Raw genomic sequence first — 72089 nt, 5'->3', positions numbered from 1 at the left:
ACACCTAAGTGATGACTCTGACACTGATTATGGCATCACTAATGAGGAAATGGCTAGGGCATGTCAAGACAAAATTTTTTTCAAGAACTTCAAACATTTGGTAGCTCAAGAAATTGTCAAATTTAATCCAAACATGGAAGGTCCTAGGTCCAAAAATCAAACCAACACAACAATTGAAAACATCCAACCCATGATAAATTTGCACTTAGACAAGGGAAAACAACCTTTGGAGTTTTCAAACACAATAATGGCACCTATAAGATCCCATCAAGAACCAACAATTGAAATCCTCCAAAGTACATTTGAACACATCAATGTTAACCCCTTGTTTGATGAAATACCACCAATCCCTAAACACCCCAAAAGGACATTAAGACTTGATTTTAGTCACATGATGCAACAACAAGATGCACCTAAAGGGACCCATGCTCTAGGGATGCTAGACATACCTTCTTTGGAGGCAAATCAACAAAGTACACCTTTGATTCTAACTTTACCCCGTGCTACGACATCAAACACTATGGAGCCTCTCATAAATACAACATGTGAAACATCAAGTGCCACCATCCCTATAGATGCACAAAGGAAAAGTCTTATTGACATTATGCCCATTCCTAATAGGGACACATCTCATAGTTAAGTCAATATGATGTCGCAAGCAAGAACATCGAAAACACAAAGGTACTAAAACAACAATACAAACATGACGTTCAACTCTCAAGGACTTAGTCAACCCCCACGACAAAAAAAACATACAATGGTACAAGGACTCAACACTTCCAAGGTACAACCAAGTCTACATCCACTTGACACACATCCCACATATCAACAACAACATCAAATGCAACAATAACAACCACAAGTGGGGAAAACATCCAACATTCCTAACACACAATCCCATGTGGACCCACTTGACTTACACACAATTTATAAAAAACAATTCCAACAACAACAAATGATGTTTGCTAAACAACAAGAGAAACTCAAGCAATAGTTGGAATACCAAAGACACCTTGAGCAACAAATCACATACCAGCAAAATTTGTTACAACAACAACATGTGCCTCTACAACAACAAGCATGCACATGGTCTCACATACAACCAACAGAGGTATCCCAACAACAACCACAACACATGGCACAACAAAAACACATGGTACAACAATCGCAGTCAATCCCAAAACAAGTGCCACATCAAATACCACAACGAGTTCCCCAACAACAGGGACCTTTCTATCTTCAAGGTGCCAACATACCTCCACCACCTAGCGATACCTCATCAGACTCATCAGACACAGAAATGTCAGAACCAAGTGGACATAGTTCTCACCACAGCAAACGGTCTACTCATAGACATAAAAGACTTGAAGGAAAGACCATCATGGAAAACCCCAATGAAGAACTATTACAACAATTCAAAAAACTTTCCAAACAAGTTGAGGCATTGGGAGTCCAAAAGAAATAGGCTCTATATACAGAAAGGGACCTATGTCCTAACCCATTCGATAAAAGTCTGTATATGCCTCCATTCCAAAAACACTTTGAAGCTCCAAGGTTTGAAAAATATCGAGGAAAAGGAAACCCTATTGATCAAATCCAATAATTTTGTGCTTCATGAACCGAACTTAGTGATGATCCCACGTACCTTATGAGATTGTTCCCTCGTTCTCTAGGTGGGCCTGCACTTGAATGGTATTCCAAACTTCCTGGTAATATCAAATCTTGGTCAGAGCTAGCAGACAAGTTTATCTTCCACTTTGCCTTTAACATTACAAATGAGGTAACACTTTTTGATTTGTGCTCAATTAAATAGAAGACAAGAGAATCATTCATCACATTCTTACTGCATTGGAGAAGCTTAGTTAGTCAATGCTCACTAGACATTCCTGAAGAACAACAAGTAAACTTGTGCATTGAAAACTTAGTCCCAAACTTAATGTATGAACTCAAAATCAAGAGTCCAAGCACCATTTCTAAACTGATGAAAAAAGGGGCTAGTATTGAAGATGCTCTTATCCGTAAGGGAATCCTCAAGATAAACAAAGAAAACACAAACACCAACTCGTCTAATGAAAAGGCAAAATTTTTCTCCAAAAATAAGAATGTGACTAATGATGGCATTGTAGATGCCCGCACAATTAGCATAGCACAACCTCAACTAACTTTGAAAGGTGTAAACCCTACAAATTCACAAACTCCTAATCAAACAACACCTCAACAACAAAAAATTGAGACTTCCACACAAGAAAAAAGACATCCTAGAACCAAAGACAGGAAATTCACACCATTGAGAATACCACTTGAGACTGCATTACAACAGTTACTAAGTAATAACTTCTTGTAGCTACCCCCAATCAAAGATGAACCATTAACTAAAGCAGATTGGTGGGATGACAAAAAGTATTGTGATTACCATTGCACCAAAGGACACAAGACTTCATCATGCTTCCAATTGAAACATGCAATACAAGACCTTATTGATGATGGTGTAATCACAGTTGATCCATCACTATTAGCATCCAACTCTGATCATACTATTTTGAAAGATCCTTTGGGTAATCATGAAAAAGAGAAACCCTCAAGTTCAAACTCAAACTCACAAGGTAATGTGAATTACACATGCACTGGCTATGACTACACCATCAATTTCTTTAATGCATCTGACTTCCACATATCCACATTCACATTGAAGGTTGAAGACCCTTGTTGTGCTATCACTACACATCGTAGCAAGATCACCCTACCTGGAGCCCCATCTAGACCTAATGCTTCTACTAGACCTATACCCCCAAGTAGACCTACGACTCCTACTTCATCTGATTATAGCCTTGTTGAACAACTCAAAAAAATCATTGCACAAATATCCATTTTGGACCTACTGCGTGCATCTCCCCAACATTAGAAGATCTTGGATCAAGCCCTTAAAGAGTCAGTTGTCCTAGATAACATTGATGTTGCCCAATTCCAAGCCATGGTTGGGAACCTATCTGCATCTCAACATATCACTTTTTCACCCCGAGATATTCCTAAGGACAAACCTAACCATAATGATCCCCTTTATCTCAAAGTCTTCATCCATAGTGCCAAAGACAGACGTGTCTTAATAGATGGAGGAGAAAGACTGAACATCTGTACTCTTAAGGTTGTCAACAATTTCGGTTATTCTGAAGATGATGTGGATCCATCTCGAAGAATCACAATAAAAGCTTATGATGATGGTGAATGCTTCTCTAGGTGCATCATCACATTACCTATCAGAGTTGGTACAACTACTAAAGACACATTGTTCCATGTCCTAGACATCGAAATGAACTGCAACATGATACTAGGATGCCCTTGGCTTCATGCTATGAAAGCAGTCCCTTCTACATATTATCAATGTTTGAAGTTTTCCTATAATAACATGGAGGTTACCATCCCTGGCGATCCAGATCCTTTCCAATTTTGTGCTAATCTAAGAGATGCTACTGCATTCCAAATCCCAACAAACAATGAAGCACAACCCACAAATCCCTCTAAGTATGTGGATGCCGATATACTGCTCAGTAAAGCCAAGGAAAAGATGAAGATTGAAGACAATGGGTGTGGAGATTACTTTATGTCTCAAGTCTCTCACATTAGGGAGTCACCACTTTCTCCCATCAGTACAAAGAATTATACTTCTATCAATGAGAATACATCCATGTGTATTGAGAAAGAAAAAGTAGAACGAGAACCCACTTTGATATCTCCTAGCAAGTATGGACTTGGGTTTACCATCATGCAGAAACAAGGTTATGATGGCTATAGTGGTCTTGTATCTCAGAAACAAGGAATCATTGAACCTATCACTACAAAAGGACAACCTCCTAGTTTGGGGCTTGGTTTTAAACCATTACGAATAGGTCCTCCTAGTACCACGGTACCTACATGTAAGACTATGGATGTTTCAAATGATGAAAAGGCATCTGAGGATATCCCACTTGAAACCAACAATCCCCTAGCCTCTGAGCATAACCCCAATAATCCAGTTGAATTAGTTACCCATATATCTACCTTCAACCAAAGCCCATTCCATAATGATGATGACATCCCCTCAAGTTATCCTGAACCTTTGGATTGGGACCAACATGGACCACCAAATTTTGATCAATTCGACAATGATGACACTCTCATAATAGACTTTGAAGGCATTATGACTGAAGATCATAAAGAAGTAGTTTCTCCTAAAGAGAACACATTGGCATACTTTGGGGAGCCAACTCCACTTTCTAGTTACAAAGCAAAAAGAGAAAAAGATAGCAAGCATAGGTCTCTTGGTAAAAATCAAAAGGTGCCATTAGACTATAAAAAATCAAAAGCTAAGCAGCTCCCACTGATAAAAAATGAAAAATATGATGCCAGGAATATCAGTGTTCCAGTGTTCAACATGCCACAAAGTCTTTTGGAGCTCTCTCAATCAGCATTCATGCGGAAGGTCATTGGTCTCAACCCTCCCAACCCTCCCTTATATCCCTTTGTTTATCCCCAAATCCAACTACCTACTTTGTCCAATAGCCAAAATCAATCCTTTATCCAACAAGCCTTTGCATATGTCATCATCAGTGACATCCCACATGACATTTCTATTGACCCAGTTATCCTTAGATGCCTTGATTCGTGAGAGACAGACATTGTCTTACATACGATGCATGATGGTATATCTCGAGGCCTTTCCAATGGTTTGATTTTAGCTACAGACTTGGAACAAATCCTACGTAGTTATGGTCAGTCATGGATCTAGAGCTCATCAGCTAGCAGCACCAACAACAGATATCTTCTTAGCATTTGTCAGTGACATTCTTGATATCATCCAAAAGTCCTAAAAAAATACCAAAAAAATACCAAAAAGTCATGAAAAAAAAAATTGAAAAAAGAAAAAAAATGGATGCCTTGATGAAAACCTGGTAAACAGGCATCTTGGCACGAAAATTTGAGTCAAGAGAAAAATTCCGTCCAAAAGTGAAAACTTGGTAAACAGGCGCTTTGGGCAAGTACCATGGTGAAAACCTAGCAAACAGGCACCATGTGTAATCAGTTATTGCTCCTCCATCTATCAGGATTCCATATGGTAAACCCTCTATCATTCCTTGATCATATCCTTCATATTGCAAGACATCCTTGGTCCCTTATCATGGCTCACGAACTAGTTAATGTCCTTTGTTACCTTGCCTAAGCATCACCAGTCTGCACACACACTCTGTCATTGACCTTTGTACATAGTTTGCATCTTGTCTGGGGGCATATTACCTACATGGTACATGAGTTTGAATTTGAACTAGGGGCATATCCCTAAGTTCTTTTTATCCATTAGACCTATTGCATAACAGATTGGAGCTAACACTTGTTTATGCTTATACAATCCTGAAAAAATCCCTAAAAATCATAAAATGTCCTGAAAAAATCTCTAAAAATCACATAATGTCCTGAAAAAAAATCCTAAAAATTCAAATATGATCCTAAAAAAATCACTAAAAATCATAAAATGTCCTAAAAAAATCCTAAAAATTCAAATATGCTCTTGAAAAAATCACTAAAAATCACATAATGTCCTGAAAAAAATCCTAAAAATTCAAATACAATCCTGAAAAAATCCCTAAAAATCATAAAATGTCTGATAAAAAACCTAAAAATTGTAAAATAACCTAAAGAAATCAGTTACACAAAAAATCAAATATTCCCAAAAACCCTAAAAATCACAAAATTCGTAAAAAATTTGCAATAAACCTTGCACATTTTCACCATGGATAACCACCCCTTTTGCATAAACACTTGCGCTTTGCAGACTGAAAATCAAAGTACTACGCTTCAGTGCCAATCACAATATCTGAGCAACAGGAACCAACAATCAATCCAACATGACACTATGAACTTATCAACTGAATCCACAACCAGAACTATCACATTATCAACATGTTGAACACTATCTACACACCTAAAACATTAACAAGAACGTAATAATGGACAAGAATAGTTGTTGGCTCACGCTATTTAGTGAGTGATTTATTTTTGCTTTTTTTTTTCTTTGATCATGTCCCTATGCTACTCGATGATATAAATCGATCTATGAGAGTGGCCAGTATGGTTCATGGTCATCTTTTTCCATTTTTTTCTATTACAATATACCTTTGAGAGTCTGGGGCATGTACATATGCCTCAGGAAGGACAAGGTCATTCTCTGTTTGCATTGTGCTTGTTTACGCAAAAGGCTTGCATTTGCGCTTTGGCCCTTTATGCCATGATGCATTGCATTCCATTTGCCATATCAAAATAAAGCTCCATTTGACATATAGTGCACTTTCTAGAAGCAAAAGTCTTTCCATCATACTAACATCTCCTCATCTCATCTTTCTTCATCATCTCATTCTCCATCACCATGATCATGTCTTCTGATTCACCAAATCATCTTCATCTTGCATTCATGCATTCTTGCATCATCCTACACTGTCAATCAACTTTCTATGGCTTTCCACCTAGTTCAACCTTAGCCTGACATTTTTCTCATCATCTTTGACCAAATACAACCATTTTTGATGATTTCCCTCAGGTTATGACATCTTTCCATCATCTTGGGCATGCACGTACAGTTTTGGGTCATTCCGTCAGTTGCTATGGTTTTGTCTTCTTGTTGTCAATAAATTGACTTATCATACGCTTATCTTAGTCAATTTCTCGAGGGGGAACCCATATATATCATCCCTATTGGGGCATGTTGTAGCTTTCTCATCAGTTATTCTTTGATACAACGCTCTAAATCACATTGTATCAAAGAGGGGCAAAATGTAGACGCTCAAAAATGGTTCGCATCTATGAATTCATCACTTCTTCATACTAATTTGTCCCATTTTCTCATTCTACTAACTTCGATCTTTTGGCCAGATTGACCATATTTTTTCATTTGTATCCCCTTTCACATAAATTTCATATCAACTTAGAATCATATCAAATCAACTCGAAATCGGTCCTAATCAACCCGAAACGTAACAAACATCCCAAATCAATCATCATTTATCTGCTCCTAGGCATTGTTGTGGCTTTCAGTGCCTTGGAAATCTATCAACTTATCAATCTTATCAATCTGACCTTAGTACTATCATGGCTCTCAGTACTAGGTCAAAATATCATTCATGTCATTCAATCTTTGACATTGTTGAGGCTTTCAATGTCAGATCATGGCATCATCAACCATTTTAATAATATTGACAGTGTCTGTCAGTGTTATTATGATCATAACTTATCAATCAATGTCAATCCTATAGCATTTACAATGTCGGTTAAATGTTACATATCAATTAATTCATGTCATGTGTCCTTGGTATGTTATCAATTTTGATCTATCAATTTGACCATGGCTTTGGTATACTTTTTCATCATCTTATTTGATATCCATCATCATCACATTTTCATCAAAGGATACGGTCACATTCATTTAATCAATTTGGCCAATCATCTACTAATTTTCTCTATAGGATTAAATAACCCATAATTTAATTCTATTATTCTCACTAATTATTCTTCCTAATTATCATCCTTAATTAATTAATTTTATTAATTAATTGATTCATTATCTGCAAACCATGGAAATTTACAATTTCCTAAGTTCCATTTTCCATCATTAATTCCATTTTCTACTAATTCTTATTTTGTGGAATAAAAGGATTTTTAATTCAAATATTCCATAAAATATTTCATCATCATGACACTTGGATGTGACACCTCATGGATTCTCCTTTAACACTTGGCTGAGATTTTTCATAATCAAATATTCTCATCTCTTACGCATGTCCCTATTTGGCTTATTCGTCATAGATTCTTGGCTTTAAGTGGGTTGAGGAATCTTATGATGCGTCATAGATTCTCTTCCAAATTTGACTCTCGTGTGTCATAGAATCTTAATTTTGGCATATTTTGTCATATGCGTCATAGGAATTATTATTACCTCTTACGCATGTCCCTATTTGGCTTATTCGTCATAGATTCTTGGCTTTAAGTGGGTTGAGGAATCTTATGACGCGTCATAGATTCTCTTCCACATTTAGCCAAGTTTGACTTGCATGTGTCATAGAATCTCACAATTGGCATATTTTGTCATATGTGTCATGGATTCTCAACGGAATCTCTTGCCACATTGCATATCTATGGGTGACAAATCCAATGCTCTCATCCTCCATGTCAATTATAAATTGGACACTCTTCCTCTCATTTTTGGTCCTTGAGTCTCTGAGATCCGAATGCTTAAGTTTTGAAAATCCAAATCTTTGAGTCTTGGAATCTCTACTTCTTTGCATGTTGCATTCTTTCTTTCAAGCTTAAAATCACACTTCTAGTATTCTCATGGCATTATCCATATCATAGGCTTTAGCTTCAACCTTGCGTGCACTATAGGAAAATTGGAGCTACAATCATTTGGAGAAGAAAGAAGAACATGGGAGTTACAAACAAAAAAGGGGGTTTCTATTGCTTTCTTAATTAGTTTGGCTTTCATGGTAGACTAGTGGGTGCTAACGTATGTTGATTGAGTTTTGTGATTTTCTCATAGTATGTTATGCATATAGCCCGTTTTGTTGGTCCTACAAGTATTAATATAATTAAAACATAAAGCATGATAAACTAAATTATGTTGTAAATTGGCAAACAAATAGGCACTTGATTTACTCTAGTAGATGTTGTAACTTGGTAACCATTGAAATTATATCTATTACTATGCAAATATTGAACATGAAGATCTTTAAGACATTAATTATTATTGATGTTAATTTAACTTAGTTGAACACACATAAAAGAAATAGAATGAACACAAGTGACACAAGGATTTAAAATGGAAACCCAATTTGGAAAAAACCACCAAGTGTAGCTAGTTACTATTTTTCACTCTTCTAAAGTGAGCCCTTTTAGGAGCTTGCCCTATTAAAGGTTACAAAAAACACTATTAGTTGTGACCCTATTAAAGGTTTTGATCACCCTATTAATAGTGGCATTTTTATAGGTCTTCAAGACACTTCAAGTAGAAATGCCACCTTGTTAGAGGATTTATAGATAGTTGTTAAGCCAACTTTGTAAAGAGATTCAGTTTACTGCTACAATGGTTAGAGATTAAAAATGATATGACCTAATTGCTGATGCAAACTTATCTTTTCTAATTTCAAATCTCAATTCTAGCTTGAATACTTGATCCTTCTTGATCGAATGTATCTTTGTAGCTCCACAAGGATATTCTTCTTATCCTTCCAATTAGCTTCCTCTAAGCCCCCTTTTATCTTACCACAGTTGTTCACATTCAATCCCACAACTTGAACTTATATTTATATCTTATACATTGTCAAGTTAGCTTAAATATAACTTAGAATAATTAATATTCATCTCCTTAGTTGGCTAAAACCATCAAACAAATTCATTTAACTCGATATGCCAAAACAAGAAAATCCTTCATTAATTGACCCTGCTTGGTAGACACTAACCAAAATAGATTTTCCATCATTAACTAAGTGAGCTTAGTTAATACTTATTTTCATGCCAACTTTCTTTGTCTCTTGAGTGAACTAGGTAGACACTTCCATCTATGAATTCTCTTTGATAATGGAGTAAGCTTGGTTAACACTCATTACCCAACTTTCTTTTATCTCTCAAGTGGACTCAATAGACATTGTCTTTTGAGCTTGGAATACATAGGAATGATCAAAAGACACAAAGAACTATCTTCATCACCTATGTGAGCTTGATAGACACTGATTGGTGTATGTATGATATATTGTGTAACATTAGAGATGATATACAATTGATCAATTATTTTCAACAATCTCCCTCTTTGGCATTGATGGAAATACAACATGTCATAATTTAATGAAATTATAGAAAAAAATAAAGTAAGGGAAAATATCCTCAATTTCATTTTGATTCGCATCCATGAGAACTCCCTCTATTAGTGTGAAATACCTCTTTCTTTAGTCTTCTCCTTCTGTTAGAAAACACTTCTTTCTTCACCAGCTTCTTCTAATAGAAAACTCTCCCTCTTTGATATCAGCATTTTGAAAATTTTTGACCAATTTCTTCAAACAACTCCAACTTTTCTCCCTCTTTGACATCTCCATATGACATCATAAAATCTCTCCTATCAAACTCTTCATAGGATTATGACACCAAAAATCTCCCCCTCTTTGACATCCAATGCTAAAGACCATGAAGAATGTAGTTTCTATTGTAACTTAAGTACAAATTCATATGCAATTTTCCCTTTCATTGTTGTACCAACTAGACTAATCTTCAACATTTTTGGTTGATGCATCACCAAATGTTGTTTAGTGAGATTTAGAGAGGGGAATGACCCCTAACTTACCTCTTAGATACAAAAATGAATCCTTAGGTAATGTCTTAGTGAATATGTTTGCAATATATTTTTAGTATTCACATATTCCAACCTTACTTCCTTGTCTTGCAAAAATTCTCTCAAAAAGTGATATTTTATTACAATGTGTTTGGTCTTGGTATGCATCATTGGATTCTTTGATATGATGATTACACTGGTGTTATCATAGAAGATAACCACTAGATCATTGATCTCTACCTTCATACCTACCAATAATTGTTTGAACCAAATAATATTGGAACAATTGACTACTACTGCAATATGTTTTACCTCTACTATTGACTGATAGATGCAATTCTACTTTTTTCTTGTCCAACACACTAGTCTTTTACCAAGAAAGAATGCCTTACCACTGGTGCTCTTCTTGTCATCAATGCTTCCTGCCCAATCAACATTAGTGAAGGCTTTTAACTTTGAGTTGCCTCCTTTCTTATATAATAGCCCATAATCTTTAGTACACTTTAGATACCTCATGATTCTTTTGATTTCCATCATATGATTTTATTTAGGATTGGCTAAAAATATTGCCACCATACCAATTGCAAGAGCAATGTCAAGCCTAATATGTACAACATACTATAGTTTTCTAATCATTGATTTTTATGTGGTCTAATCAACCTCCTTGGAATCATTATTTTTGGAAAGCTTATGTCCAATAGACATAGGTTTTCCAACTAGTCTTGAATCCTTCATTCAAATATTCTTTAGTATCTCTTTGATATACTTAGATTGAGTAATGTAGATACCATCTTTCTTCTGTTGAATCTACAAGCCAACAAAGAATTTGATCTCTCCAAACATTGACATCTCAAATTCCTTACTCATTTATTTAGAAAAATATTTACACAAGTCATCATAACCAGTAAATAATATATCATCCACAAAAAATTATGCCAACACTATCTCTTTCTCTGGTCCTTCTTTGATATATAGACCATTGTTATCATTTGTCATTTGAAAACCAATCTTTATCAAATAACTATGATGTCTTTCATACTATTGGTGTTTTGAAACATCACAATTTCAAGTTACCTTGATGAGAACCAAATACATCTAGGGGTGGATACTTCCCATCTGCAACATACCCTTTCAAACACCAAGCCAACTATAAGGCTAGATTCTTCTTCTACTTTAGGCTCTACAAAACCTAGGCAAGTGGACCTTTTAAATTCTTCATATGGTACCAATATTGAAAGAATAAATTCAATCTAAAAAAAGTAGATTAAACCCTTATATCTTTTGTATGTGTGCAAAGATCATAGGCATGAAATAGCTAATGATATGACCTAAGAAATTGATAAGATAAGTTAGGGCATCCTTTTAGCTCTTAAACAGAAAGGGAAATGGATGATTAAAATTTTGATTTTCAAAAAATCTCCAAATATGCAACAGTAAGAACAAGCTGATCTTATAGCTGATCAGTGCCTTATTTGTTGGGAAATTCCATGAATTACATACATATATCTATGATACTAGTGAAATATTCCATATATCAAGATATTAGATCTATCTTATCACATTGTGAATCAAACATCAATGTTCATTAAGACCTCATTCTCATGAAATATCCTTCTCAAATAACCAAGGACCCTATCAAATACATTAAGAATTTACTTGGCTCTTTGTTCCAACAACAAAACATACTAGACATACAACCTTAAGGGGATGCAAAAGGGTCTAAGTTCTTTGTTCCTAAACCTCAAAACATTGTAGATAATAGAGATAGGAGACGAGAATCAAAATGAAACTAAGAAGATTCTTTCTTATTATATTCATTTCTTTGAAACTATATAGTCAAGGTGCATGTAAACAACTCATAAAGCCACTAAATAGATCAAAACTATCTATATTATCTTAACTACTACTATTCATACAAGAGAAATATGCTAAAAAATGTGGCAGAATCACAACTCTGGATCCAACAATGTGGTCTCATAGAGAAACTTGAAGCAACATGGTATCACAATAATGAAACCTATCAAAAATTAGTATCAACATGGTATCCCAACAATGAGAAATTTTCTCTAGAACTGGGACCCTTACAATGGATAAGAAATAGAGAGATATAGGAAAGGAATGTAATCCTAGATCTGATCTAGAAGTGACATGTGTCCACTTGAATCTCCATTCCCTACTATTCTAATGCATCTCTCATCTTTCTACCCTTAAAATCTAATATGATTTTCATCATTATTCTATACCAAACTTGGAAATATCTCTTCTAAATGATGAAAACCCTTGTTTTTGTCAAAATATCTGAAATGCATCTAAAATGTTGATAATACCTTCATCAAATTGACTTGAAGGTGACAAAATTTTCCCCTAACTACATCTCCACTATCTCTAATGTTCATCTAGTTGACCATTTCATCAGAAATCAAATCTAAACTGCCCTAACTGAATGAAATTGAAAAATGGGTACTTGAGACAAAACCTTGAATAACTTGAACTAGTGGCTTCCTATATAGAAAAAACTCTGAAAATGGAAAGATCATTCTATCCCAATTCCAACAATATATAATAGTCTTATATTTGCATATTGGAGATGCCCATAATCTTCACTTGAAAATCATCCTCTTAGACTGGTTCACAAGTCTACATCTCATTAAAAAAAATTATCCTATTTCTAAAGTTAAAACTTTAGGTTATAATTTTCCTTGTATTTAAAATGCTTGTGTACATGCCTTTTGTGAAGAAAATTATTTTTTAAAAAAATTCTAAATTTTTGATTTTCCCTAATTTTCAATCCAAGTCAAACTAGGTTCGATCGATTGGACACATGTCACCACTAGGTTGATCTATCTCTTGCTTAGTCATCTGATATGCTAGTACCTCTACCACTTGGGTGCCATGTGGCACCACTAGATTGGTCCTCATTCTATCACTTGTGACCAGACCTTCTACCATGTGGCAGCCTCTGATTGGGTTGCTATGTTGCTATCTTAGTTAGCATGGTCATGACATCATTTTGACATAGCGACATAATAACATGTAGCACCTCCATCCACATCACCATCCAATCATCTACCTTGTCATCACTGCCATGTCACCACTATCATGTCATTGGCTTTGCCACATGGCAGCCTATAACTATGTCATCTCAACATTTCCATGTCACTAGCGACATAGAGAGATTGCACCATGTGTCACTATTTTCCATATCATCATCTTGGAATCCACACCATGTCTATAGGGTCCTTGCCAACCTTGCAATTTTTCAAGAATATTTCCACATCAATGTGCCATATTAGCAGTTTTATTCAAAATTTGACTATAGCTACCAAACTGGCCTGGGCCCACCATATGAAGCTTTATCTTTCAAAACCATCATGTCTTTAAGACACTTAAAAGGTGAATTCTTGGTATTTTAAATACAAATGAAAACCCCTATGACATCAATGTATGACTAATGTTTTAACCTTTTCTTCTATACAACATCATGTAGACATTGGAAAACATGACCATTTTCTTAAGAGGGAGAAACTACCCACCATGCATATACCACGAGCACCATTCTTGATCCAATGAATTGTCTCAACTCCATCTCAAACATTTCCACCATAGCTCTAGTGCACAAAGACATCGCTAGTGATTTGGACCAAGACATTATAGGATGTGTTTACAATCTACACAAAATATGGAAAGTCTACTCACACTTGACCAATCCTCCATCAAAATCAAACAATTTTGCTCCTACAAGACCTCTACTTCAAATGTGGGTGCTCTGTCACATAGTTCCCCTCTCATTCCATTTTCCAAAGGATCCTCCTCTTTCAATCTTTACCTAAACACGTGTCATTCTAATCAAGCTTTCTCATGATTACACACATTCTCATCCCACTGGGAAAGCCAAACAAAATGGTTAGCGAAAGCCAAGCTCTTCTACATAAAGTTTCCTCCAATGTTGTTGGTCAACGCAAGAAGTTGACAATCATGCCTCCCTATTTATGCCATCTTAATTGCCCATTCAAAGAGGGCCATGCCATACTTTCCACAATGTTTTCCTCTAACGATTCTACTAACAAGAAGGAGAAAAAGCCAAATCATTTCACATGATGACTAATCACTTAATGAAATGGCACAAATCCCACCCCTCTTTTTGACTTTATTCTAATCACAATCTAATGAATGCAAAGGTATCTTTAGGGGTTTTTTATCCACTAATGCCCACTACAACAAAGGTGAATCGCCTTGAAAGGGCTAATGATAACCAAACAATGTTATTGTCTTCTCTAAAAGCTCTCTCTCCTTGTGCACTTCATAATGCAAATCTCCTCTTGCAAATGTTGCTCCAAGATAGGAACTCCTTCCATAGAAGTTCTTAGTGCTGATGGCTACACCATGTTTGATGGAGGGCTCCAATCTAAGTTTGTGATTTAGTCTTCTTTAAATAATGCATAAATGTGCAAATTGGATCTTCAGTATGGAGCAAAACCCAACACCATAGAAAATCGAGGTTGTCTTCCTTTGCACTAGATGTAGTAGTTCAAACTAACATCTTCATCTTTTAACTGGCTTCCTCCTTATCATCTAGTGTTAATTCAAAAATAGACCCTCTGGCTGGGTGCATTTGAACAAGTAATGTGGTAGTGGATGCTTCTATCTTTGGCCTTTGTTTTAATAATAATGAGGAACACATGTTGTATTGGATAAGGCTTTAATCTTCTACACACTTGAGTCACTATTCTCCTTAGCAAAAACACATTTTAATTGACAACATTGGAATAAAGTGTACCTGTTATTGATTTGGTGTAGTTCCAAGAATAAACATCTCTAGACAAGTTAACAAACCGCCACAAATGGACTTATCTATATTCATTTCCACCTTTGAAAGTTGGGTAATAAAAATGGTTCCCCTTCATTCAAACCCATGTTTAAAAAGGTACCAATGCTCTCTGGTCATCTCAAGTTCCATGGATTCAAAAGGTTGAAACCATTTTAATTTTTGAAGACATCTTTACTTCTCAAGTGCAACTTTGCAATCTAACGAAAATAGTCGAGCCCCAAAGTGGATCTAACTAAAAGTTTATTCATTTTCAAACAATTGAACCCTCAAAATGATCCAATGAACATCTAGTATTTATCAAGATCAAAGTTTACTAGTGAAATACAAATTAGAACTCAATTTGCCATTTGTCTGCGAACTACCAATTTTGTGCCAAGAGGTCCTCTAATTGGCCTTAAAATTGACTAAACATCTGACTGGACCCTCAGAGCTGGCATACTAGTTTTTTTTTTTGCATTCTCCTATCTTATTAAATCTTATTTCATGATAAATTCTCAATCAAATGATATTGACTGTCAAAGTTTCTCTCTTAGAACTACCTACAAGAAAACATGTCAGAAAACCATAAATAATATTTAGTTTTGGCTTCAGAAATAGGTCAAGTTGACATCTGCGAGAACAAAAACTAGGGCATTGGTTTAGTTTCATGAGGAGAGAATAAATCTATGATTTGGTCTCATGATGAATAACTAGGTGAATTTGGCGAGTGATCAACACGAGCTAGTTGGATTTGCAGAACTATGAATAGTGGCAGAAAAGTGATTTTCTCAAATAGAATGGACCTAGGAAAGTGTGTAGATGGATTCATCAAGACTTGCAAATTGGCACACTTAAAGAATTTTTAGAGTAGAACACAATGGTACAATCTATTTGATCTCACCTATTCTGGATTCCAAGTTATGACATCTCGAACAAGGGTACTGATCAATTTGCACTTTATGACACTAGTAAAATTTTCCATGTTGCATATGGAATCACATTTGAAAACTGATCAAATGGATTTTTCATAAGATCAAATAAAAAAATATAGAAAGTATCTAACCTTTAGAATTCAATTTAAGAGGAATTTTCTAATTTTGGTCAACTAGGTCAAAGTTATAACTGATCAAACATGGCATCCCAAAATTCTAAACAATTTACATCAACACAACAGTAACAAAAAACTGACTTTGAGTGATTCAAAACCTAGTGAAAACATATTGAACAACTTGAAAACTAAAACATAGGTTCTTTGATAAGAATACTAAACACTCCCAAAGTGGTGAGTCATGAAACATTAATGCAAACTAGGCTTCTTGTCACTATTTTACACTTGCAAAAATTCAGATTTGGACATTGCTTAAAACAAAACTTCACAAAATGACTCAGAATGGAAATTTATCTTCATGAGATGCATAGACATATTGAATTTCAAGGTGTTAGAAACATTAAACATCTCTTAGGTCTCAAAAGGATGACCGAGTACACATGTATTAAATGTGCTTATAGGGCTCAAAAGCTTGGAATGGTACTCAAATCAAGAAGGTAATTTTGAGTCCCAACACATACCAATCTTTGGGAGCTTTTTTGAGACCATATAATGCTTCAATCAATTTATAGACCATATCTCTTTTTCTAGGATCTAAAAAACCTTCAGGTTGCTTAATGTAGACTTCCTCTTCTAGAATATCATTCAAGAATGTAGATTTCACATCAGTCTGATATACTTTAAAAACTTTATGTGCTGCATATGCAAGTAAAGTCCTGACACCTTCTAATCTTGAACTAGGAGCAAAAGTTTCACCATATTCAATACCTTTCTCTTGAGAATAACCTTTTCAAACTAACCTTTCTTTGCTTCTTGAAACTTCTCCATCTTCATTTGTTTTATTTCTAAAAACCCACTTTGTGCCAATAACATTCTTATCCTTGGGTCTAGGAACAAGATTCTAGGTCGCATTCCTTTCTATCTACTCTATTTCTTCATTCATTGCTTTAATCCAACTTTCATTATCCAAAGCATCTTTGACACTTCTAGGTTCAAATTCAGTATGAAAACATGTACCTTTTAATTTGTTCCTTGTCATTGTACCATCTAATTTTTCTCCAATGATCTTCTCAGGTGCATGATGTCTTCTGACATATCTAGATAATATAGTTACTTTAGATTTAGAGCTTGTCTCACATAGATCAACATGATCTTCTAAATTAGGCTCAGGTCCCACTATCTATGACTTGGGTCCTTCTGATGAATTGGTAGCAACTTGCTATAACTTGGTTGCTTTTGACTTGAGTCCTTTAGACTATGAGTTGGGTCCTTCAGACTGTGACTAGAACTTTGGTACTTCTAGAGATTTTGAGGATTTGGGTGGTGAAGTATCTTGACTTCCAATTAGATTAGACAATGTATTAGGTTCATAGTACACAAACCTTCTACAATCCTTAGGTTCTTTGCTACTCTCTTCTTCACTCTTTTCTATAAATTCATCAATCTTCACATGTGCACTCTCTACAATCTTGTGAGTGGTTAGATTTAAACACTCAGAGGCTTTACTTATGTAGGAGTACCCTAAGAATATTCCTTCATCACTTTTGACATAAAATTTACCTTTCCTAGACTCCTTCAAGATATAACATTTTCTACCAAATACTTTCAAGTAAATTACATTGGGTTTATAGCCATACCATAGTTCATAAGGTGTTTTATTTGAGTCTTTATTCAACTGCACTCCATTTAAGGTATGAACTACTATACTGATTGCTTCCTTCTAGCATTTGATTGCAACATTCTTTTCTATTGTTCAGGTTTTTGCACAATCCATGATAGATCTGTTCCTTCTTTCTATTATACCATTTTGTTGAGGTGTACTAGGGGCTGATACTTGTCTTTTTATTCCTTTTTCAATGGATGATTCATTTAATTCATTAGAGATGAATTCACCTCCTCTATCTAACCTTAAACAATTTAATTTATTTCCTATCTCTTTCTCAACTCTAGCTAGATACCACTTAAACTTTTGAAAGTCTTTAGACTTATCTTTCAAATACATTATAGTCATCATTCTAGAATATTCATCAACAAATAAATTGTAATACTTATCTCCACTATAGCTTTCTATGCTAATAGGTCCACAAAGGTTTGTATAAACTAGCTCCAAGATTTCTTCTGAAAGATAGTTCTTGCTTTTTAAAACTAGTCTTTCCCATCTTTCCAATTTGATAATTCTTGTATATAATCATATTCGATTTCCTTAAGATAGGAATACCTCTTACCATTTTATTCTTGCTTATTTTGACCAGGTTATCAAAGTTCACATGACACAACCTTTTATTCCATAACCAACTTTGTTTGACTTGAGCAATGAAATATGAACTTCCATTGAGATCTAGGTAGAATAGGTTCCCTTTCAATTGATTACCAAACCCAACTAGATTTCCTTTTCCATCTAGCAACTTGGCCTTCCCATTTATGAATTCTACCTTGAATTTACTATTATTTAGCTATGCCACACTTAGTAGATTGTGCTTCATTCCTTCAATCTAGTAGGCATTGTCACATTTGAGTTCATTGGTCAGTGAAATACAACCTTTTCCTTTTATGTAACAAGGTTCATTGTTTCCAAGTATAACACTCCCACCATCATAGTGTTCCATATGTTCAAAATTTGATTTATCACTAGTCATATGGTGAGAACAACCACTATCAATAATCCATGTATCATTCTTACTAGCATGAGAAATAAGTGCCATCTTATCTGACTCATCATCTAATTCATCTTTTACAACAATATAGACCATCTCATCATTATCACTACTATCAGAATCTTAAGCCATAAAACAAGATTTCTTGCCTTTGTTCTTGTACTCCTTGTAGCTTTTAAATTCCTTATTGCCTTTGAACTTACTACTTTTATTTTCATCTTTTCCTTTTCTATTTGGATACCTTCCAGCAATGTGACCAACTTCTTCACATGAAAAATAAATTAGCAGAATCTTACCTTTGTACTTTCCTCTTCCTTTGGGATATTTCCTTGCAAGTAGGGATTTCATAACTTCAAGATCACTATAAAAAGTTTCTTCCTCTTCTTCACTTTCAGATTGTTTGGGTTTTGATTTTCCACCTTTCTTCTTGAGTGAAAGCTTGGCTTCAAATGAAGACTCAATGCCTTTCGAACTAGGAACATAGTTATCCAACTCAAGAGCTTTCAATTTTCCCACTAAAGCATCCATATTTATTTTATTGTTTGGATCACATCTCATCTCTTGAATAGTAGATACTCTAATTGCATAGATAGCAAGAAGGGTTCTAAGTACCTTTCTTACAATTATTTTATCATCAATGTCTACTCCATAAGCTTTGATAACACTTGCAATATTTTCATCCTCTTTCATTTTTATCTGATCAAATTGGCCTCTAACACTTTCTGCCTTGGATCTCCTTACATTGTCATCACCTCTATAGATATCCTTTAATTGGGTCCACATTTCATGATCAATAGTGCAACCTTTGACCTCATCAAATTCATCATAGTTAAGAGAAGAAGTAATACCAATCATGATGATGTTATGATTTTTCTTTTCAACAATTTCTTCTACTATCAATGTTCTAGTAGGAGCCTTGTATTGATTATCCAAATATTTCAAACTTAAATAACTAATCATTGTTAAATGCAACTTTATAAGTTCCTTCCGTGCTGCAAAATTATCTCTATCCAATTTGGGAATCTCTCATCTGTAAGATATCCTAATCTTTAGCTTAGGTCCTTGAAACCTTCTTTTCAAGCACCAAAAGCTTTGATACCAATTGTTGGAAATATAGGAGGAGTAACTAAGAGGGGAGGGGTGAATCAGTTACCACAAAAATAAATCCTAGATTCCTTAGATGCCAATATAATTAAAAGATAACCTTTGATAAACTAAATTCTACTATAACTTGGCAAATAAGCATGCACTTGGTTTACTCTAGAAAATGTTGTAACTTGGTAACCACTAAAATTATATTTGTTATTATGAAAATACTAAACATATAGATCTTTAAGATGCTAATTGTGATTAAGCTTAATTAACTTAGTTGCACACACATAAAATAAATAGCATGAACACAAGTGACACCAAGATTTAACGTGAAAACAAAATTTGGGAAAAAACACCAATTGCAACTAGTTACTATTTTTCACTCTTTCGAAGTGAGCCCTATTAGGAACCAACCTTGTTAAAGGTTACAAAACACACTATTAGGTGTGATCATGTTAAAGGATTTAATCAACGTGGCCTTGTTAGAGGTCTTCAAGACACTTCAAGTATAAATGCCACCTTGTTAGAGAATTTACAAATAGCTATTAAGCCAACTCTGTTAAGAGATTTAGTTCACTACTAAAATGGTTAGAGAGTAACAATAATATGACCTGATTACTAATGCAAACTTATCTTTACTAATTTTAGATCTTGATTCTAGCTTGAATTCTTGATCCTTCTTGATTTAATGTATCTTTGCAGCTCCACAAGGATTTTTTTCTTAACCTTGCAATTCACTTCCTCTAATCATCCTTTTATCTTCCCATACTTGTTCACATTCAATCCCACAACTTGCTCTTATATTTATATCTTATACATTTTCAAGTTAGCTTGAATATAACTTAGAATAATTAATATTCATCTCCTTATTCAACTAAAACCATCAAATAAATTCATTTAACTTAATATGGAAAAATAAGAAAATCCTTCATTAGGAAACCTTTCTTGGTAGACACTAACCAAATAAGATTTTCCTTTGTTAACCAAGTGAGCTTAGTTAACATTGGTTTTCATGCCAACTTTCTTTGTCTCCTAAGTGTACTTAGTAGATACTACCATTTGTGAATTCTCTTTGGTAACAGATTGAGCTCGGTTAACACTTATTACCTTCCAACTTTCCTTTGTGTCCTGAGTGGACTCAGTAGATACTACCTTCTGAGCTTGTCATACATAGGAATGCTTAGTAGACATAGAGAATTTCCTTCATCCCTTGAGTGATCTTGGAAAACACTGACCAGTGAATGTATGACATTTTGTTTAACATCAAATAGAATATATAATTGATCAATTGTTTTCAACAAAAATATCCAAGGATGATGATTCAATGCCAAAGAGGGAGATTGTTGATAAAAATGATTCAATTCTATATAGTCATTGATGTCACACAAATTTTATACTCTAACCAAGCACTGCCATTTGGATCCGAGGTCATAACACTCTAGTATCAGCTGAGCATAGTTTAGAGAAGAAGACAAGTTTAGTGAAGGGATTCCAATGCAAACCAAGTTAGGTTGGTTACTAAAAGAAGTTTAGTGTAAATCAAGTCAGGTCAGTTACCAAGGATCTCTGTGGCAATTGATTGACTTACTTTTAGTTCAAGCCGACCTACAAAAAAAAACTTTCTTTTTATGCAAGTCAACTTGGTGGATGCTATTTTTTTATTTGTATAGGTATTCAAGATAACTTGACATTAGATTTCATATATATGAAAGGTCATGTTGTGGATTAAAATATGGAAGTTGTGGGAAGAGAATAAGATATGAATAAAGAAGGATATCTGATTAAGGGAAGATAATCTAAGGAGCTGCAAAGAATATTCTAATCAAGAAGGATCCAGAGGATAACCTAGAATAGTGATATGAATATACAATCTAGTTTCTTTGTCAATCAAGTCAATCATTATTACTCTCTAACAATTTTAGTAGTGAGGACATCTCTTAACAAAGTTGACTTAACAATCATGTTGTAAATCCTCTAACAAGGTGGCATTTCTATAGTGAAGTGTCTTAAGACCTCTAACAAGACCACTCCTAATAGGGTGATTCAAATCCTTTAATAAGGTTACACCTAATAGTGTATTTTGTAACCTTTAACAGGATTGTCCCCTAATAGGGTTCACTTCAAAAGAGTGAAAAGTTGTAACTAGTTACATTGGCAGTTTTCCCAAATTGGGTTTCCACATTAAATCTTGGTGTCTCACATGTTCATGTTATTTTCTTATTGTTTTATCTTTCTACAACTAAGTTACTAAAGATTAATACACATTAATATCTCAAGATTTCTTTGTTAACCAAGTTATAGTGGATTTCTAAGTTCTAACCTAGCTATGAGTCAAAAGGAAGTTTTTATTGACATCTAAGGGATTTGGAATTATTTTAGTGGTAATTGATTCACTCCTCCCCTCTTAGCTACTCTTCTTATATTTTCAACACAAACACATGAATCAACATTTTTGCAAGAGCCAAGTTAGCTACAATAGATCAAGTAACATATAGTGCAACCATTATTCACATTTCAAAATAATCATAGAACAAAATCATGATGCCATATAGATAGAAGTAACTACTAGCACAACCTTAGTGAAACTACCAAATATATCATAATCTAATAAATCATGCATAAAGAATAATTAACCTATTGATACAATAACATAAATCACATCACCCCAAGGGTGTAGAGCATTCATGGGTCCTACATGATCATTTAGAAAGAAAGAACATCAATATGACTTCCAAAAATCAAATGGGAGAGGTACTACATCACCCCGCCTAAAGTCTAGGCTTACTCTTGGAAGCCTATAATCCAAGAAAAGAATCAGAGCATACAAAGAGGGAAAAAAACCTAATAACTTATGAAAGCCTCATCAATTTCTCTACAAGTCAAACCAAATCACTCCAACACTCACCAATCATCTTTTCAACCATAGGAAAATGGTCAGCCACATGAGAAAAGTGTCACGTTGACACAAAGTCATTCAACAAACAACTTCATATGCACTAGGAAAACCAACTATCCATCAACTGAACACTATGAGGCCATGAACATATCACTCCACCTCATTATAAGGTTCCCAGCTAAAACATACACCTACCAAGTAAGCACAAATCAAGGTCAAAACAATATGCACTTCTAAATCAAATAAGAATCGTGGGAAAGAACTATCGCAAAATACCAATGAACACTACCCTATCTTGTAGGAGAGTTCTTCCATCTAACCAGAATATCACTGACTCACCCTCAAAACATAGGGACAGGAATAACTTTAGTGGTGAATATACACCAAATGGTGAATTTCACTCATTGAGGACCTTGAATTTGGAAAACCAAATCACACTTTCAAGGTGGCCATGCCACCCACACTTATGAAAATTGTGTCCCATGCTTAAGCCAATTGCCAATAATGATACACAACTATTTTTATTTTGATGATGACTTATCCAATGTAGTTTACTCTTTCCACATGATAAAATTAATTATTTTCACCTACAATTTATGAGTCACTTCTTATTCAATGGTCACATTCGCCATTAACCTCTACACCAAGACAAGTAGGATGAGCTAGGGAAACTTGTAATACCACCAATCATTACTAATTGCACTAGTGGTATAACCAAACTAGTCTAATCAGTTGAGAGCAAAAAGAGAAAAAAGTGATGCAGCAATGAAAAGGTCTATAAAAAGGGTCAAAACTCATAGGTGGACTATATCACACCCAATCAACCAAAGGAAACATCTACATCAAGAAGGGAAAACTCATAGTTTTCACATTGCATCATGAAAGTAGACTAGAATCATATTGAATATGAAACATAAGCATGGATCCCAACCAATTGATCAAGTAGACTATGGGGTGACAAAGATTAACCCTTTTAGACATAACACAAAGGATTAAACTTCTCTATGGGATAATAACCCATTTTTTTATTATTCAATTCACCTTTATTTGATAAAGGGTATCCAGAACATCAATTTTCACCTCTAGACATAAGTAGAAGTTCCCTCTATTTCCCAAATGATATTTTCATTTCTAGGGTTCTATACAAGAATACATGTTTCCATATGACAAAACACTAGTTCCCTGATGAAAAAATGAAACCAAGGTATTTTTTCATATGAGATTTTAGTAGAAACAAAATTTCCTTCACTCTAGAGAACATAATTTTCATGTTCAAACTTTGATTGTCTCCATTCAAAATGTATTGGAAATATCTCAAAGACATATTATACATGATGAAGCTTAGAAAGTCTTAAGGAATAATAATTTTTGTTACCAATAAAAATAACACAACATAGCTAAAAGCATACACTCAATGTTTCATAAACATGTGACATATGAAATATCCTAAAGCACAAAAAGAAAGAGCATTTCCCAAACCAATGCAAGACATGAAAAGAAGAAAAATTACACATAATAAACTAATAAAATATCAATCATATGAATTGCATGACTCGGCCATATTACAAGAAGTTCAGACCAATTAAACTAAAAGATTTTCAAAATTCAATATTATTGTTAACAAGTACATATATTTTATCGACTTTCTTTTCTTTTAAGAATAATGTAATATTTTATCAAAATTTAACCAAACTACATTTCATTAAAACCTTCACATCTATACAAACACACTAGTATGATCTATGTGATGTTCTCCCTTATACATACTATGATAGGTTCAAGTTAAACATGATGGAGTCACAACACAAGATAAGATCCAATAGTAGAAAATATTTAGATTAGTTACCATAAAAAAAATATAAAAAAAAATCTCAAATAGTGGAATTATTAATTCAAACAGTAAATCTTATAAGTGCAAATTTCAACAATAAGTCAAATGTGATAACTGTCACAAGGAGATTCATAAACAAATTTGATAACTAGTCCAAGAAAGGAAAGATTAGATTAGTGCTAGACCAAACCACATGTGGAAAGATCCACCATCCAAATAAAATAAGGGATCAATTTAATTATACTATAAGTGATGATTTAGAACAACCACACAAGAGGGATTAATAACCACATGGAGCTAAGGAATACACTACCCTAGTAGCATTAGAGAGAAAAATCACACACATCAAATAGTGTACTATCAATGACCTCGTGCATATGCATAACTATTATGTTTTAATGAGTGCAAAAGTATTATTTCTTTCCATGCAATGAAAAAATTTATAATGCAAGCTCATAGGTACAAGATTCTAGGTTTACACAATTTCATTGAACCATTTATTAAATGCGTCATAAACACATAAATTTCCCTAAGATTAAGAAATGGGAAACTTGGAGACATAAGTCACTAACCTAGATGACATATTGTAACTGATTACTCCCTTTTAAAATTATGAAAATGAAGCTTCCAATTCTCTATATATATGATTTTTTGGGAAGGAAAACAATACAAGCCAATGGGAGAGAAAAAGAAAATTAATTAAATCCCCTAGGCATGTTGAGTCCTAGTATCTGAAACCACTAGGAACTAGATCAACTTGAGTCGACCTAGTCCTAGTCTAGATCAACCTAGGAGGGCTAGGTTGACCTTGGTTGACCTAGTCCAATCTAGGTTAACCTAGTCTTAGAGGTTAGGATAGGGGATCCATAGGAAGCTCTAGAAGATACTAGGAGAAATAGTGTGGATAGAGGGAGAAAGAAGGAGAAAAAGGGATTGAGCATAGGCACATCTAGTTGGATCTCAAAATTATTAGTTCAAAACCTACAATCCTTTTATGATTGATGCTAGGAAACCAACACAATTTTGGTCAATGATGAAGGTTGAAACATAATTACTCAACCTCCACACTTCAATCTCTACAAGACCTAGGTGAATATACCTAAATGAACACTTCTTAGGGTTTTTAAGTGAATATTTTATTCATGCAATACTTGTGGATGGAATTTCACTAGTCTACAACTATACATATCAACTTCAAATGAACATATATAGATTATTCCCTAATACATTGGGTAATACAGAGTTAATCTTCCACATATTCTTATCATCAAAAGAATGACAAGAGACAATGTGCACCCCATCAACCATTGGGAAGATAAGATGTAAATACAATCCCCAGTCTAAATGTTTTTAACCCCAATTAAAGGAGATCAATTAGACATATACCATAACTCACTATGAAAATATATGATAAACCAAGTTCATGTATTATTGTCACCCATAAAAACAATACTATAATTCAAAGGAATAATAAAGAGCATGAGAGATTTAAACCATACCCCATTGAAAGAGAAAGCATCATCATATTAATTTAATTTTTAAAAACATACAGTAGAGAAGTTTCGATACACATCCAATAGAGTAATTGCAAAAAATAAATTACTTCATAATTTCTTTTTGGCAAAACATTACTTCATATCAATGTCATTGCTTACTTTGTTTTTGAAAATGTATATTCTTAACTAGGAGATTTGGTACCTTTTCTTATAAAACAAAAAGTTGCACATAGCTTCAAACTCCTTCATAAACATAATTAACTACTAACTAGAATATAATTAAGAAAATATAACTATAATAGTAATTATCTTCTATTTCATAAGTATCACAATTTATTTAGAGACATCCTTAGGAACCTTAACATAATCATTGATTCATTTAGTGATCTAAGCACGAGTAGGCCATATAAAGTTTGACACTTTGGGAGAATATGGTTGTAGATCCACCCACTTCTTCCCTTATTCTATCTTTACCTCTATTATAAATTTTGCAATTTTCACCTCAGTAGTGATTATCTTGTTTAACAATTTGTAAAATGAATCAATCTAGAAATTGTGTTCTTCCATGAAATTGTTTGTTGCTACCTGAGATAATCTTGTAAACTTTTCCTTCCATTCCTCTAGTTTCTTAATCTTTTCATCTCCACTTTTAATGGCAGGGAGAAAGGAATGATCAAAAAAAGAAATTTGGCTCAATTTTTATTCCAACCTCAAATATTCTCATTTTATATAACCCAAATTCTTTGAAACAAAATCAATAAGATCGATGCTAGCTTTTATCTGTGTAGGGGCATTAGTATCTCTTTTTGTGACCTCATAGAGTTTACTCATTTCATATCTAGAAGGTCCACATTTTATTTCTATCTTGGAGATCATATCCTTTCCTTTCATAAAGAATTGTAACATATTTCCAATGTTATTAAACCCCTCATATAATTCATCATAGTTAGCCAAAATAATGTTCACCCTATAAACAAAAATCTTCTCTAACACTTTAAAGGTACATTCCTCATGATCAATACTTGTGGCAATTTATATATTTTGGTTTTCAACATTAACATCTATAGACTTATGAACCACAATAGCCTAAGAGATTTTAGATTTAAATTGTGCATCACATTCCCCAATATTTTTATTTTTACATGCATTTTATTTATGGTTGAATTCATCTCCATTTCTATTCTCTATAATTCCACAATCATTTCTTTCATATGTTTAATTTGGGCCTAATTAAACATTGATTCATGAGTAAATCTAGTTGCAACAAGCATGAGATCTATATTGTCCATTATTTGTATCAAGGTCATCCCCTCTTCTCCTTTTGATATATAAATCATCCTTGGTTTATTTCCTTTAAAATTCCCACAAGTAGTGAGGGTTTTTGTCTTAGGGTCATACCCTATTCCTTCAAGTTTTTCCAATGACTCAAACTCTAACACAAATCTAGAGTCTTCTTGTTCCTTACTTGAACAAGTTAAAATAAATATTTTAATGTCAAACCAAGGAGAATCAGAATTTTATTATTTTTCACCATCTCTTAGCTTTTTCTTTAGTACATGATATATTATCTATATTCAATTCATCTATCATTTGCTACACAACTGAAGCATGTTGTGATTCATCTATTTCCTCAAGCCTATCCTTCTTCCTCTAATAAAAATACTTTATTTTGTACTTGATCCAAAAATATTTAAACTCCCTAGTCTGGGTGAAATTATCCTTCTCAATCAACCTAAGGGATATAGCTTCCCTCTCATCATCAGTATCTATTGGATCATCATTTGGCATAGTTTGAGTATAATAACCATATTTTTCCTTAGAATATCAAGGAGGTGGTTTAGATGTCTTAGCAATCCCTTTCATCTTTCTAAGAACATTAAAAACTCTAGCCAATCCCCCATCCTTAGAATCCTCATAAGATACTAGGGGAGTACTGTTAGAAAAACATAATACTGATAGGAGGGGTGAATCAATATTCTACAAACTTTTTTTGGCAATTGAATATTGTTATTTTCTTTATAACATGCATATGAAAGTAAACCAACAATGTTGAAAAATAAATATAACCAAGCACATAGAGAACTCATAACAACATTATTTGTTAACTAGGGAAAAACCTAGTGGGGATGATACCTATTATCTCTAAAAGTTGCACCTTGACTGAATCCTAAAATTCAATCACTCTAAGAAACATGGAAACACTCCTAGATAGTGGGTGTATTATGAATAGGAGTGAATATCTAGGTTCTAGGTTGGTTCCTTATAATGCTTCACCTATTTTCTCCTCAAACAAAAATTTAAAACTTGGGAGGAAAAGCGATAGAAGGATTACTTTTATAAAATGTAAATACTGAAAGGTAAACTTGACTGAACTTAAGGTGATGCACCAAAACATTAAGATGAGAAGACTATTGACTTGACATGATGAAGTTTTTGGACCCCATAAAAGAGCCACAACCATAATCAAATCAAGCTAAGGTCAAGGCACACCCCAAGATACTTCCAGCTATGCCTTACAACATAGTGGACAACACAAAAAAGATGAATGTCAAAATGTCTATGTGGAATACTTTGGCTATCCCAAGGTAGATTGATTTGCTAAAGAAAGCTCCATCTAAGGAGAAGAATCATGATTTGACAGCCAATGAGAACCCCAAGGTGGTTTTGAAAAATTCTATTCGCGAAGTCATTTCTCCAAACAATAATAAAATTCAAGGTAAGAACATGAAACCACCTCCTTTTATGTATCTTTGATCATTGGAGATGAGTTAGTGCATAACTTTATGGTAGATAGTGGAGCTACCCATTTTTTAATGCAAAAGAAAATAGATAATCAACTAGATTTGGTTTATCAACCTTTAGAGAAGGGGGTAGTGTAGGTAGATGGTTCCATTGTAATAACTTTAGGAGTTATTAAGGATGCCAATTTGACTCTCCATGCATGTCCCAACATCTCCGTTCTTCAAGACATTTTTCTAATTGACCTTCCTCCATATTTTTCCCTTTGTTTGTCAAGAGAATTCATAGTAATAATAAGAATATATCTTTCCTGATATTGGTCACACATGTTATTTAGAAACCGTTATGGGACCAAAGTAACGATCAAATCAAAGCGACTTGCAAAGAATCACATTGAGCTATATATACCCAATGTAATCAATGAAAAGTGTGTCACATTTGATCAAAATAAAAACCTTGTTGTCTTAGAAAAAACACCCAAGTAGAGAACATTCTTGATATACTCCTTCATGAGTGGGCAGCATAAGATGTATTTAGAAGTCAAAAGAACACTATTTTAGATGCTGGTTTGGGAAATTATATATTCTAAGAAGCTGGTTCTGTTATACCAAACCTTATTAAAAGTTCCAAGAACTTGATGATGAGAAAGATAAGGTTTGGGAGCTATACTTTGATGGCTCTAGAAGAAAGAATGGTTAAGGTGGAGGAGCCATGTTGGTATTCCCTCAACAAGATAAATACTATGCACCTTTTTTATTCAGTTTTGCATGCACAAATAACACAACTAAATATGAGGGCTTAATTCAGGAGCTAGATTAGGCTATAATGAGAGGTGTCAAATGCTTGAAAGTATTTGGAGACAATGGATTAATTGTCAATTAGGTTAACAGGCTACATATGACCAAAAATGACATGTTGAAAAGATACAAGCACAAAGTTTGGGATAAAATTGAAAATTTTGATGCCTTTGACCTTATTGCCATCCCTAGAAAATTAAATCAACATGCTAATAGGTTGGCCGTTGTAGGAGCACAATTTGATATAGCTGAAAATATCAATAAGGAGAATGTACAATAGCATATCAAAATTGTAGTAAGGCCTTCTATACCTAATGATGATGTTAACTAGCAAGTGCTTGATAGTGATGAGCAAATTCTAAATTTTTTTCTTGAAGAAGATGTGTTTTCAACATCCAACCAACATAAGATAAAACAACAATATGGTGATCAAATTATAGAGCTAAAGTCAAATAAGCTTCCCAAGGGATTGGCTACCCTTGAATCTAGCTTCAACATGGATGATCAATTCAGAAGGAACAAGACTATCTTGCTGGTCCAACAAGACCATTATGAGGATCTTGAAATTGAAAAGGGGAAAAACTTGAAATTTGGAAAAGTAATTATTGTTGAAGAAAAGCAATCTTATGTTCAACTTTTTCAAGAATCCAGTGATATCTTTGCATGGGAGTATAAGAATATTAAGGGGTTGTATCCAAAGCTTGCCCAATACACTATTGATTCAGATCTAAACTCCAAGCATGTATGATAGAAGAAAAGACTAGTCAACCCAAAGCTTGAACCTTTAATGCAAAAAGAAGTGTTTATACTTATTGAGAGTGGAAGAATTTTTCCTATCAAGCATACTAGTCGGGTCTCAAACCTTGTTCCAGTCAGGAAAAAGAATGGGGAAATAAGGTTGTGTGTTGATTTCAGATATCTCAATAGAGCATCTTTGAAGGATCATCACCCTTTACCATCTATAGAGAAAATACTCCAATGTGTTTTTAGTTCACAACATTTTTTGCTTCTGGATGGTTATTCATGATATAACCAAGTTTTGGTTAAATAAGAAGATCAATATAAGATCGTACCATAAAGTGGGGTACAATGGCATATAGAAGGATTCCTTTTGGTTTATCCAATATAGAAGAAACATTCCAAAAGGAAATGGATGTCACTTTTCATAATTTGATGTACAAATTTGTCCTACTTTATCTTGATTATATCATAGTTTATTCAAAAGATATTGCAGATCATATTGGTCATCTCTCACAAATTTTTCAAAGATGCAGGGAGTTCGGTATATCCTTTAATCCTAAAAAGTGTGTATTTATTGTCCATGAAGATAATTTATTGGGCTATGTGGTGTCCAAGAAAGGTATAAAAATAGACCTAGAATGAGTTATAGCTATCTTGGAGCTTTGCTTACCACATTATAAGAAAGGCCTACAAATTTTCATAGGGAGATTACATTTTTTTAGATGCTTCCTACCTAATATAGCCACTCTTTTGAAGCAATAGACAACAATTTTGAAGAAAAATAAATTTTCAACTGGACTAAGGAAGGAGAGAACAATTTTCAAGCAATCAAAGAGGCCTTAGCATCAACACCAACACTGGTAAATCCTAATTTCAGGAAAGACTTCATATTATATGCTTACGGAAGCCATGATGTTATTTCTATATCTTTGGTACAATAGAATTTAGAAGGGTTTCAATAACCTATTGCCTTATTTGGTAAAGGACTTGAAGGTTATTATCAAAGGTATAGTTTTGTTGAGAACATGTGTTGGCTATTGTAAAAGGTTTGAAGAAATGCAGACATATACTATCTCATAGCAAGGTACATATCATGGTATCCCACCCTAGTGTTAAAGAGTTCTTACTCAATAGGGACTTGAATGAAAAGAGAGTCAAGTGGATAAATAAGGTGATGGAGTGTGACATGGATATCCAAATTACCAATATGGTTAGAAAAAAGGGACTTTGTGAGAAAATTGCTAATACAACTTTCATAGAAGATGAGGAAATAGTAGAAATAGCTCTAGTTATCCATAGAGCAGCTACTAATGATCGATCAGTGAGCTGGCTAAAGGAGATTACTCACTTTTTGCAAACTAGAGAGTTCCCACCTAATCTTTATAGATCCAAGAGAAGGTGTTTTAGACTTCAAGCTATTCCTTATGTGTTAATTGACAATATTCTTTTTAAGAAGGATTATAGCAATATGTTGTTGAGGTGCACAAATAATGATCATTTTGGAAAAATCCTATTTCAATTCCATGATGGACCTTCAAGAGGTCACTATTCACCTAGGACAAAAACATTTAAGGTTATAAGGGCTAGATATTATTGTCCAAGTTTTTTCAAAGATGCCCATGGTTGGGTAAGAAAATGTGTTAAGTGTGCCATGTTCCTTGGAAAAGAAAGGTTGCTAGCTTCACCACTATAGCCCATTCAGGTACAACAATCCATTATGAAATTGGGAATAGATTTCATTAAGGCAATTAATCCACCCCTATATAGTGGGTTCTAGTTGCTATATATTATTTTACCCACTAGACAAAAGAAATAGCCTTAAAGGAGGCTAATGAATCAACTGGGCTCAGTTTCAATGAAGATATTATTTGTAGATTTGGAGTACCTAATTCTATTATATTAGATAATTCCCTTTCTTTTATAGGGTTGAAAGTAAGTAATTGGGTAGTCAAAAATGGTATTTACCTTAAAAATTCCTCCAATTACTATCCTCAAGGGAATGGATTGGTAGAATCCACCAATAAAAATCTAATAGGGATCACTAAAAGAACCTTGTAGGACAATCAACATGACTATCATTCAAAGTTGAAGACTTCTTTATGGGTTGATAGGATCACCCCTAAAAGAGTGATTGGGAATAATCCTTTCATGTTGGTACATGGGAGAGAATCACAAATACCAATATCTACTAAGCTACCAACATTGGATTTTGCTAGCCAATTGGTCTTATTTGAACCAAGTGATCCTATGGAAATAGGGCATGCCCAACTTATGGAGTTGGAAGAAATAAGAAATAGAGTGATGCAAACCATGGAGTATCAATAGTTGCAAACTAAAAGGGTTTTTGAGAAAAAGGCAAAGTCAAGAGTTTTCAAAGTTGGAGATCTAGTGCTCAAATGGAACAAGTTCAAGAGCAAGCCAGGTAAACATTCCAAATTTGATGCTTTTGGAGAGGTCCATTCATCATCATAGAGTGCAAAGAGCACAATGCATTCCAACTCTCAATGATGAATGTAAATTTTTTACCTATCCTAGCTAATGGGATACACCTCAAGTCTTTCTTTGAGATATGATCTATCTATCTCACTCTTGTATGTAAATAGGTTAGGTTTGGTGCTTCCAATAAGTTTTTCTATACTAGTTTGTTGTTTTGTGTTCCCTAAGTTCTTTCCAACATAGGTTTGCTTTACTTTTGTATTTTCTATTTTCAGTAATACAAGTTTTTAAAGAGATGAATGAAAAAATTATCCATATCTCACACTGCTAAATTGACTCTATAGCCCAATGGACTATCCAAGGCTATTGGTTTTAATGTCTCATAGGAAACCATATTGTAGAAGTCACCAAAAATGTTACAAATTTTTACCGCACTATGTAGATTGGTAGAACTATTGCCAATTATTCCTAGCTAGGTGCCTATGAAAAGAGATAATGTATGCATGTGTTTCACTTCTAAAATTTTTTCCACCCTTATGAAGCCATAAGGTGATGGTCATATCCCATGTTCTAATGTTATTTATAGAATGCCATGCAAATATATAGGTGATACATAAAAAAAATTGATTTTACACTCTTTCCCTTATATCCTTGTGATACTTGGCTATTTTTTATATTATAAAGATCTTACCTCTAATGTTTTTAAAGTTGTGATCTTACAAAATTTCCCTAGTTGTATGATTGTTCCTTTACGATCACTAACAATTTTAATAGTTGTGAAGATGTGTGGCGGTCTTCATAATGATCATCCTACACTCGCAAGAGTTGGTGCTAGTGTTTGAATTAATGATATGAAGGAGTGAAATTTGTCAATTGCATGATCACAAATCTATTTTTCCTCAACAAATCTCAAGTTGTGAAGTTGCAATGGAAGGTTACCACAATAGTTAAGTTAGTTTTGATTACATCATCACACATAGTCAATGGGTATTAGTGGTTAAGGTGGGGAAGTAGTGAAAGCATTGATTGCAGCTTCGCAAGGCTAAAAGATGAGTTAATAATTTAAGTTGTGAGGTTGCAATGAGGGCCATCAAGTGGTTATCACCTAGTCACAACAGTTATAAAAAGGAAGTGGTGAGCAGTTCCAAAGTGACGATCAACAATTGAAGTTGGTTTTTGTAGCCTTGTAGGTCAATATGTAGTCAATGAAGAAAAAGTTGCAACAGTGCAAAGGTCAACACTGACAATTAGGTCAGTATAATCGCAACATCACCTATAGTTAAGTAAACCCTAAAGCTCAAGTTGTGAAGTTGTGAAAAGGAAGTCATAGTAGTTAAATCAAGGTGGTCACACCTCTACATAAGGTTAAGATTGAACTGATATAAATATTGCAAGGTGGAAAAAAGCTCATGGTCACAACATCGCATGGTTAGGATTTGAATGAAGATATTAAGTTGTGAATGTGCAAAAAGGTAATCAAGATAGTTAGGGCCTAGGTGTTTTTAGTGTCATTGAGAGTTAAGGTTAACCCCTGGTTGTGTCTACAAAGTTGCAAAAAGTTTTGTTCACATCTTCGTTGGTTTAATGCTATAGTTAAGAGCTAGGTGCAACTTCACAAGGTTTTAATAGAAGTCAATTTGAATGGTTGCAAAGCTATGCAATAAGACTACAAAAATCCAAGATAGTGTTAGCAACATCACACAATTAAGGTATGCTTTATATCTGGTGGTTGCAAGAAGGTAACATGGTTAGCATCTTAGACATCATAGTGTCACAAGTACAATAAATGTTAAGCTCCAAACCACTGTGAGGATGCAAGGGAGTTAGTTTGATGGTCATCACCTGGTCGCAATGGATAGTGAAATGAAATGATGGATGACTAAAAAGTAACAATGAAGCACAGAGTGTAGATGGTGCAGCTTCATGATGCCAAGTAGTCAATGATGAGAAATGGTCATGAAGCCATAAGGCTATTAAGGATAACCCATTTTTCATGATCACATCTATAAAGATGAAATGAAATTCAGTACCCCAATCTTGTGATAAGCTATCATTTTAAAGTCATACAAAGATATGAAGTGACAGTGGGCCCTCAGCTAATGAAATTCAAGAAAAGTACTAAGCAATCAAAGATGAATAAGTTATCAACATTTCATTAAGGTGGTAGAAACACTAGGTTTAAGTTTTGGATTGTAAGAGATAGGTTAGCATTGAATAACTAGGAGAGATGAGCATTGGTGCTTGATCTAGGCAACAATGATGGGAATCTGATTGTTAGATGGAGTATGACGATAATAAACTTAAATGAAATAAAATACACTGAATGGCCCATGAAGAGGGAAATAAATGTATTGAAGGCAAATTGGAGAGATGAAGGCTTTTTCAGTGGAAGTAGTTGAAGATCTTCATGGCTAAGGAAGTAGAGGAGAAGCAACATTATGAAAGACTCCTGCAACAAGTATCACCATGCCAATTTTGCAACTACTTTCCTAGTTTCATCTAAATACAGAGAATGTTTAAATGCAACATCGTTGATATCTTTGTATGGATTATTTTAGTAAAATTTTGACATGTGTCCTCCCATCTAAGGCTTTTTGTAATCCTTCTCTATTTAAGGATTTCTAGGATGTCAAGGAAGGGGTTCCAATTTTTATGCAAAAAAGCAATTTTGTCATGATCTCTTAGGAGTCCTTCAGTATATTTTTTGTAATTTACTTTGTAACTAGTTTGATAAGTACTATTGTGTTACATTTGAAGCTCGAATAAAAAATAATTTGGAAGTCATTCTTGTGTTCACTTTGTTGTGTAAACCTCTAATTTGATAGAATTTTTTAATTTATTCTTAATCATTTAGTTTGTGTCTCAATTTTACCTGCAAGAAAATTTTGGAATATTCATATAGGTTACAAGTTGTGAGATTGTGCTTTCTTTTTAGGTAGCTAACTATCAATATCATTATCCTTATTAGCATCTTTTTCAAAGTCTATCCTTGTGAAATATTTATGTTTGATTTTTTTGAAGTCAATATTTTTCCAACCTTGAACTGTTTAGGAAAAATTCATCATGTTAGGTCAATAGTCTTCTCATCTTAATGTTTTGGTGCATAACCTTAAGTTTTAATTTTTTTTTTGAAGAGAAAATAGGTGAAGCATCATAAGGAATTGGCCTAGAACCCAAATATTCACTCCTATTCTTGGTACACTGACTACCTAGGAGTGTTTCCATTTTTCTTAAAGTGATTGAATTTTAGGATTCAATTAGGGTGCAACTTGTATAGATAACAATACCCACTAGATGATCCACTAAACAAAAGAATCTCGTTAAGGATATTGATCATGTTAGGAGTCTATGAAATACATATAGTGTGTCGAGTCCTTGTTAGAGGAATAGGCCTTATGAGAAGCCTTAATCCTATTAGGAGTTTCTTCAACCCTATTAGGGGTTGGTAGATCAAATACAATGTATGTAAGAAGAGCCCAATGCCCTGACATGCAATCATATAGTTTAGTTATTCAAAAGAGTAGGTATACATACAATACTTTCTCAATGATAAACATCAGATCTCACATCACATAAAGCTCATATCACCTTCAAGTTATCTATACAATAGTTTTCATGTCATTCTTGCCACACATATTGCACACTTATTTGTGTAAGATAGGATCCTTACTTATACCTCGCACAATGCTAAATACTTTTCTTAGTCGACCTTCATGTTTTTACATGCTTGACTTAATATAAAAAACTTATGGATTAATATCCACAAAGTTGGCTCATCATGACTTAGTAATTATTTTTTCACCAAAATAATTGCTTAAGTTGTATAAGTCAAATTACTAATATGCTTTGTTCTTCTCTATTAAATACCCATACTGGTATTTCAACTGTAACTCATGTCATACTGTCTATACATACATGTGCACTTGCACACATCATCATGAAACTATCATAGATCTTTGCTCAATTGCACATAAGCCAACACAAAATGAGTCATCTATAGACTTAGACAATTTTCTAACTCTAAATGCATAAATAAAATGTTGAATACATGTTGCCATAAATGACAATTATCAAGACATCTAATTGACCATATTGCCAACAATCTCCCCCTTTGGAATTGATGGAAACATTTGGGAAAATTGGCTAAGTCCCAAAATGATGTCATGCATTTAATAAAAACAAATAAAAGTAACAACACAAAACTCTCTTCAAAACATAACAGTTTTATTCATGTTTTGATGGATCATTACATTCATTATCACTCCTTACATTGATACATAGGTATACTCCCCCTTACATATACATATACAATTCCTTACATATACTATTTCTTCCCATACATACAATTTTCCTTACATATTACTTCCCCTTTGACATCAATGGAAAAGGTGTCAAAAACTATAAGCAAGAATTGGGTGGCTTGTTGCTAATCAATTAGACATTCTGTATATGCAATCTATAGAATCAAGTTTTAGCTTTTTAAAGTACTTCTTCCAGTTCTCTTTGACTATATCAGATAAACTGATGAGTGTGTAAATTGCATAAGATGCCACTTCAACTACACTCAAGTCAGTATAGGAAAACTTGTCATAGGATATCTTAGCTGTAAGACACTCCTCCAATTACCTCTACAAAATGATAACTTTGGGTGATAAGTATTCTCTAAGGATAGAGAATCTCCTTAATACCTTTTCCTTATCAAACTCAATGATTCTGATAGCACGATGGATCTTCTTCATCACAATTTCAAAATCTTCAATTCTAGCTCCTAGTTGCTACAATCTTGTAGCGAGTATATAAAGCTCACTCATTTTGCCTTTCATCTTATTATCAAAATTTGATAGGTAACTGTATGACATTGTGCACTATCCATACAACTTATTACCTTCATTTGTACTTTCCCTCATTTCTTTTATGTACACATCTAATTTTTTTTAGATCATTCCTGCAATTTATGCATATTGTATCAAATAGTGATGCATCATTCTTCATTTGTGAATAAACTAAAGCAATTTCTAACAAGGTTGTGAACTCCTCATCAAAACATTTCACCAACTCTTTTGCCTTTGTCTACAAGTCTAGATTTGTGGTAGTTTTGGTAACTATCTTTTGTATCTTGTCCAAGACTTTGGTTAGAATCTTCTCCAAAGACTTTATAGATTTGTTCTTTTCAAACATATTTCTCAAAGATCAATCCCTTCTGATCATCATCATCATCAGATGGTACTACTATTATTATTGCTACTAGTAAAAGAGTTACTTATGGAATGAGTGTAATCACTTTCAGTTCAAAACTCTTCTTCTCTTCCTTAGCCTTTTTCTTCTCATCTTGTAGTGTTTCAACTTCTTTCTTTGAGTCTTCTTCTACTTTCTTCTTTTTCTCTTCCTCTTCCTTCTTTATTTCATCTTCCTTTATCTTCTTTCTTTCTTCTTCCTCTTGCTTCCTTTTCTTATCTTCTTCTTCTTGTTTCCTTTTCTTTTCTTCTTCTTCTTCTTCTTCTTTCCTTTTCTTCTCCTCCTTTCTCTTTTATTCTTCTTCCCTCTTTACCTCTTCTTTTCCTCTTCTTCATCATCATCAGATTTGGTATACACTTTGATATTACCAACAATGGATTGGCAAAATTCTATAAAAGGATTCTCCTTTGCATCCATAGTTTTATGCATATTGTCCACTTGCATAGATTTAGTACCCATAACAATGTGTGGTGGTGAGAGTGCCTTTTGTGTCCCCTCTACTTCTTCCTCATCACTAGAAGGCATACTAGCATATATATACATTGGGATCTCATGTTTTGACAACACACTCACCCTTTCTATTGTAAGCACCAAAGTCATGTATTTTACAATGGCCTCCTTTGTCTCCTTTCTAACATCCTCATAGTTGCATCCCATTAGAAGAATTTCTCTTCTTTTTTTCCTCAGCAAGGGCTCAATACCCTTCAAAATTCTATCCATGTCTTCCTTTGAGTTAAATTCATACAATTTATTGATCATTATCTCTCTTAGCTTATTAGCCTCTTATGTTACTCTTTTATTTCTATTCAATAACCTATTATATAGTTTCTCTGGTATCTTCTTCTTAATATTCTCAAACATTTTATACCTCAAAATCATATTCCTTACAATGGTATTCTCTAGTTGCCTTCTATCCATATTATTGTAAAAACTATAGTACTTATTTAACTAGAAAAAATTATCATCACTTATTATTTTCATGTTAATGTTTTCTACCTTTGGTTTCCATGTCTTCTTTCCTACTAGTATCCTACCTTCTTGCACGGCTTGTTCCACAGGTCTATCTTCAGCTTTATCCTTAGAATCTTCAAATTCACTAACTTGCAGTGTCTTCCTTTTCTTTCCTAGTCCACTAGTGGTCTACTTGAACCTTTTCTTTGTAGATGGTATAGATTCTAGCTTAACCTTCATCAGTCTTTCTGACTTCCTCTATGCAATAGGTCTTTCCACCTCTAACTATGTTCTTGGCTACTCACTTCTTGTCCTCACTAGTTGTACTTGTACAATTGTGGCATATGGTTCTTGCACACTTTGTTTTGCAATGGCTACACCTTTAGAAGGTGCTGCAACAAAAATATGAGTTTTTGCTATCAGTTTTGACTGTCCACTTGCCTTCATCTCTAGTGTTATGCCTTTTTTCTCTTTAAACTTCTCATGAGTCATACCTAATTCCTTAAGGATGGAATCAATCTTCTTTTCTAAATTCTTCGTTATTTCTTTTATGTGAAGTTCATAGTGAACTTCTCTCATCTTCTCATCATATGTTCCTATTGGGTGTTTGTTTTGCACGAGGTCAACAACAGGAATCCATAGTTTAATTCCTCTCTTGAAAAGAAAATCTTTTAAAGGATCCACTCCAAGGTTTAGTGTGTGTCTTGCGACGTACCAAAATTCACTCAGTAGAAGATAAATGTGAATGTTCATGAGGAGGCCTTTACTAGTTCCAAAAACTCTTTTACCTTGGAATCAAGTAAAATCTATTCGTTGTCTCAAAATATCACACCAAAAGAATAATATTTTTGTATTTTATGTTTTTCAATGAATGCAATTCTAACAATGCAGCTACTATGAGGTTTTATTCTAATAGGGGGTTAGCAAAGAAAATAATGAAACTGAAAGAAAATAACATGAAATCAAACAACTTGAAAGTGAAATTCCTAAACGGACATAAGCTACAGAACACAACACACTGCAAGTTAAACCTTTGAAGAAATCAGTAGGAAACCAATGAAAACAGGAGCAGCGCTCCCTAGAATCCATTGAAGCAATCGTCGGTGAGAATCTATAACAAATTGAATGATGTTTCACTCTTCATCAAATCGCAAGGCCACGAAAAGTGCGCTCATGCGAGACAAAAAGCTATGTAGACACAATTGGGTGATTTCTTCTCAAGCTCGTTATGTCAACGAAATTCATATATCTGTAGCAAACACTAGAACTAAAAGATTGCACAACCAAAAACAATGCAATAAACCTTTGGCTCAATCACAATCTCATGAATAAAATCCATAAAACAATGACACATCCAAGCAAGAATAACTACACTCTGAATGCTAGCACCAAAAGCATAATTTTATTGCATAATAATGGCAGCCCTTTTTACATTTTACAATAGGGTATTTATAAGAAATCATCTCCTCAATTTGTGTTGAGAGTGAGAGATATCTTAATGCAATAAAATGCTTTTAAAACATTAAAACAAACTAAATATATACAAACTGGTAATCTAACTAGTGCTTAGAGGGACTCCATCCATATTTTATTCATTAATTGGATGCATGAGCCCTTTACATGTCAAAAACAATGAAAGCATGAGAGAGAAAGTAGGAGGAAGCCATCAGTTGAAGTGGAAGTGCATGGAGACACCAAAAATAGAAGTTGCCCCTTCACTAGGCATGTGCTAGTGTTAAACTTGTCATCAAAATGTGCTCCCAATGCATGGAAAGTTCTATTTTTAGAACTGGCAGTTAACCGTTGGCACACCTCTAAATTGCGGAGCTACATGAAAATGCGAAGCTGCAGACCCGCGGATCTACGGAGCTGCGGAGCTCAATTCGACAAAAAATCAAAGTTCTCAATTTTGAAAACGGTTTTTGGGTTTTGCTCAAATGAGGTTTTAGATCACTTTTTGTATATGCTCCATGCCCCTTTCTGATGATTTAAACCCTCTTTATAGACAATTACTTTCATAAACTTGCATTCCCTTTGCTTCTTCAATCGAAAAATCTCAAGGCACCTGCATTGAATCTTGCCCTCAATAGCTGCATAAGATGAGGAACCTGATTTGCTTTATGTGTCAAACCTTTGTATCTTTGAACTTTGTCTTCTCTCCACCTGTCAAATCCTTCTCGGCAAGAAACCAAGTGATCCAGATTATCCAAAACAATCAAATGTTTGCAACTTTTCATTTTTTTAAAAAAATTTAAAATTTTTTTTTACAAATTTTCTAGGCATTTTTAAATGACCTTTTTGGAGGTCTTTTGGTCAAAATTTCAAGTTGAAACTTCCATCGGTCCATAAAATTGGGCAACCAAAGGCTCGCTATTTTAGGAACTAAAATTAGATCTTCGGTTCTTCTTTCCAATGGTGCAAGCAGTTATGAATTCTGAGGCCTGAGTCAAAAGTTATGATCTCGACAAATTGATGATGCAATTTTTACTTGCAAAAGAAGCAAACATTAGTCCATAGAGTTAACAATGCATAGTAAAGACACACTAGCCATTCAAACAAAACTGGAGGTGAATCCTAAAATCTGGCTAAGTCTAAAATTTTGAAGCCTTGAAATTTGGCTAAGTCTAGATTCCTGAAGCCTTGAAATTTGGCTAAGTCTGGATTTTTGAAGCCCTAAAACTTTCTAAAATCTTTACCTTATCTCCGGGAAGCCTAAAACCTATCTCAAATGATTTGTCGCATATATTAAAATATATCTTAAGTATAAGGAATTAATATAAGGAATTAATATACGTCAACTTATACTTAAACAATATATTTTAAACCCCTTTCATTGGCTATTCAAGCAAAACTGAAGGTGAAAAATAGCTTGACAACCACACAAGGCTCGGCACGCATGCGAGAAGCGGCGACGCAGCGGCACTTGGTGCACACGAGGCCCTGTGGCGACGCGAGTGTCGCGAGTGCGTGGGCGCATGACATGCGTGGTTTTTATTTTTTTATTAATTTTTTTATTATATTTTTAATTTATTTTTATTTTTATTTTTGTGTTTTTTCAATTTTTGATTTTTTTGTGATTTTTTCAATTTTTGATTTTTTTTTGTGATTTTTGGACTCAACTTTAAAATCCTTCTCCTGACTCGAATTGTGAGTCCAGGAGTCGAAAAAAAATAGGGGGTCCCCATTCCTAGTGAGGAATGGGGCGTGTCTTGTGGACACCACAACAGTTCCCCATCTAGGGCACTCAGTATCCTTCTCAAATTGAAGTATGATTTATGCATGTCCTTCAATTAGTTTCATGCTCATCTCATATCCCATGGGCTCTATGAACTTAACCCTTGGTTCCACAACTTACATGCATGTGTTATCTATTTCCACCATGAAGCATATATCATCCTTGTATTTCTCCACTATGGAGGGAGGTATTATGTACCTATGTTTCATCTCTATCTAGAAACTCTTCATCATTCTATCAATATCATTATCTCTTAAATTCTCCAACTTAGATCTATAGCATTGAGTCACCAATTTCATTGTGCACTCATTGCTATCCCAATTTTTCATGCCTAGGAACTTCCTTATTACATAGAAAATCAAGTGAGTTAATAAGGAATCAAGTATGAAGAATGTGCTCTTGGTCTTCTTCAATTTAGCAATGTTATCTAACAACTACAATTTGATAATCTCACACAAATTTACTTTCCTTCCCTAAACTACAATTACATATGTTGCATGTAAAAATATGGCTATTATTGAATTAACCCTTGAAGTAGGATTAAACTTGTACCCTAATATCTTACTCACTCTTTTTTCTTGAATCATATCTACCTTCATATTGCTTCCATTAAATTTTGTGAACAAGTTTGTTTCAACCATTTTCCTTACATTCTTCTCATTAACATGATTACATCCCTCATTACTCAATCATGTGACCTTATGAATTGGGTCATTGTTAATTGATACATGTGCATCACCTAACCAAAATGTTTCATCATGTACCCTAGTCAAAATGATTCAAGTCCAATAATGATTATCAAACTCTATATAAAAAATATACTTCACTAGGTTCAACTCATTTAGGTGCACATACTCAAACTTCAAAGTTAGATCATTGTTGCACATGACTCCTAAGTCCTTATTAATATCTTCATCACCTATACTCTCAGTCATATAGTGGATATAACTTCTAATATCCTCAACATGAAGCACATTCTGTAAAACTTGCAAAAATGTGCCTAACAAGTCATCCATAAGAAAAACAAATGGATATTTCTTGAATACATATTGTGGCCTTTCATCCACATCATAAATGGTCTATCTAGCCATTAAAACTCAACTGTACGCACTAAAAAACTTAGTTCTAGACTATAAAATACCTTAAATTCATGTTTTAGGGCTTCTGTAACTTTGCACTTCAAAAAATTCTTTTCACACATCAATTCACTGTCAAATTGCTCTTCAATTCTCTCAAGACACTTCGCATGAACAAATGGTACACATAATCTAGTTCACGATCCTTAAATGATTTCAAAATGGACTGCACATTAAAAACATATCTACCACAAATTCAAATATTGTCTTTGTTTACTAGTAAACTCATTTTCTATCTTTTCATTTACTGCAATCATATTTAAGCTTGTGCACTTGACCATAGCTTCCTCTCTATGTCTACCTTCTATTAATTATGCAACTTCTAACTCACTCTCTAACATCAATTTTGACCAATTGATGCTTTGTCTCTTTTGAAATTTCATAATTCATGTAGGATGAAACACAAACAATCTCTGACTTCAATTTCCCTTGACGTGCATCAAAGTACTATTCATCCAAAAATGTATGAGAACTTTCTGGATTACAAGGTTCCACAAATGTTTCCTTGAATTCATCAACATGTTCCTTGATTGCTTCCTTTTGACTATTATCAATACCATTCTCATTCTTTCTACCATTTCTATTGTTGTTCCTCCTATTATTAAGATTCCTATTGAAGTTCCTTCTGTCCATTTTGAAGTATCTTGTTCTGTGTCTAAATTTATTGCATAACAAACATACATGTGCATTTCTCCTCTGATTGGTTCCATTCTAACTTTCAGATGCTTTGCAATTCCTTGCAATGTGTCTAGGGTTTCTACACTTGTAACATACAATCTACTTCCTTTCACTATTAGGTCTTAGTATTCCTCTTTCATTACCTATAGGGTTAGTATTCCCAAACATTCTACTATTCCCATTCTTACCATCAACTTTAGGTTTCTTACATTCTAATTCTTTATGTCCATATCCATGAAAATTATAACAATAGAAATTAGTAATAGGCTTAAAAGGCTTACCTATGCAATCTCTCTTCATATGTCCAACATCATTACATATGAAACTTCTACCTTTGAATTCATGTCTAATTTCTTTGGGTTAATTATCTTTCTTAGGTTGATCAACTTTCTCTATTATCTTAGGTTTATCAGATTTCTTAGAAAAATCAATTATCTCAACTTCTTTAGATGACTAGATATTATTCTGATTAGTTTCCTTAGGGGTTTCTACAATAGGATCTGGCTCTTTCCTAATCTCAACTTTCATTTCTAACTTTTCTCCAATAAGGTATCCAAGACCTATCTTTTCATAAGAGGGTCTTTGAAAATATAGTTGCTCATCAATTTCTCAAAACTTGTGTAAAGATTCTCTAATTATTGCTTGGCTTCTGTCAACTCTCCTTTCACAATAATTTTGTACATTTCTAATTCAGCATGTTCTATCTTAATAGATCTAGTTCAGATGTCACTTGACTCAAATGGGATCTAAGGTTTGCATTCTCATATTTTAGATCAAGTTCACTCTTACTATCATTAGTCTTAGGACACAACTTAAGTTCAACAATTTTCAACTCATGTTTCAAGAATTCATTTTCTTTCTTGAGATTTCCTACTTCATCATTGTCACTAGTCTACACAATTAATTATTTACCATATTTCAAATCATCAATCTTGTCTTTCAGTTTGCCAATATAAAATTTTGCATCTTCATACTTATTTTTTAGGTTATCTCTTTCTTCTGTAAGAAGATCAAACTGTTCAATAGCTTCCTCAAGATTTCTCTTTAACTATTCCATATTCATAGGGATGTTACTCAAGCTATTAAGTCTCTTCAAAGTAATTTTTCTTTGATACCAATTGTTAGAAATAGATAATACTACAAGGGGGTGGGTGCGTGAATCAACATTCTATAAACTTTTGTCCACAACTGAATATTTTTAATTAATTTATAACACGCATACAAAAGTAAACCAACGATGTTAAATAGTAAATATAAAGATGCACATAGAGAACTCATAACACTATTATTTCTTAACTAGGGAAAGCCTAGCCAATGGAAAACCCTGGTGTGGATGATAATCACTAGATGATCCACTAAACAAATGAATCTTGTTAAGGATATTGACCTTGTTAGGTGTTGACATATTAGTCAAGATTGTTAATAGTGACATACACCTATTCAAATTGTAAGTATCTACTAAGATTATTTTATAGTTAATAGTGTTTTCAAAGAATTTCAATTACCACTGAGTTCTACAGTTGCTACTGAGTCCTTTGGACAAACTCCAGAGTGAACTGAGCTATGCAATGGTCATCAAGTTCACAGTTGATGTGATGTGAGTCCAGTGTTAACTAAGCTACTCAATGTTAACCAAGTGACTTAGTTTTATATTAAGCTTGAGGAAATAATGTTTATTGAGCTATGCAATGGTAACCAAGTGATTCAATATATATGACAAGTTTCATGGTATCTATAGAGTCACTAGTGTAGATCGAGTTCAAGACTACTTGAAAGTGATCAGTATGGACCAAGATTCTATGTCTATCAAGTGCATGACAATGTGAAAATTTGACAATGGATGTTAGAACCTCACAAAGTCAATCTTCAAAGCTTGAGTTTCTACACTTTGGCCGACTTTGTATTATTTGTGTAAACTTGTAGTTTAGCTGACTTTGTAATTGTATAATTGGATTGGTATATATATAATGAATTATATCATATACAAGAAAATATGTGAATAGAAATTTAATGTAATCAAACATAATTAGAGAGGAGTAGATGAGAGAAAATTAAAAAGGCTACAATAGTATAAGGAGCAACAAAGACATATCTATCATAGCAAGGTGATCAGTACATAAAAGAATCTCATTCAACAAATCAAGTTGCAGATCAAAGATCAGCTACTACTTCATCCTAATAGATGGATTAGTCAAATCCTTTAACAAGGTAGACCTAAAAGTCTTTTGTAAAATCTCTTTATAGAGTGCATCCTTCATTTTATGTTGTAAAATCCTTTCACAAGGTGGAACTAGCAGTCTTTATTGCTCCTAATAGGGCAGATCATCAAAAGTGATCAACATAAGCTTTAATAGGCCAACTTTATACTGCAACACTAAATCTTGTGGGTATCATCCCCACTCCAATTTTACTTTCTATTTGGAAGGTTTTTGGGTCACCAAACCTTCATGTCATCATGCTATGAATGCTTTCATTTTTTTAGTTTCTTATGTATGAAATTAGATCAAATTATATATGAAGAATTAAATGCTAATTGGACTGTTGGAATAAGAGTTAAAATAGTAGAAGTTTTAGAAGTTAATGATTCACCCCTCCCCTCTCAGTAACTTAGAATTGTTAATAATATTTCTAACAATTGGTATCAGAGCATTGTGGTTCTTAGGAGAAAAGCTTAACAACTTGAGCAAAAGATCAATGCCATAGAGATATTCAGACTTGACAAAGTGGTTGACAATGAGAAGTTGGATTTGGAAATGGCTATTGCTCAACTCAAGAAATCAAAAGAGAAACTCTCCCAATCCCTTAAAAGAAGAAAACATCTTGCAATTCAAATGAATGATCATCTCTACATTGAAGAAAGAATTGAAGACTTTCATCCTTCAAACAGATTAGATCAAGCAAATGATGCAATCAAAGAACTTCTAGAAAAGAATGGTTCCTTGCAAGAAGAGGTAAGAAAACTAAGAAGAGAACAAGAAATTCAATCAGTAAGGCTATGTGAAGTCATGGAGAAAAAGAACAAGATAAAAGAAGAGATAGAAGGAAAGAACAATGAAATCCAACACCAATCCCTTCAGCATGCAGACCTTATTGATCAACTCTCCAATGCAAATGAAGAAATCATGAGCCTAAGATCTAAAAATGAAATATTGTGAAATGATCTAAACTCTTAAAGGAAAATCAATGAAAGAATGATGAGATCCCAAGTAGACATGAATCAATTGAATGAGAAAAATCTCTATAGACAAAAAGGAAAAATAGGAATTGGATATACAGAAGAAGAAGAATCATCTAAGCAAGGAGCTCAAAAGAATCAAAGACCTACTTGCAATCACTATGGTAAGTTAGGTCATACTAAAAACATATGTTGGACTAATGGAAAATAGAAATTCAATGGAAAGTTCTACAATTGTAATTAGCATGGTCACAGAGAAAATGAATGAGAAACAAAGATTTGAAGGAAAATGTCACAAATGTAAGAAGCATGGACACAAATCATCAGAATGCAAAACCAAGATATTAAATCTAGTAGAACAAATTGTGAAAGCAATATTTGGATGGGACTACAACACCTAGTGCAAATGTCATTACTATGGAGAATTTGGACACATTGGAATGAATTGTGGAAATCATCATATGAGGAAAAGAGATTCTACTAAAAGATGTTTCATTTGTACAGAACTTATTCATCTTGCCAAGAACTGTATGAATACTAGTAGAATTGAAGATGAAAAGAAGGAAAATGTTGATAACCTCAAAAAAAAAATGAGACAGCAATGGGTTCCAAAGTCTACTGAGAATTCAAGTCTAAGCAATGGTGATTAAGTCACTCAACAATTGGGTACTCTATCATTTCTACTTAAGTTCTCAAAGGAGGAACTAGGTTATCAAAGAAGACTTTAAAATAGTTCTAGTTGAAAAAGTCAAAAAGATCCATATTTGTATTCAAGACACAAAGGGATCATCAAGTAAAAAGGGTACTAGTGTCTACCGAGTTACTTTCCTTACTGAGTGAGGTTGGGTCACAAACTCTACTAAGGAAGGTTGGGAGTAATGAAGATGCATATGGTTACTGAGTCACAAAGACTTCACCAAGTGTTCAATGCAAAGAAGTGGATAATAGTCTATCAACATGATATCAATCAATCTACCTTTCGTACCAAGAATTTATGGAAATTTTTTGATAAAGGGCATGGAATTGAAGTCATTCTTACCATGAAATTCTTGAGAGCTATTGCAAAGTGCGATCTTCAGAGCATCCAAGTAATTTGAGCAAATTGTTAGTGAAAGATTTTGAATACTCTCAAACCCTACCAAGTGAAGATGGCATCCAACAGCAACAAGGAAAAGCGAGGATTAGATGTTGGTTTGTGGAGTCGAATGGAAGGAATCAGACTTCAAGCTCAGTCCTGTAATCATTGAAACCCTAGATCTGAGAGGAGTGCAGTCTCAAATCCCTCCTAAGGTGCTACTGATCAATGATCTTCATAGTCAGTTTAAATGTGTTGTTCAAGAGATTGGCACATTGGAAATGGATGAAGCCCTAGGATAGCCATGTGTAAATGGAGTTTTGAAACTTGAGTACTCACACCTAGAAACTAAAGGGTTAACTCACATCCCTCACATGGCCTATGAATTTCAAGTAAAATGGATTAGGTTTATCATTAGTTGGGTGCATAATGGGCAGTTGTGGTTGGAACAACTAGTATTAATCTCAAAGAAAATGATTCATTGAATTACTAGTCTCCCAATGTTGACCAAAGCTAAAATGACCAAAACCCTAGGTTGGGTTAAACTTGAAAAGAAAACCCTCATAGAATGGGATAGTAGAGGAATGAAGATTAGCAGTGTCATAGACATGAAGTTGAAATTTGGAATTCATATCATAGCACACAAGATTTACAGCTCAAGTAGGTTAAATAGTGTATCATGTAAAGTAGTTGACCTTGCATACAAGGTAGTCAAGAACAATCTATCTTTCAACCTTGCTAAGCTGTTGTTGATACAGTTCAACAAGAACATGGAAAGCATCAAGACATCAAAGAATGACCTATGTAATTTTGGCTCCCTATTAACCTATCTATTCTTTTATGTTAAAAAATTCTTCCCTTCAAAAGACATTGTTATGTGGAGAAAAGATGTGCCTATGCTGTATTAGATTAATTTATTTATTGTTGAGATGGGTGAAAACTATAATTTTATTATGGACAACTACTTCGATGAATTCAAGGAAAAGATCAACAATAGATTCAGGATACCCAAGAAGTTAGTTGAATATTATAAGAATGATGTATGTTTCATGGTGGATAGTGACAAAGTATACATTTAGGTAGTTGGGCCTAGAATAGCATGGGTAAAACCTCTTGGATATGAGGTTAATATAGATGAAACCAAAGATATCATTGAGGCACTTGTTAGTGAACCAATTAATCCTAAGGCTGCATATTTTGGTACCTTTGATGAAGCAAAAGCAAGGATAGGGCTTGAGATCAAACTCCCTCAGGTAGTTAACAAAGGAAAGAAAAGAATTGCTAAACTAAAAACAAGTTCTACTCTTTTGTTGATCGAAGGAAAAGGTGAGGATGAGGAAGAAGAGGATGAAGAAGAATTAGAGGAAGAGGAACCATTGAAGAAAAAGGGTGAGGTAATTATCACCAAGCCACAAAAGCCATCCACTGCAGTATTTACGAGAAGATCCTCCAAGAAGAAAGCTAACAAGGTAGGAGTAGACATTATATTAAGGAAACCTCCACCCACCTTCCAAGATAGGTTGAAAGAACTATAAGGTGGAGTAGGTATAACAAAGTTTAAGGCATTAAATTATGAAATTATGATTGAGGAAGAACAAAACTAGATAGAAGATCTAGTGATGGACAAAATGGGTAAATGGAAATACTCACTAGACTAGATTAGTTCTCAGATTCCTAGTATTTTGATGGATAAAATCAAGCCAAGATGGGAATTTTTCATGCAAATTGTCAAAGACATAAATGGGAAAACTCTAAAGTAGCTTATACTAAGCATATCAGATGTAGATGTAAAAGAGTCACTAAAGAAAAATAAAGAAAAATTGACACTAAAGTTCAATACTTGCCTGTTTCTAATGAAAGATATTGAACATGTTGTAAGGAATGCAATAAACACTTGGAAAAATACCTATCTATTACATAAACCAAGTGATTTTCCTATTGATGTAAAAGATGATGATGATGATGATGATAAAGAGGAAAAAGATGAAGAGGAAAATGTTGAAAAAGCAACTCATTTTGACAACATTGATAATGAAGAGGACCAGGAGAAAGAGGCTACTGAGGAAGAAAAGCAAGATGATGAGGAAACTAATCCAATTAAGATAGTTGTCCCATTCATTGCCTCACTTTCTCACTCTCCAAGAAAACCAATGAAAACATCAAACACGAAAACAACCCCAACAAGATTGATTGTGACCACCAGAGACATCCCAAATGTCCAATCACTCTTTGCTCCTATTCAACTCAATAAATCATTGACTAAAATGACCTCCACTTCATCTATCAAGCTATAGAGTCTTCCCTCTTCTACCAAGTTGGCTACATCAATTTTGAATACATCAATTTTGAGAACACCAGTTGTGAATACATCAATTTTGGATTCTTCAGGTATTTTTGTCAATATTCCTTCCATAAGTGTAGTATCAATTTTTACAGCTAGTCCTAGTATGTCTACAATTATTTCTATTCTAGGCACAAAAGAAATAAGTGCAAGAACAATTGAAACCAAGGCTCAACTGAACACAAAATTTTTGGGTAAAGGAAAACAGATGGAGGAAAAAATAGACCTACATGAGGAAATTGTAATCCCAAATTGGGACATTTCCAAGCTCACCCCAAACCAAATGTAGACATTTGGTGAACTCCCCCAAAAGAAGGCCAAACAAAAGAGATTAAGAGAGGAAAGAGATAAAGAATTTAAAATTATTGAGGATGGAAAGAACATGGTGGCAAAGGCCATAGGCATTGAGGTTGATTCTTCACAACCAACTTTGTATCAGCTAGTAGAGGTAGTTCAAAAGTTCAAAGAAGATATTGATGGACAAGATAAACTAGTGCAGAAGTTAGAAACGAAGTTTGATAATAAAGTGTTTGAGCACATTTCTCAACAAATAACATATATCAAGTAGAACTCTCTATAATTTTGGGCTCTCTAGAAACATCTTGTACAAATGTATCATCACTTTTTGGTAAGTTATGTGATGTTTCTAATTTTACCAAGGAAATAAAGGACAAGTTGTCTAAGATAGATGAAGACCTTAAAGCTAGTGCTCAACAGTTGCAACTTGACCCTAGTTCAAGTTTTGCACACTTCATGAAGATAAGATTTTTGACAAACATGCAAGCAGAATTGCTTAGAGAAGAAGCAACGATTAGATCTACATTGGTAGATATGTATAGCATATGATTCTTCCCAACATAGATGCACTACAGAAACATATTGCACATTCTAAAACTCTCATCCATGACAACAATTTTTCCATACCTTCTATTGCTTATTTTCAGCCATGTTTATGTAGCTACTTTTGGGTTTCATGGTACCTATAAAACCTTTTTATCTTATCAAAAACAATTTTTCCATAGCAGACCATATGATAGAGTTATCAGTAGAAGTGCAGATTGCACTTCACACATGTAAGGTCTTGCAAGACAATTGCAATAAAACCTTGGCAATCATACTCAAGGCACATTCATAATTTTAATCTCATTTTGGCATTAACACATAGATATATAGAATAAATCTTTGGCATTAATGTCAAAAAGGTGGAGAAAAGATATATGTATAGGGGGAGTATATGAGAAAGATGTATACAAGGAGACATATGGTCAAAGATGTAAAAAGTTATGAGGGAGAAAATGTAATAAGTTGTAAAATCAGTGGGGGAGAAAGATGTGTACAGAAAGTATATGTTATATATAGCAAGAAGATGAATAGTATACTATATGTAAGAACCTTACCATGTACAAATATATCTTACAAAATCAATTTTGAAAAATCTCAAAAATAGTATAGTCTATCGAGCTAGTATCACAAGGTGATGGATAAAAGGTAGTCAGAAAACTTTTGAATTTAGTTTTGGATGATAAATGTTTTTGTTACTAATGCCAAAGGGGGAGATTGTTGACATATCAGTCAAGTTTGTTATTAGTGACATACACTTATTCAGATAGTAAGTATCTACTAAGCTTATTGTACAATTAATAGTGTTTTCCAAGCATTTCAATTACCATTGAGTTCTATAGTTGGTACTGAATTCTTTGGAAAAATTCCAGTGCAAACCAAGCTATGCACTGGTTACTGAGTTCATGATTGATGTGATGCAAGTCCAATGTTGAACAAGCTACTCAATGTTAACCAAGTGAATCAGTTTATATTGAGCTCAAGGTAATAGTGTTTACCTAGCTATGTAGTGGTAACCAAGTGATTCAATATATATGATGAGTTTCATAGTTCTAAAAACTCACCACTGTAGACTGAGTTCAAGACTACTTGAAAGTGATTAGTATGGACTGAGCTTGTATTTTTGCTAAGTGCATGATGATGTTAAGATTTGATAGTGGATGTCAAGTATTAGAACCTTACCGAGTCATTCTTTAGAGCTCGAGTTTCTACACTTTGGTCGACTTTGTATTATTTGTTTAAACTTGTAGTGTGGCCAACTTTGTAATTGTATAATTGGATTGGTATATATGTAATGAATTGTATCATAACCAAGAAGATGTGTGAATAGAAATGAAATATAATCAAATATAATCAGAGAATAGTAGAGGAGAGTGAATTACAAAGGCTATAGAAGTATAAGGAGCAACAAAGACATATCTACCATAGCAAGGTGATCAGCACATAAAGGAATCACATTCAACAAACTAAGTTCTAGATTAGAGAATAGCTGTTGCTTCGTCCTAACAGGTGGATCAGCCAAATGAGTCATCTGTACATATCACATCTATCTTTGTACTATTGAAAACTATTTAACACTTAGACAATTTTCTAACTTTAAATGCATAAATGAAATGCTGAATACATGTTTCCATAAATGATAACTATCAAGACATCTAACTAACCATATTGCCAAAAAGTACTTCTTTCATATTCCTTTTGAGGAGTAATAGTTTATTGGTTAGCTCTTGAACTTTCCTAACTCATATTCCTTTTTATTTTCTTGATGAGGTAGAGGAGATACATGCTATGACTTCTTTCCTATTTCTTTCTCAACATATTCTTTATACAAACTTTCAAAAGTAATGATGCATTTTTTAATTCTCAGAACTTCAATAGCTTTACTAGTGTGAAAGCGAGGTATACCTTTTCTCAGCCTTTGATTCTTGATTTTTCTTAATACATTCCACTTCTTAATTCTCTAAGTTATCTCCTTTACATCATTAAAATTCCTTATAACATAACCTTCAATGTTTAACTAATGAGAACATCTAGATTTTGTAGCTCTAAAATGCCCCTCATGATCATAATCTCTACTTTTATCACTAGTCAGCTAGTATTTATTCATAAGGACCTCCTGTACATCTTGAAGTTTGTTAGCTCCAATAACATACCCATCAAACTTTATAAAAGTAGGAATTGTGTTTCCCTTCTTCCTTGGTTAAATGTATTCATTTTCAACCCACAATAACTACTAGATAAATCTAGGAAATCTAACATTTCTAAAACAAGCATAGGAAGCATGTGAGGTATTTTTCTACAAATATATATGCTTATTAGATAATATATTATTTTAAGAATCCAATCACCCAAGTTATATTTACAACCCTTGCTAGCCAAGAATTCGTTAGGTCTCAACATGTTCTTGATTTATTGTGATATTCTAGTAAGAATTACCCCAAGTTCTCTAATTATCCACTAGAAAAATACATCTTTGAAAATTGTGAAATCTCCATCCTTATAATGTGTGTCCCATAATGAACACCATATCTGAATGGGTTGCCTTCTCCCTTCCTAATTTCATGGAATTTCTAAATAGACTTAAATTCTAGTGAAGAATTAAATAACATAATAGGGAATAGTTTTTGAAAGACTTGGTAGTCTTCTATTTGATCAACTGATTATGAAGAGAACTCTCAATCTTGCTAGAAAAAGAAAACTCCAAATATGTGTGAGGGTTCTAAATTTTCATGCACATATATACATATAATCTCAAGGAATTTTCTATTTTTTGTCCTCTTCAAATAATTGTAACCATGAATAAAATGTGTACTTGAAAAAATCCACAAAGGATTTAGCCAAGTGAAGACTCATATGATTGACATACATAATTATGTCATTATGCCCCTATACATGAAATGTGTAATTTCTTTGAACCTACCAAATTTCATAATCTTTTGATACCTATATTTGAAATTTTTCCTATCAATTTTTGTTAGGGCTTGAGTTCTCAATCCAAAACACTCCTCAATGTAGGATTTTATGATAACCAATAAAAGCATTCTGTCCATTTTCCTTATAGTCCTAGTGGCTAGTTCATAGTGATTTTCTATAACATCTATCAACTCAATAGCCACAAAAACATTTGGAACCACAATCTTCCCTAAGTCTAGCCTCCATGGGTTATCTCTAGGTTCCTCCCTATCCTTATTTTCATATAATTGACATAACAATGCTCGACCATGTAATGGAATGTTTGAATCCTAAGATTCTGAAACTCATCTAAAAAGACCAACTTTTGATCATTGATAGAAGAATTAGGAAAGACTTCTAGAAACATCTTCTGAATATGTTTCTCAATAGGAACTTTCCTAGACTCCTGAGTATATTTTTTGACAAGCACTTTTATCAAATGAGTAATAGCCAAGAAAAGGAAACATCTCAATCATATTATTTTTGCAAACTCATGTTCTTCTTCCAAATCCTTCTCTCTAGCTTTCATCCTAGCTCTTCTCATAAGAAGTTATGAAAAAAATCCTTTTCACACAAATGACTAATTTACTTTTATTCAAAATTTAGGGTTCATAAATATTTGTGCATATACCTACTTTGCAAATTGTCCATGTGTCCCATAAATTGAGTACTTGGTTTGTACTTCACACTATCAATTTTAGAATTTTTCTTTTCACCTTTTCGCATCCTTGTTATGAGATCATCTCTAGATTTGAAATTTTCAAAATCTCTATGAGTCCTTTTAACTCTTTTCCAAAATTAGATTCTATCTTTTTTGTCTTTGGTGAAATCATGGGTTCAGAAACACTCTTCTTAATTACTAGAAAATTTATGATTTCTGGCTTTCAACATTTGGATACTTCCAAAATTGTGATTTCTAAGACCTTATTTCTCAACTTATCTAAAATTATGATATTTTTCTTTTTTGCTGCTAGTTTAGTTTATGTATCCCGACATGACAAAAAGACACAAAATTATGATCTTTGTACAAGGATTTTTTAGGGTCCATGACATCCATGGTCTACAAAAGGTACTATGGAGAGGGAGCTAAAAGGTATTAAAAAATGCATGTGCATCCATTTTAAGAGAGTACATTTAGACTCATGGTAAAGTAGATCAAGAGAAAAAGGGAAAATCTTATCATGGTCTAGGAGGAAAAGAAATCACCAAGCTCCTAAGAGACTTTAGTATTTATCACATCTAGAATCATAATAAGATAAATAAACACTATGAAAAAATGGTGTACTTACTTTCCCAATAAGGTTTGTGTGCCTTCTTGTGAAAGGAAGATAGGGAATGGTCTCTAAAAAATGGGATGGCATTGAATAATCTAGCAAGTGTGTATGGCATGCTAGTTAACTTATCCAAGATGAACCAAATGGTATAGAAAGTTTATCTAACATGCTAGTTGGTTCATCACAGGATTAAAATTCAAGGTAACTCCATTTCCAAAAAATAAGAATTAAAAAGTGAACCAAGCATAAAGATGTGTATCAAAAGTGACCAAGCTTCCTAGACTAATAACAATCAAAAGAAGGGTACAAAAATAAGGATCAAACCTCCCAAAATATCAATAGTTTAGAGAGAGATCCAAAAAGAGATCAAGCCTCAAGAAATTGAATTTTTTTCCCAAAAAATAGAAGGAAAAAGAGAGAGGTGTAATCATGAAATAACAATATATAGATTTGGGTATAACTTAGAAATTATCCCAAGCACTAAAAGCTAAAGTACTCCAAGCTATACACAGAATCCATATTTTTATTCCATGGTCAAAGGATAAGTTGAGCATATGCTCCCATGTTAAAGTTATTTCAAACACCTTAACATGATAAATGGCTTTAATAGAAGCATACATACATATATTGAATAACTTTGCCACTATGACACACCCCTAAGAAGAAAAAAATTTGAAGGAAAATGAGCACATAACAAAAGAGAGAGCATGAATGGATCTACTAACTTTTGGGGTCAGTAAGATCATATGATAATATGTAATATTATATCAAGTATGAAAATATCATTATCATTGGTACAAACAATAGAACAAGTATGACATAACATATAACAATATATAGAGGAAAGAGATACAAAAAGAAGAATGTATAAGATAGGACAATTACTTTATTCTCTTGTTCTGAACAAAGCAACAAGGATTGTCTATATAGATTTTGGTGAGACTATCCAATTTTGGGATGATATTTGGGTGTTGGATCACCCTCTTAATACTGACCATCATTGGAATGACTGTATAATGTAGTGTAAGATGGCTTTTGGTCTTATGTTGCTGATTACTTGGAAGATGGTAAATGGGTGGACTTTACTAGAGTGGATTTATCTCTTAAGGATCTAAACATAATGTTGAATGCCATCTTTTTAATTAGAGAGGAGGATTCTCTTATTTGGAAGCTTAACCCCAATGTATTGTTCTCATTTTCCTCTCTATATGTTTAGAATTTTGAAGATTTCCATGAACCTTGCTAGGTGAAAGCCTGGTTCAAGGGCACGACCCCTAAAGTTAACATCCTTTTTTGGATTTTGTTGCAGGGTGAAATTCTCACCATAGATAATTTAAAGAATAGAGTTTTATACCTTGTCAATAGATTCTACCTTTGCAAGGGAGAAGTGGAATTTGATGACCATATGAATTTACATTCTTTGTATGTTAGAAAGTTATGGGATAATTTTCTTATACTCTTGTGTATTGAGTGGGTCTTTCCTAACAATATCCAAGATTTTTTTATAGCTTGGAAATATCCTTCTCACAATATTTGGAACTTTATCCTACCTCACTTTTGTTGGGGGGTTTGGAAAGAAGGGACTGATAGGGTCTTTAGAGGTGAGTCAAATTCCAACGAGATTTTTATGAGATCAAGAGGGTAGTGAATAAGAATTTTAGAATCTTTGGTAAAGATCAAGAGCTTAAAGATGACTGGGAGACTACCATCATCAAAAAGTGGAAGGTGAATGGCACTCATCATCTTCACATGGAGAACGACCTTAGAAGCAATGCTAGATGGGATTTTCCTCCTAAGGGGTGGTATAAAATGAATTTTGATGGTGCTTCAAAGGGAAACCCAGGGATTATAGGATGTAGAACCATTATCAAAGATGAAAATGGTTATAGTAATCGGGCTATGGTGATCCTTATAGGTAATCAAACTAATCATATAGTGGAGGCTAGTGTTGCATTACATGGTCTCTTGTTTGTTAAGAGAAAGAATATTCATAAAATACTGCTTGAAGGGGACTATTTAAACATTATCAACTATCTTTATAAGGTCATTGCCCCTTCATGGACTATTCATAATATTATTTACAAAGCCATAAATCTAATTAATTCCTTTGATGAATGTGTTATTAATCATAACTATAGAGAAGCTAACATGGTAGTTGATTGGGCTGCTAATGTGGCTTGTAAAAGTTACATGAAGATTGTATGCTATAATGGTAGTAACATCCCCATTGAAGGCTCATCTCTGATGAAGTATGATTGGATAGGAAGAAATAAACAATTTTGTAAAATGATTAATTTTACAATGAGGTACATAATTATGAGGTAAGTTGGAAAAGGCATTTCTAGTTGGGGTACAATTATGATGTGATCAATTACTTTTTGTCACATAGTTTGTGGGTGCTTTTGGAGAACCAAAGAGATAGTTGTTTCTTCAAGGAAAAGACTGTCAATTTACTTTTTCTAAGGTGATAGGTAATTTTAGCAAGAACAAAGATATGGGTGGAAAGAAGAAGAGATGTGATCCCAACAATTGCTTGGAGTGGAAATAGAAACTAGATGTAATACCCCACCTAGAGATCCTTGGAACAAGGATTCAATACAAGCCACGATTTTTTTCTTTTACAAGTATGAATGCACATGAAAACATCATACAGGGATCACAAAGATCATAATAGAAGACTTTGCCAACAATCCCAGCAACCAATGGATCTCTAAATGCATCAACCTAACTGACATGACCAAACCAAACAATGAAAGACAAAGATGATATTAGAACACAAAATCTCTAATTTGTTGAATCATGGAACCATAAGAAATCCTAAAGGGTAATCAAAAGGCCAAATTGCATTCTTTAAAAAATAGCAGAGAAGCCCCCTATTTTTTGCATGAGAGAATAACAACAAATAGTCTCACGTGAGGAAGTATCTTTTTGCACAAGAAAGTACACTAAGTCACACAAGGAAACATCATCTCACATAAGGACATTCTTGGTCCAATAGCCAAAACTCCCATAACTAGTGTGGGGTTTAATAGGAGGATTCAACCCAAGTTGCACGAGGAAACCCAACACACCACATGAACATTTGCATTCTCGTGCAAGAAAGTACGATTCCACGCAAGGATATAAATCAACAAGACAAAAACATAAAGGTAAAATGATAGGAAAGAAATTTCTACCTCTACGTAGACCGAGGAATGAATAGTCAAGTGCATAAACAATAAGATGCCATGGAATAAGAAAGAGGAACATCTATCTATCTAAACCATAGCAGTAAAAGAATGTACTGCAAGCAACATCATAATGTATAGTAATAAAATCACAATAATTGAACAACCAAATTAAGTATGTGGTTCCTCCCAACTGTAATAGCATCATAAGACCATCGTGGGTCCTAGCCATCCTCCATGCATAACATCCCAAACCACTGACTAGATCATCAGAGCTATCTTATGAGGACTTCACTACTAAAATGTGCTACAACATAAGAATAAAGAAATCTAAAATGCTAAAAGTAAAGTGATAGATATTCCAATAAATCAACCACATCATCTATCATATGCTAAACATCATACAAATAGGAAATATAACATGCTAAACCAATAAGCAATAGATACCCCAACAAAGAAATTCACATCTTCTAATCATATGTTAAACATCATAATATAGGAATGCATCAAATAAACTAACATCGTCTAAACAAGATATCCAAGCATTCCAATGAAAGCATAAATCACAAGAAAGCATACTCCAAAAACTGAAGTACCAAGTGAAAACATCCAGCAATGGTCACACTAGGACAATAAACTATCTATGTACACTAGTCCCTAGTAGTGGTGAAGGTAGCTACACCTCCCAACCATGTGAAACTTGTAGGTCCACTCTCACCATGCTAATGGAGATAATGATCCAACCACAAATAGACATAAAGCACAACATCCATGGCTAACACTCATGCTAGATAGTAATAATGACTGAAACCAAGATCATGTGATAATGCATAAACCACAAGTCATCGTCAGACACTCAATGGGATACTATGTAGGGGCTAACATCATGGAGAGTCACTTGGCATCAATGAGCCCAAGCTAGTATTGGTAGCTCAAACTTCCTAATCAAAGGAGCACATCCTGAACTTTTTTATTATCTTAAGTTTTATTATCACTCACACATTTTATTTAATTATCATTTAACTAAAACTTCCTCTACCAACCTATGGCACCATGATCATAAGGCTATGAGATAAAATCCTCCTCCATATGTTAGACTACCCTACCCATGCTCATCTAAAGATGAGTGCCCATAGGCTTGCATATTACCAATTGAATCCCAATGATCATAACTTCTAGAAGTACCATGGAAGATCGAGCCTCACAAGTCACTCAATAAATGTACACAAATGTACTCATGTGTGGCGCACCACCATAATGAAGATCATAACACAAGGACTAGATGAGAACACAAGAAAAATATCACTAAACCAAAAATAAACTCAGGAGGATAGATTCTACATGAATCCTAATAAAAAATAAAACCATACATCATGAACTCACTCAACCAACCTCAATCTGGGAGTATGGATTCTACACGAATCCTAATGTTACAACAAGACCAAACATCATGAACTCACTCAACTAGCCTGAATCTAGGAGTATAGATTCTATATGAATCCCAATGATGCAAAAAGACCAAACATCATGAACTCACTCAACCAGGCTCAACCCAGGAGCATGGATTCTACACAAATCCTAGTGTCCATGAAATGACAAAGGTCTAAAAGAAATAATATCACTATGTATAAAATTACTCAATCGAACATAAAGTCAGCAGCATGGATGTGACATGCATCCAAATGTAAACATAAAAGTACAAAAATGGTCTAATTGACATTCAAATGAATGATCTAGGTCAATGAACAAACTCATACCAAGAAACCTCAAGAAAACAAGATGACATGCAAAATGAGGTAAAAATCCCAAAAACTAGAAAACCACAAAATTAAAACCCATTTAGTCTTTAGGCATAAAAACCCCAAAAATCTAATAAAATTTGGTTTTAAACACTGTATGCAAAAATGGATAGCATAATAATGCAAAACCCCAAACCCCCATCCTTAAAATAGGGAAAACGCTCATACCTGACCAACTGGGTAGAACCAACAAATAGAAATGGAGGGGAACACTAGTTCTCAACCTCCTAACAAATGGCTACCAAAAGTAGAAGTTGAAATGGAGTAGAAACAATAAAATGGGAGAGAAATACCTCACAACCTAAAGGGCAAATAGGAAACTAAACCATAAAATAAAAACCCTGTAGAAGTAGCCAAAAATCGTGACAATCCAAGGTCTCCCTGAACTGGATCCAATAAGATCAACCTCATGATGATTCTACACCCATAGCTTCCACAATGAACAGAATAATAAATCCTCATGAATAGGATTTTAGGTTTTACTCTCAAACTTTCTAATTCAAAAGTGAGAACTGAGGAATTAAACTCCTCTTTCAATACTTATTCACTTTTCGAGTGAATAATCGATTAGGGAAAATAACTAGCCAACCTAGTTAAAATTTGAATCAACCAAAATAAAAATAGTTTATTCCTAGAAATAGGAATTCATCTATGGCAAAGCTAATAGAAATTAAATTCAATAAAATTTAAAGCCCAAAAACCCAAAATCACAAAAATTTCCTTAACAACTTTCACAGCAATGTGAACCTCTAAATGCACAAACACAGTCACTTGTCTAATCACATAATGCAAATGAGTTCAGATTTAATAATCATTTAAAGGATTAATTAAACAAGTAAAATAAGGATATGTTGACCATATAGGGATGACATTCATAAAATATGAATGGCTGAATCACTAACTTCATGTGCAACTGCCAAGGATTTAAATTTTGCACACTAAAACACATGATCAAGTGCAATTGCATATAACATCATAGCTGAAGAAATAAATGTAGTAAATCACTAATTTAACCATTTATTCAATTATACCTAAATAATCCATTTACATCACTCACATTTGCATAAAGCATAAAGAGACAAGAATGAAGTAATAACCATAGCATAAAATCTATCACATAATAGAATCAAAGATATGTCTGAATACTAGATAATTAGATATCATCATAGACCTATTGTCATCTCAAAATGGCATCAACATGAAAATATGATAAAATGAATAGCATAGTAGTAAAGAATCTATGGTACTAAAGTCAAAGTATAACATCTAGCCCTTAGGTCATCTAAAATGTAAACCATAACATAAGTAAAGTTTCTTATCGACCAAGATAAAATCTTGGGAAGGACGGCTCAAATCCAATGCAATTATGGATAATAAAGATTGCTTAATAAATGGTAACTGCCATTATTGGCATCGTGATTTTCACCAGCAAAAGGGGTTTCCTCTGAAATTTTGACACGTTCGAAAGGACGATACCATTATTTTCAGAAAGGGGTATATTCACGGGTATCATAAAAGAAACATCACCATTTTTTTGAATGCAAATAACTTGCACAGTTCAGAGTTCATGAGAATTGTGGAAGTTGATCAGGTAAACATGATGGGTGAGAGGAGCAGAAAGGAGCTGGTGGGGGAAGTTCAGAAGTGGAAGAACAAGGTCAAAGTTTGGAGAGAGCTGGAAAAGGGTGGGGTTACTAATTTCTTCGAGAAACTTCATGGCTCGGATCCTGAGATCACTAACAGCATGGTGAATTCATGGAATAATGGTAAGGTTAAGGTGAACGGGGTCTACTTTCAAATTACTGAGGATGTGGTTGCTGAAGTCACGGGGATTCCGATGGAGGGGCATAAATTCTTCAGAGACAAGAAGATGTCTTCTAATGCAATCAAGGATTTTGTGAAAAACACTGAAGAGTTGAACAAGCTGGGCAAGAAAGAGACGTTTTTTGTAACGGATACTATAAAGAAGCTCTGGAGGTATGTTCTCTACGCTGTCATTGAATATATAACCCTAGACCCCAAGTTTGATAGGGTTAGGACTCACCATTTTGTGATTCTGAATCATTTTTGCCATGGTAGTAAGATCTCCTTCCCGTATTATCTTTTTAACTCGATGAACAAGGCCATTTCTAGTTTTAAAAAGAAAGCTACCATCAACCCGGCCCTGCATGAGGGTCTTCTACTTTTGATTCATGAGCATTTCCATGCTCAAACCATTAGCAAAAACCCTATCCAGGGGGCGGATGTTGACAAGAGCAGCTCCAGTTTTTCCTCAGATTTCGACGATGTCGAGAGCATCAGCTCTGATGAGGTTTTTGAGCATTCAGGTAAGAAGACTACAAGCCATAAGAAGGATTACCCCTCTATTGAATTACCCAGCAGAAAGAGCCCTAGAGGTCATACCCTAGCTAAAACTGGCTCTGCTGAGGTGGAGGAGGAAATGGATACTGATGATTCTGACAAGGTTTCGAAGGAGGAGCTGGATGAGGAGAAACTAAGAAAAAGACAAAAGAGGGAGGGAGAGAGCATGGAGTGCTCCAGTAGTCAGGGAAAGGATTCTCTGCCCATTCCCCTCTCCCCTATACATCCTCAGCCTCCTTTGGAGGAAAATGACAACTCTGGACAGATTGAGGGGGAAGTGCAAGTTAATAACAGAAGGAAGGCTTGGAAGAACTTCAATGTGAGAACGGCCACTATGGGAATCTACAGAGAGGCGGTGAACCCCCAACTCCTCGTGGACGACCTCGAGAAGCCTAGACTCAATGAGCTAATTAACCCGACTATGGTGGCTATTTCTGATAATGCAAGAGAAACGGGCATGAATCTGTTGAACAATGCCCGCAATAGCATGATCGACAACTTCAGATCAATTAAATGACTTTTTCATGAGCTTGAGGATGTCAGAGATAGGGTTTCCCAAATGGAAAAAATCAAGAGCAAGATAGGTGCAGAAAGCCAAGGCGACCGAAACAACTGGGAGACTCTGATGGAGAGGAGAGTAAAAAATATTGAGAACTACAATCACAACCTGGCAAGTCAAATGATCTCCCTCCTCGCTTCGATCAACGACAACATCCTCTCTCTCTTGGAAAATCTCAAAGACAGGAACCAGATGGAGGAAGATGATAAACAGAACAGAGACAAAGATAGGCTGGATGTGGATAAAGCCAAGGACAACACTATGGAGCAAGATTTGACGAACGCCCAGGATCATAAGGCAGAAGAGTAACATGAGTGTGCCGAAGCTGCCCAGACCATGCTCGAGATGGAGAAGTAGTCCGCTAGGTTGGGTCTCTATCCTTTGGTTTTTGTTTCTCCTGGCTTTGGCTTTTTGTCTGGTCTCTATTTTTCTGGTTGGTTCTCTGGCCTTTTTAGTGGGCAGTTGTTTCGGGCTAGGCCTTTGGGCTTATTTTCAGCTGTAAGGCTTATGTTTTGGCTGGGCATTTTTTCGCTTATTTTCAGCCTTTCTTGTTGTTAAACTTATGGGTTTCAGGACCCCTTAAAACCTGTTTACCTTATCAAAAACAAGTATCTTTCAGTTCAAAATATCATAGGTTTAATCTCTGCAACACATAACCAATGAATCAACCATGGACAATCAACTTCTAATTATTTAAGAATTTAATAATGGTTATTTAAACAACATGAAAAGGTACTTAAAACACATAAGTGAACACAATCATAAACATGACTAACCACTACTACTATATCTTAGTCTAGTGTAACATGGTAATAGTACACAATGCAATCTCTGCACACATCTTAGGGTAATCATGCAACAACATCATGATACCACATCAATCCTAGTAACCACTAGCACAAACCTCAATGAACCATATATCACATCATAATGTCATAAATCAATCACAAGCATAACCAAATAAACTAATCTACTAACATAAATCTAATCACCTCAAGGGTGTAGACCACTCAAGGTCCAAAACATGATCTCTTCAAAATGAAAGACCAACAAGGTTGCATCCATCAGGATGACTTAAAAAAATCAAATGGGAGAGGCACTACACTAGATGTCTAGAGAATTCTAGAAAGGGCCAAGATTATAGGCTACCTAGAAAAGCTTAAGGGTAATAATCCCTCCATCACTAGACAATTTCTCAAAACCTAGAAGAATGGAAGCATTCTTGTGGGGAATCAACACATGGAGGTCACTAAGGATGCTATCGCTGAAGTTAGAGTTTGGAAATGGAGGGGATCAATTTCTTTAGGGATAGAAAAGTTTCAGACATAGTTTTTGATGCTTTTATGGAGTTGGAATAGGAAAGAAAAAGGTTGGTTAAAATCAATAACACTTACTTTATCCCTAAAAGTATTTCTAAAAATTGGAGATTTTTTTTTCTTGTTTTGATTGAGTACATTACCCTGGATGGGTGCTATTCCAAAATCTATGATCATCATTTGATGCCGGTGAACCATTTAGGTATGGGGTTAGGATTAATTTCCCTTTTTACCTCATGCATTCTTTAGATAGCACTATTCTGAGCTCTCAAAATGACCCAAATGGGGACCATGCCTATAATGAAGGGCTTATGGTTTTAATCATGAATTTGTTCAAAATGAAGAAAGTTTAAAATCCTTGTATGAGTAGGAAGACTTTTGAGGATTGTAATATGGAAGGGAGTGAGTTTGAAGATGTCTATGAGGATGAGACATATGAGGAGGAGTTTCGGCTAGTGGAGAATAAGAGGAAGAATTATTCCCATGGTGGTTCATCTTCTAAGAGTAGTTAAAGGAACAATGATGAGGTGGATTGGGTACTGATGAGGAGATTGTAGAGAAAAAAGGTAAGAAGGGCATGGGGTAAAAATTATGGAAACTAGTGGCAGAAGAACTAAAGTTAGAAATAAAAAGAAGAATATTGATAGTTGTATGGACATTTCCTCAAATCAAGAACCTCTTTTCTATATGGGGGCTAAGGATATTAAGGTTAAGAAGAAGATGCCCAAAGGGGATGTCAATTTGAACATGGAAGGTAACAATGAGAATGTTAATTTGAACCTAGGGGAGGAAAATCTTAGACAACACTTTGATACTAAAGACAATGGGAATGTGACTAGTGTGATTGGAAAACTAGGTCTAATGAGGAGGGATATTGATTTTATTAGGGATAAAATGTAGGATATTAGGAGGGAATTTGAGCATCTTAGTAAAACCAATAGGGGGGATATAACTTTGGGCCAACACCTGGATAGACTTACTAATCTTATTGGTATTGCTAAAGATGTTACAAATATGATGAAAAGAGTTCCACCCCTAGAGAAGACAATTAGAAATATGGATAAAATGGTGAAATATTTGCATAAAATTGTTGATAAGAAGGATAGAAAAGTCATGGGTATTGAGAACACAATGAAAAAGATTGTTGAATAGAGCTGCTCAATTTTAAAGGCCATTGCTAAAAATATTAAAGTTCTTTTGGAGAAGTTGGAATAGGGGAGAAAGGACCATGGAAATAAGGAGTTGGGGGATGATCAAGGACCTAGTAAATGTACTAGGGTAGGTCCAAAGAATCTTGAGGCTATGGAAGATAAAGAGCTTGTAATGCCCTGCCCAGAGATCCTTGGAACAAGGCTAAATATAAGATGAGATAAAAAAAAAAATTTAAAACAAGTATGAAAGCATAAGACAACCATCATACGTGGATCATAAAGATTGCAATGGAAGACTAACCAACAACCAACCACCAAAGATCTCCAAGCATCACCAATGAAAAAAACATAAATAAGAAAACATAAGAGATCAACCAAGCTGAAAGACAAAAGATGACTCCTAAAAATTGGCTAAGGCTAAAATTTTGAAGCACTAAAATTTGGATAAGTCTAAATTTCTAAAGCCCTAAAATTTCATAGAATCTTTTGTCTTAGCTTGTAGAGGTCTGGAACCTATCTCAAAAGACTTGTCACATATATTAAAATATATCTTAAGTATAAGGAATTAAATATAAGTCAACCACCCAAAGACTAGTGTAGGGTTTCATGTGAGGAAGTGCCAAACCACTTGAAGAAACCCAACACACTGTGTGAAGACTTGCATCCTCCTACAAGAAATTATAATCTTGCGTGAGAACACAAATCAACACACAAGAAAAAGAAGAAAAAAATAGAGAAGGAAGCTAAGGAAATTAAGTAACAAAGTTCCTCCACACTAAGGAGTACCAGATCCACATTTTGAGGCATGGAAACTTGAACCATATCTAAAAGATGGAAATCTATAAATAACATCTAACCATATAATCATACAGTGAAGGAAAAGAAAAAAAAGGAAACATCATAGTGTACTGAAAGCAACATTACATTTAAACATAAATAACATCGCAATGAGAAAAATAACCAAACAAAAATACCCGGTTCCTCCAAACCATCAATGGCATCATAAGACCATAATGGGCCCTAGCCATCCCCTACCCGTAACATCCCAAGTCACCAATCAGATTTTTGGTACTATTGTAATAGGGATGTCACTACTAAACATACTACAACATAAGCAATAGAGAATCGAACATGATAAAAGTAAAGCATAAGATAATCCTACAAGTAGATAACATCACCTATCACATGCTAATCATCATAATAAGGAAATGCATAAGTAACTATCATCATCAAAACATGATATACAAGAATTTCAATGAAAGTGTAAATCATAAGAAAGCATACTCCATAACCTGAAGTACCAAGTGAACACATCCAGCAATGATCACACTAGGATAATAGACCATCTCTATACACTGGTCCCTAGCAATGGTGAAGGTAGCTATGCCTCCCAACCACATGGCACACATAGTTCCACACCCACTGTGCTGATGGAGATAATGATCCAACCAGAAACACAGGCAAAGAAAACATCCATGGCTAACACATACACACTAGACAATATGATGACTGAATCCAAGACAAAGACAATGCATAAACTATAGGTCTTGGTCAGACAGCTCATTGAGCTACTAAGTTGGGTTTGACATCATGGAGAGTCATCTGGCATCCAAAATCCCAAGCTTAGACTTGTGTAGATTCAACTTTTTGATGGAAGGCTCTAGCACACCACATCTTTTTATTATCTTAAGTTTTATTACCACCTAGTATTTTATTTAGTTATCACTTAATTAAAGCTTTGTTTGCCAACTCTCTCGGCACAATGATCACTAGGCTATTAGGTAGAAGCCCCCTTCCATATGCTACCCTACCCTACCCATGCTCATCCAACGATGAGTGCTCGTAGGCATGCAAATTCCCAACCCAACACCAATGATCACAACATCCAAAAATACCATAGAAGATCAAACCCTATAAGTCAACCGACAAATGTATGCATATGTACTTGTGTGTGGCACACTACCATCACAAAGATCATAACAAAAGAAATAGAAGAGAACACAAGTAGAAAATCATTCAATAGAAAACAAATTTGGGAGGATGGATGTAACACACATCCCAAAGAATCATAAAAGTGCAATATAGGTCTAACCAATATCCAAACATATAATCCAAGTCCATGATCCAACTCATGCCCAAAAAACCTAAGAAAATAGGGTCGCACACAAAATGAGGTAAAATCCCCAAAACTAGAAAAAAATTGAAATTAAAACCCATTTGGTCTTTAGGTACAAAAACCCCAAAAATTCAAAAATAAACAAGTTTGAACACTGTATGCAAAAATGGCTAGCATAACGACTCAAAACTCCAAACCCCCATCTTGAAAATAGGGAAAATGTTCATACCTAACTAATCGAGCATAACCAACAAACATAAATAAAGAGGAACACTAGTTCTTAGCCTCCTAACATATTGCTACAAGAAAAAAAAGCTGAAATAGAGCAAAAGCAATAAAATGGAAATGCCCTACCTAGCAGCAAAAGGGGCAAATACTAAAAATAGCTAGATAAAACAAATACCCTGCTGAATCTGTTGAAAGTGATGGTAAAGCAAGGTCTTCTTGAGCTGGATCCAACAAGACTATTCTCGCAAAAATCCCATGCTCATAGCTCCTAGAACAAACATAAAATGAATCCTTTAAAAGAGGATTCCAAAAAGAGCTCTCAAAATTCTATTTTTGAAAAGTGAGAAGTGAATAATAAATTCACTTTTTCAATACTTATTCAATTTTCAAGTGAATAGTTGACTAGGGCAAATAATCAATTAGAGTAGCTAGACTCTGAATCGACCCAAATGAAAATAGGTTATTGTCTGTAATGGGAATTTAGGTAGGGCAAAGTTGCTAGAAATTAAATCCAAAAAAATATAAAACTTGAAAACCCAAAATCACAAAAAAACACTTAACACTTTCACGATAGAGTGAGCTAAATGCATAGACACGCTCACTGGTCTAATCATATAATGCAGATGAGTTCAAATTTACTAATCACTAAAAGGTTTTAATTTAAATAATTAAATAAGGGTACGTCGACCATACAAGGATGACATTGGTAAAATATGAATAGCTAAATCACTAACTCCATGTGCCACTACCAGGGATATAAATCATGCGCACTAAAACACATGATAAAGTGCAATTTTATATAATATAATAGCCACACCAATTAATACATTAAATAAATAATTAATCAATTTACACCACTCATGTTCACCGAAAGTGTAAAGATACATAAATGAAGTAAATAATCATAGCATAAGATCCATCTCATAACATAATCATCAAATATGTCCCAATAACTCAATAATTAGATAACATCATAGATCTATTGTCATCTCAAAATAACATCAACATAAAAATATGATAAACTAAACAACATAGCAGTAAAGCATCTATAGTACTGAATCAAAGTATAACATTCAACCCTTAGGTCATCTCAAGGTACAAATAACAATAAGAGTATCAAGTACCTCTCGAATCAAAATAGACAAGGCATAGACTACAAACATGAGAGACACTACATCCTCCCCCACAAGCATAGGCTTAGTCCTGGAAGCCAAAAAAATGGTAGGGGTACAATCCCCTCAATCGCGTAGTATTTTCCCAAGTCGCAGAGGTCTCATCACTCGGGTCCCATTGGACCCTTACCTACTTGATGTTTCAACCTTGTAAGGTCAACCTCTACTACTATAAGATATTAATGGGATCCAAAGTAAGCTACCCATCGACTACCTACAAAGCATCCCAATCAAAAACATGGACCGCATTTGGAATATATTGCCTCAAAATAGAAACATGAAAAACATCATGGATGTGTGATAGACTAGGTGGCAACACTAGTAAATAAGAAACAAGACCAATCCTCTTGAGGATCTTAAAAGGTCCAAGAAAACATGTGCCAACTTAGAGTCTTTCCCATAATGGATGGGGCTCTTCCTCGGATGCACTCTCAAAAACACCCTATCACCAACTGTGTGCTAGAAAATGTGACCTGCAAGAAGCATGGGTTAACAAACAAACACTAGTTTAAAACCTTAAAAATGCATCAAGTATTGATCAACATGCAAGGAATAAATATCAACTAATGCTTGCTTGGGTTTTGCAACCCTAAGAAACCAACAAATCCAACCTTCCAGCCACCTCTACAGCTCAACAAAGGCACATATAAGAGGCCTTATTAGTGTGTTAAGATGGGGGTATGTTTGGTGTGCTCTCCCAAACACAACAAAAGTATGAATCTCTTGAATGATTGAGTGCAAGTGTGTATGCAAGTAAGATATGAATTTAGACTAGATGAGATGAAGAATACCTCAAGAAATGACTATGGAGAGAGCCATTCTTGAAGGCATTCAAGGATGAAGTTGATATGCAATGAAAGAACTAACTAGATATGCAAACTATGATAAAAATGCGAGCTAAAATGAAACTACAAATTCATGTAGAAACTAGATTAACAATGTATGATGTAAACTAAATCAGCTATCAAATTGTTAGTATGAACCTACAAAATCACTATGAGAACTCTACCAATGCAAGTTCTAACTACCATGAAAGCTCAAACTATGAATACAAACTCAAATCTCAAACCAATATGATAAAAATACAATAAAAATGAGATGCAAATGCTTGAGACAAGCTCTCTATTTATAGGCTTGAGGGAGGGCTTGGTGAGGTGGCATCCAAGTAAGTGCCACATAAGGTGACATGCAAGCCATGCAAATGGTCAAGAAGTCAAAGTTTTCTCACACATGTGTGAGCAAACTTGAGAAGAAGAGTGGGAGACAAGAGTGTGTAGGCATGCCACCTCACACATGTGTGAGCACACTCTTAGGCTAATGAGGGGGATTAGGAAGATAATTAGGAATGATTAAGTGAGATTAAAGAAGGAATAGGCTTAAGAGGATGAAAATGATGAGTGTAGACTAGGCTCTAGGTTAGACTTAAGACTAAATTAAATGAAATTTAATTTAATCATGAGTTTAGAGAAATTAATAGGATGTGAGGAATTTAAATAAATAAAATTTATTTAAAAAGAGGGAAAGATGGAGGATCATGTGTTAAATTAATTTAACACATTAGAGCTAAGAGTATTTAAATTAAATTTAAATACTTAGGAGAATGAACTTATTTAATTAATTATAATGTCATGGGAAATATTAATAAATTAATATAGTCTTTAGGGACGATTTTAAGCATCTACATTTTGCCCCTCTTTGATGTGATGTTGGAACAACATCATATCAAAGAAAAGAAAATATAAGTTTTCCCAAAGAAGGAAGGAGTCCTATGGCAACGACAGAGGAGGGTGCCCCCTTGTAAAAATTGCGCAAAAAATAAATTTTTGGAAATTTTTGTGAAAAAGGTCTTAAGAAAGAAGGAAAAGAAGAAAAAGGGAATAAATGACAACATTTGCATGACTTACGGGTAAACAAGGGATAGATACGGCTTAGGGAAGAGCGAGGCTCAAACGGGGTCTGCAGGGGGCCTATATAAACCTCTGAGGGGCCCAAAGAAGGTCATTGTCACACCATGAGCAGAGCATATAGAGCTGATATGGACCACATTGATCGATTATAGCTTGGTGAGCGCATGCGAGAGTACCAGCGAGCAGCTGAGATGGGCCCACCGATAAGTCATCTAATCCTCTTCATGTTTTGGTAGGTTAGGCTAGACTAGGCACATTTATTAAGCCATAAATGCACTAAAAAAGAGGTCTGGGTGGAGATGACAGTCTCTACCCTATCATCTATGTAGATAACAAACTGGCGACCTCGACGTCTGCAGAGATGATAGGATACATCCTGTTGTTTGCGCAGACACCAAAAGGGGGAGAAAGGGTCACAAAGACGAAATGTTTCAACCTATCATCTGTGTGAATGAAAAAGGGTTGTGAAGATGATGAAAAATACATCATCATCTCTGTAGATGATAGAATTTTGTTATCTGGGGAAAACTAGCATCTACGCTGAT

This window comes from Cupressus sempervirens, chromosome 1 (assembly GCF_028749045.1).
Source record: "Cupressus sempervirens isolate cs-2001-9-10 chromosome 1, ASM2874904v1, whole genome shotgun sequence".
Taxonomy (NCBI): Eukaryota; Viridiplantae; Streptophyta; class Pinopsida; order Cupressales; family Cupressaceae; genus Cupressus; species Cupressus sempervirens.
Note: the sequence above shows the minus strand (reverse complement) of the source record.